The sequence below is a fragment of the Pinus tabuliformis genome, chromosome 5_2 (assembly GCF_031772625.1).
Source record: "Pinus tabuliformis cultivar Carrire ecotype Pingquan chromosome 5_2, CPIR1, whole genome shotgun sequence".
NCBI lineage: Eukaryota > Viridiplantae > Streptophyta > Pinopsida > Pinales > Pinaceae > Pinus > Pinus tabuliformis.
Genome location: NC_142306.1, coordinates 973,661,218 through 973,733,306, shown reverse-complemented (window position 1 = coordinate 973,733,306; position 72,089 = coordinate 973,661,218).

Below are 72,089 nucleotides of genomic sequence, written 5' to 3'. Positions count from 1 at the left end.
TGTGTTTTATCCTATTCATGATTCAACTTTGTACAATTCTTCTTTACATTGCGAAGTTGCAATTACTATTTTATATGATGAATAATACATTTTAGACTAGTTACACGTAGCTCAAAATTCTGTTAAGTAGGAAGATTCTTTGCGACTGTAATAATAAGGTTAACGGTTCGTGAAGGTCGGATTAAGACCTAAACTGATAGAAACCTGGAAACCACACTGCATAGCCCCTTTGGATCAAGAAACCTAGTTCTAACATCCCTCAATATTTCCTCGGGTGAGACTGTGGTTTACGCAACACAGATCATTACCCAACGGGCCAGTAGTATAGAATTTTGTGCATTAGCATAGTTAACTCTGAACCTGGGTCTAAGCCCATGAAGCTAACACTCACGCCATATCTCATCTTCAAAGTGTTGTCCATGGTCTGAGACCAATTGTTTTGAAACTCCAAATCGAGTGATAACATGGTTTAAAAATAAGAAGGTTGCAGTAGTTGTAGTGTTATTGAATGTTGGTGCTATTTATTCTCGAAGGTGTACGAAGATAAACCACTTTAGGTTTTGGATGAAAAACAACCCTAACAGTAAAAATGGATGTTAAACAGTGTGGATCTGCAGCAAATGATAGAAACAAAACTTTCCAAAGCCCTGATCTATGCCAAAAAAATAGTTAAACAACAAAATTAAATAAGAAAATAAGCATAAGTAACCCCAATAATCTAATGGAAACTAGATATATAAAGAATATATTTTATTAAACGACACTTGTGAAAGGAACAAATAATGTTACCAGTCCCCCTCTATGGGATGGTTCTTGGCTATCCTCAATGTCTTCAGCTTTTGTAGAGTCTCTCTCCTTTATAATATGTAAAACCCAACAAACAAAATGTTTGAGATAAATGAGAACTCAAATGGAAAATAAAAATGGAGTGCGACAGTGATAATAATCAAGTTACAACAATGAGTGAAACAATGAAAATAATCAAAAGTAAAGAATGAATGTAAAACCATTCTATTTATAAAAAAATATTAGGCTATTCTTGAAGAATGGGAAATAATAAAACATTATTATCCAAATTCTAGAATTAACCATTTGGATTATTTTATTATATTTGGTTGGAGGGAAAGAGTATTTAAACTTTTATTTAGAAATAATACATAAATAAATGATTTATTTATCATCTCAAGAAATATGGTTAAGGAATAATAAACAAATAATGATTTATTTAAGTATTCCTATGGGATTTAGTCAAACTTGACAAGGAATAGTAACTAATTAGTGATTAATTAATTATTCCTAGAGACAAATAAGATAATTAATGATTTATCTATTTATTTCTCATAACTGGGTCAAATATGACAAGGAATATTAGCTAAACAATGGTTTAATTAATTATTCCTATAAGGTAATTAAATAAATAGTGATTTATTTAATTATTCTTCACGGGTTTAATTATAAATGACTTAACAAATTTGGTTTATTAAGTAATTTCTTACAGCGAAACAAATTTTACTATGGTAAAATTTGCCCTACATGGTGTACTTCGATCCATCTAGTAAATTATGGCTAGGTGATTAATTTTTGGTGATAACAGATTTGCCCCCAATGTATGAGCGTTAGGAGAAAAACTTATGACCGAAGTACATTGTAAGTACACCATTACTAGACAAAGAAGTGGAGTTAGAGAGAGAGAGAGACCAATGGAGTTGAAGCGACAGAGTATAGTGACAAAGGGGGCGAGACCAATGTAAGTCTACTTTTATGTTGTGGTATTGGATCTCAGTGAGGTAGGGGAGGCATACCTATACCCACCAAGATAACTTAGTATAAAAATAATAATGTGCCCAGGAAAATGAAGCTGAGAAATAAAGTACATGTTGAATGGTACATGACATGCTGGCATAAATGAAGCATAAAATAGTTCAATTTGTCCCATATACATAATGCACTGGGAAAACCATGAGCCAGGATTGAATATAATAACATGTGAGTACATGAGATATAATAGCCCTTCCCTCAAAAAATGGGTGGGAGGGAGGGTATAGCAACCAAAGAAGCCCTGCTGAATGGGAAAGGGCTCTACAAAACTTAATGGATCATCTGAAGAAGACATGCATGTCATGAGCGTTACAAGTGGCAAGAACCAAACCCATCAAATATGCTAAACTACATTTGAGTTTGTAGCATAATATGAAGGCATTCAGACATGTGGGGAGATACCTAAAGGGCCACCCCCTCATGAGGTCTAAAAAATCTCACATACAGCTCGTAATCACTGGTACAATTTGTTGCATCATTGGACCATCATGTGTATGAATCAGAAGCATGAAAAAACCAATTCAAAGGGAAATGATGATTCCCTTTGCTTAATCTGAGGAATCAAACAAGAGTGGAAGCTGGAATCAATATACACCATCCTCTAGGTTGTTCTTCTAGAATATATGTGTTGATGTCGACAGAATAGGGTTCGCCATAGGTGAGGCAATGAGGATCCTCAACTAAGGCATGACCAAAAATAGTAATGTTACTAATGGACTGACACCAGGGAAAATGGAGAAAATGTGATTGAGGGAAAAATAAATGACTTCCCTTGTAAGAGCATAAAGTGCATGGTTGACCTAGTAGCGACTGACTCGACTCTAGAGGGGATGGTGGACATTATGACTGAAGGCCAAAATGGGAAATACGGGATGAATGGTATGTAAAGATGGATGGAATAATGTGAAATGATACAATGGGATGTGAAACAGACTCCATGGATGCAGGGTGACTCATCAAGGATGCTCCAAACAAGGGTGACTTGATGATGCTGCCACATACAATAGGCCCGGTGGGGGCCATGAAAACATGAGATGATGCAACCTACATAAATGCATTACAGAAATAAATACACGAAGATCAATGGGATATGCTATGGGTGAAATTTATTAAGGTAGAGTGCATTGTGAGGATTAGGAAGGACTTCGCCTTCAAAATCCTCCAAAAGATATTCCCCCTTTCTTAAGTCCAAGGTTAATCAGTGGTATACATAGCTTCCAAGATATCCTGATTAGAATGGAAGATGAGTAGATGGGAGGAATATTGACTACATGATACGGCAGCGGGACCTGGTGCATCACCTTGAGAGAGAAGGTTCGCATACACATGATATGGAATGGTAGACAATGAGATAGTAGATGGAACACCTATCGATGTTGAGACCGATGTTTCCACAAAGGAGGTTTGATAGAAGCATGCATAGAAACCCTAGAAAGGTGTTCCTATGAGGAACTCAAGGATGACAATAGGTAAAGGATATGGACTATGGAGTCTGTCATGTCAACGTCGGGGGGAGGGATAATGATGGTGGGACCAGATTCCCCTTATTCTGGTGTACTAGTGGTACCAGAATCCATAGTTAGAGGAGTATATGATCCACTACGAGTGGCTTCGAAGTTGCGAAGAACTTGGAGGCAATAAAGAAATTCATCAAGATAGGGGCAATAATGGGAATAGTATCCATAATGATTGCACAAGGCACAAGGGTGATTTGTGAGCAACGTTTTAAGTCTTTTGGATGAATCGAGTAAGATAACTTGGAACTTAAGGATATTAGACTCAGGAAATGTTTCATGAACCAAAGTGTTGAGACAAGAAAGTTCAGGAAAATTATTGGTGGCATGCCCAAGAACTTCACACAAAGTGCATGGAGGTGTCAACTTTGGAGTCTTAGGAGCTAGAGGTGCTTGGGGAACCTTGTCCTTTGCTTCCTTATTCTTGGCTTTGCCCCCCTATCTGGATGCTTTCACAACAAGAGTGGGTTCCTATTGAGGTTGCGGTGGAACCGAAGTAGTGATAGGGGTTGTAGGGAACTATTGAACTGGGGTTAAAGCATGATATGGTATGATCTGACTAGGAGGAGTGTTTGCTAGGGGATCAATTGACTCGACTAGGATCCCCAAAGTCATATTAGGGAGAGTCAATGAAGCCATGACATGGACAAAAAAATTCCAGGACGAGGAAGAAAAAAAGGTATCTTCCTCTAGGGTAATGTCCCAGCAGAACAACTCCTGGATGGTTAAGATCTAGAGGAATAGTTCCTAGTGGGAACAAATGAGAGACACACACAAACAGAGTAGGTCCTAGGAGGTGGATCCAGATCGCTCAGCTGAGATAGCAAGAATAGGTGTTGAGGAGTCTCCTGTTGACCAGAGCTACTAAACTGCTTTTGAGCAGTCTGTGATGCTTTTAACATGCAAACAAACAAAGAGCTAGTCTCAGAGATGGGAAGGGGAGGACCAGGGAAAGAATCCAACAAGGTGGAACCTTTGTAGACTCCGAGTGAAACACCGGTGAGAGGGGTGGCAAACTTCTTACCGGAAATCGATGAGATAATGGACTCATGGGAGGTTAAGGATGACAACTCATAATATGTTAACTGATCGATAGTGATGATATTCCCTTCAATGGGGAAGCACATCTTGCAGAAAACTGCAGATGCGACAGCTGACATGGAATATGTGTAACTATGATCCAATATAATGTTCTAATATAGATGGGAATTAATAAACTAAATTTCTACATGAACAGTCTTTACAGCAAGAGCCACTGGACAATTGTGATACATGCGGAGAGGTTGGGAGGGGTGACCATCCCAAGTACGTAAAGTGATGGTGGATGGGGATAGTTCAAGTGACTTGAGCTGTTCCCAAAAGGCAGTGGACATCGCACAAGTGGATGTACCTTCGTCAATAATACATTGGGAGATGATGGCATTATGTAGTCGGACTGGTATCTGGAAAGCAATGGATGGAGGTAATGGGGGATGTTCTGATGGATCAATAGGAAAAAAATCAAATGAACGTTTGAAGGATCTAATGCACCCAAAGTATTTAGTAGATATTTCTTTTGAGATGAGCACGACTGGAGAATCTCTAGCATTGACATGGAAGTAGGTGATTGCACCAAGTTGTCTACTATATTGTATATATCAACAGCTCGGTTAGAAGCTGTGTTACAATGTAATCATCCCTTGAGGATCTTAGGATTTAGCTCAACTTTAGGTTGAGGGATATGTAACAGACCATTTGGTGTTGTAAGAGGTTGAGTAAATGTTTTGTTTTTGGTCTCAGTTGCAGACGAAGACGGTGGCTTGTCATATTGATGCGATTGAGTTTGCAAGTTGATATCGGAGGTATTGACCTCGTCATAATTCATCATGAGGATCTCGTAATCACCAAGACTAGAAGGTTGGGGAGGGTGCACTGCTTTACCTTGCTGAGGTTGAGCAGCAACAATCCTTGCTGAGTGATCCAGATTTAAATAGGAATGTAATAAATTACAGAGATAACCATAAACATAGAGATGCAGTGGAAATAATACTTCATTTAATTAATGTAAAATACTAAAATATGCTTACAAACAACAATGGAAATAAACTAGCTAGGGCGATGGTAGCTTATCTTCGAGAAGAGATGTGGCATCTACATGCCTCTAAACTATGTTACAATGAGGCTCGAAGGCCTATTTATTGTTGAGAAACATGGGAAAGCCCTAAACATTCAAAAACCTAACCCTAGAAGATGAAACACAAAACTATGGGCCCTGTTTGGGTAAATTGGTACATCAACTTCCCGGGGTCATAACTTTGGCATACAATCTCCATTTGATGCGTACAATATCTTGTTAGCAAGATCTATCCTAGAACTACAACTTTGGGAAGAGCAAGATGGCTCCATGGACCCATGTTGCTCCTAGTTTTCCCAAAAAACTTCATTTAGGGCCTCAAAACCGCTCCTAAAGTTTAGTACCCGAAAAACTGCTAAAAATAGTAAATTGTGATATAATTAAGGAAACTGAAAAGCTGAAAGAAACAATGTTGGGGGTCCAAGTGGACTTGGTGGGTGGCCACCAATATCCACCTAGATCATTCCTCCTCCCCTAGGAAGAAATGGTCCCCATTGCGTTGAGTTTCTCCATGAGATGAGGAAACTTCTGCTGAACTTGGTCCCTGGTGAGCCACTTGCGCTGGTGAAGGAGTTGGCCTACTTTGACAACTCGATACAGTTCGATATTCCACTGGTGAGTGTGCGTGATCTGTGTGTCCATGATCCAATCATTAGCCGCTTGTTCCATGCAATCTGGATTTAACTCTGTGGGTGTGAACTCTGCTGCAATGTCGGATGTGCCTAGTAATGGTGGATGCATTGTCTCCCATAGCCTTGGTAATGGTGTAAGGACCATATTGGAGTGGTCTGAGTTTCTGATAGGCTTCGGTAAGGTGTTCCTTTTGCAAATGCAACTGGACTTTGTCGCCCACCTGAAACTTATGTGGCACTCGAATTTGATCATGTCACTGCTTGTACTTGGAATTTGATTTCTCCAGAATATCATGGACCTGCTGGCGAATATGTTGGATGTGCTCAATGAAGCTATTTGCCTTATCTGTTTCAGATTGGACATGAGCTGAATCTGCATGAATATTTGTAAATGGAATGGCCACATCAATGGGACATAGTGGCTGGAATCCCAAGCCCACTTGAAAAGGGTTGTGGCTAGTCGACTGTGGAGAGCCTGGTTGTAGTTGTGTTGAACATAGGGGAAGCTCTTGTCCCATGTGCGTGGATGATTTGTGTTGTACATGCATAGAATGTGTACAATCATCTTGTTGACAACCTCTGTTTGGCCATCAGTTTGAGGATGAAGGCTGTGGACTTAGTGAGTTTGGTGTCTAGCATCGACTAGAGACTGGACCAAAATGTACTAAGGAACCTGCTGTCTCGATCTGAGATGGTAGACTCTGGGATCCCAAAGTGTACCCACACTTGTTAAAAGAAGAGTTTAGTAGTAGATTATGCTATTATATTCTTCTTGCAGGACACCATAATGGCCATCTTCAAGAACCTGTGGACGATGATAGAAACACAGTCATTTCCATGCTCAGTGGAAGGAAGGCTTAACAAGTAATCCATGGAGATGGATTCCCAAGGTCAACTAGTGGTAGGCAACGGTGTATAGAGGCCTTGCTTCTTGACAGTTGGTTTCACAATGGCGCAGGTAGTGCATGATCTAATGTACTTCCCGACATCCTGTCGAAGATTTGGCCAATAGAAATATTTCTGCAGTATTGCCACCGTTTTCTCGACTGAAATGCCCAACAACCCAACTATAGTGTGCTTCCCAACTCATCTTGGCACGCTCGCTTGAAGTAACACAAAGGTGACCTAGGTTGCATAACAGGGCATCCTAGAGGTGAAAATCTAGAACATGCTGACCCTCCAAGAGTGTCTGGTGTGAGTGGCCGAATTTGGGGTCGCTTTTGTAGAGAAGCGACCAATCAAAAGTCTCATGCCCACAAGAGTTTAAAATGGTGGTTAATGCCATGATCGGTGGTCGACTGAGGCAATTTTCTACATTATTAGTGCTGCCCTTCTTTTACTTGATATTCAAATGGAACTGTTGCAGGTATGTGGACCACTTTTGATGGCAATCATTCTACAATTTCCCTTGGGTCTGTATGAACTGGAGGGGTCAGTGGTCTGTGTGGATGATTGTTTCCTTCCCCAAAATGTAATGTTTCCATTGTCGGTAGGCCTGCACAATGGAATATATCTCTTTATCATAAGTGGGATACTTCTGGACTGTGTCTGAAAGTGTCTCACTGTGATATGCCACTAAATGCTTATGTTGAGTAAGTACTACCCCAATAGCATAGTCAAAGGCATCTGTCTCGACCTCAAATGGTTGTTGCAAGTTTTGCAATGCGAGTACTAGTGCCGAGCAGAGGCGATCTTTCAACTCTTTGAATGTCTTCTATTGAGATTCAGAACAAAATAATTTTTCTTTCACTCCTCCCTTGGTGACTTGACTCAAGGACCAAGTGATATGAGAAAATCCCAACACAAACCTGCGGTAGAAGTTGGCAAGACCTAGAAAGCTGCAGAGCTCTGTTAGAGTGGTTGGAGAGGGCCAATCCTGAATGACTTAGATCTTGGATGGATCCACATGTACCCCCTATTCATCGATAATGTATCCAAAATATTGAACCTCAGTCATTCCTGGTACACTAAAATATCGTCACCATGATTATTTGCAGTCAATATGGGTCTATCATCACTTGTGCTGTCCTCCTAAGCAAGTCTAAGACCTCAGCTCTTCAAATCAAGCTTTGGAAGTGGGAGAAAGATATTAAAAATCAATGTAACTCTGGTTCCGCACTTTCTCTCATGTTCACCTGCGGTCCCGCACCTTCTGTGTACAAAAGCTGCATACCTACTCGCTCTGTCTCTAACGGTGTAGGTGCGGACCCCTGTGAAAGTCAAAAGGCGCAAGTTTTATCTTAAAAAACTCACTTTGGATTAATTATAGAGTTTTCTAGAAGGAATTTTGATGTGGATTGTTCGCTCTGAGGTGGTTCATGCATCCCAAAAGAGAAGGAGCTAATCCCTTGACTAAAGGAGCTATCCCTTTGAAGGAGGGCTTTATCTCTTTGAAGGAGGACCTAGTAACTTCCCTCCATTGCACTATAAATACAGGCATTGGGATGAGGACTAGGGAGGTTAGAAGCTGAACATTTTGAGGGTAAATTCTGGTGAAATTAAGACTCTTTGGTTGAGCTTGAGAGGAGAGATCACATACCTCTTGGTTCGCTTGGAGAGTGAGTGAAACTTGTCAAAGTAGAAGAGACATCTTGTTGGACCCTGGGAGGAGCTTGTACAGCATCAAGGCAAAGGTTGTAAAGTTCTTCTTCTTTTGAATTAATACAATCAAACTCATTTTTCTCAACAAGTATCTTATGTTATTTGTTTCATGGACTCCTTGACTTTCATGTTAAATATGTTTTATGCAATTGGTTTTTCAGGTGCTATTTAATTTGTTTGCCTTGTTTGTGTTTTCAGATTCGCGAAGAGGAACTCATTTGGATCAAAAGAGCGAGGGCATCCACAAGCTTGTGTTGGACCAAAAGTAGGCCCTAAAAACCCTTGTTTGCTATTGCTTATTGAAGCATATTTAGAGAAAGATAGTGTCTGGTTGGTTTGCTTGTCGTTAGGTCTTGTTTAGATTCTAGGAAGGTCTATCTTGTCCGCAAGCTCGACACATTCCGTGCGACAAAATGGTGACTCCACTGGGGACTTGATTGTTTTCTTTGTCTATACTTTGACCTGAGAAACTGTATTTTTTGTTTCTGTTTTTGACTTGATGATTGTGGGATTGGGTGAATTTAGTTAATTTTGAGTTAGTTTTCATTTTTCATAGTTTTGGGAGAGGTACGCACCCTCTGAGTTAAGCACAATGCGTACTTGTACGCACTTTTGCTTTGTGCACAGAGCGTGGACGCACCTGTGTAAACAGGTTGCCTGCGTACCCTGTCAAAAATTTGGAAAATTTAAATTTTTTCTCTTTTTTATCAGTTTAGAATTTGTTTATAGGTTTTAGCCATTGCCCAGACTTGCTTGTTCCCTGTCAAAAACTTTCCTTGGTTTAATTTCATTAGCATTAGGGTTTTAGGTAGAATTCCTAGGAATTTTGCTTGTTGGGTTTGTTTTTCGTCTTTGGTTGTGTAGTGGCTCTGAGCTTAGAAGCCGTAGGGAACTCAGATTACCTTGGTGTCTACCAGTCTTGTTATGAGTCTGACCATTGATGAAATCTCCCCTTGTTGAGGAATTCACTTTGAGTTTTCTCATTTCAAAATTTCGAAAATCTTGTAATTGAAAGTTTGGAATTTTCATTTTTTAAAAAAGAAAACGAAAGATTGGTTGTTTTTTGACTAATTGTGATTCTGCATAAATTAGTCCTTAGCTCACGTTTAGCTAAGTAAAACATCCTCAAAAAGACTTTTAGTAGGCTTTGACTTCAAGTAGTTTTTTACAGTTTGTAGCTCTCAAAGTTAGTCATTTTCATTAGTTTTGAGTGTTTTATTTACAAAATATAAAAAACAAAATCTCTTTTGGAAAAGTTTGTCTTTTGTAGTGATTGAGCGCTTTGAAAAGAAAAGGGAAAATTGTGTGAAATAGCTAGTTGTCTCGTCATTGAGTGCTTTGGAAAGGAAAAGCTCTTCTTTTAATTTGTTTAATTGAGAAAGATTTTTGTTTACAAAGTATTTGCATTCTCAAACTCTTTCTTAGTTTAGAAGTTCATCGAAGAGAAAATATTGTTTAAATCATCTTAGGTGCATCTTTTTAGTGATTTCGAGTTGAGTCTTTACACCACGAGTTTCATCTCCACCACCTCTTGACTTAAACAACAACCACTAAAATTCACGCTTAAAGTAAAATTCACCTAGTAACATTTTATTTCTAGGGCTCTGATACACCAACTTAGCTTAGGCTAGTGTCTTGGAGTAGGAGAGTACTTAACTCTCCAAGACAGTAAAAACAAACAAGTAGTTGTATCTTGTGGTAGGAAGAAATCCAATTGTTGCATTTATGCTCTGGGAAAGCTCCTCTTAAAGGAGAAGCACGAGATCGTGTCTGAACCAGTGTGGGAATCAATCCTTCCTCATTGGGAATGATGCTAGATATTCACGTATTAAAAACGGTAAACCTCGAATTAACCATTGTCAAGGAGCCTGGGGTCACTTGTTGGTAAACCTTGGATTATGTTAAGGAGCCTTCAAGGGGATTGAGCTTGCTACTCTGCCCTTGCGTGCGTATCAGATCGTAGACTATTCCCCCAGGTGTATTTGTCTCAGTTGGTAACCTTAGTGGCCATATTCTTTAGGATTCTTCCAAAGGTGATAGTCGTGGGAAGATCCCACTGTACCTGGAGCAGACGTCGGCTAGACTCACTTGGATTTTCTGGGGGGTTCACTTCACTCGAGATGGTTAAGTGGAGGAACTTGGTCCAGTCTATTCATTAAGCAGGTTTCCGGGGTAACTGTTCCAACTGCTATTTCTGTACTGAATTCTGCGACGTTGGATTTCATCACCAACTAGTGTTTTCGGTCCGAAAAGTTACTGTTTGTGTGTGTTTTATCTCTAGATTCTTTAGGCGTGTGATTCAAATTTGTTTGGTTCTTTAGAGGCTTTAGGTGTTTTTCATTGAGATTTTACTTTGTTTGCGTGTGAAGTAGTTAAAAGTTTTTAACTGTGGCTGAATTACCAAGATAGTCCCGTAGACTTCGGGGCCAGTCTCTTGAGTTTGTAACCGTGGCTGATTTATTGAGGAAGTCCCATAGACTTCGGGGCCAACCTCCTGAAGGAGTCCCGAGCCATCTTGAAGGCTTGAAAGTCCTCGTAACTCCTAGTGGCAGTAAAGTTGGGTCACCTGAAGAACAAGAGTCTTCTTTGGTTGTACATTTTGATTACCAAATTCTAGTAACAGGTTATAATCCTGAATCTATTTCGGTTTCCAAACTTGCTGGTAGCTTTTCATCTAGTAGTGATATAGGTGAAGAACCTGAGATATCTGAACCTATTACTCCAACATCGGGGTTTGTCTCTCCAACTTCTAGTGGTCCTAATTCACCTAGGGTAGAAAGAGTAATCACCGAAAATCTTCCTTCTGGTTTGATAGCTATTGAAGAACTTGCTCGGGAAGAAGAAGTAGGCATCCCTATCCCTGAAAATTAACCTGTTATTGATCTAAGGGAGCGTGAATCAATTTTTTACAATCCACCTAGAAGTAATACTTGGTATCTTTCTTTGACTAATTATTTGTGAAACCCAGTGTTAAGTTTTTCACCACCTCGTGCTCCTTATCACCCTAGAGGTTTTTATACTCCCGTAAATATGTCAGGTTAGTCGTCCATGTTTACTTGATCGCCTGAATCTTTTTTGTACGGTGGTCCTTCTGTTCCCTCTGGGTATCAGTCACTTTTTGGTACTTTTTCGGGAGCATCTCCTCAACCTATTGAACAAGGGTTATTCACTGGAAGCAATGGTGCAAAGCCGTTGAGCGTAGAAGACATTCTTATGATGTCAGGTTCTATTCTTATTTCTCAACCTCAAGGTGGCCAGTTACCACCTGGGGGGCAACCTCAAGGTACACAATTTGCATCTGGGGGGCAACCTCAAGGACAGTACGTGCCTACGGTACAATACGTTCCTCAAGGTCAACCCCAGACTCAATATGTACCCCAAGGTCAACCCCAGTATCAATTTATACCTCAAGGTCAACCCCAGTATCAGTACGTGCCTCAGGGGTATCTACCCCAAGGTCAATACTCGAACCAAGGTTTCCAACCACCCCAAGGTCAATCTTATGTTCAAGGAACGGGAAATATACCTTTCAATTATCAATCCTACCCTCAACCCGGTTATTGTCCTCAATATTCTCAACCTGTTATGGGTCAGTACCCCGGAATGAACATAGTGTGGGATCCATCACAAACTCAACAGGTGTTGCAGCCAAGTGTACATTTGTCATCTCAAACTGGACAACCCTTAGTTTCTGGTTCACTCCAACAACCAGTCCAGTCTAACATTCAAACTTCTGTACCTTCGGTAGTTTCACAGTTTGGGCCTACTGCGCCTCGTACTCCATCTCAAATGACTTCTGCAACTACCGAAACGTCTGTTCAATCTACCCCACCTACTTCTGGAGTATCGACAGCTCCGGTTTCTACTGTTCCTGTATCTACTCCTCAGACATCTTTACCACCGTCTGGATCCACGATTCAAACTACGGTTCAGATGCCTGTAGGACAACCTGGTTTAAGTACGGTTGTCACAAGTCAACCTCAATTCACCTATCAACTGTACCAGGGACAGTACCAATTCGGTCCTGCTGTCCAGTAGCCAGTTTATCAGTATCAACCGTATCCTAGGTACACTTATCAACAACCTCAACAACCCCAGTACGGTCTGGTTAATCCTGGTTTTCCGGGAGGATACAATATCCCGAATGCGATTCCTATTCCTAGTTATCCCGGATATCCTCCTCCTGGGGCTGGTCTCATGACCCAGAGTTTTAGGGATCCTAATCGGCAGTTACCATTTATCGCAACTTTGGACTTACCTGATTTGTTGCGCCTAATGAATGATCCGATTAATTATCTTCCGTTTTGGCCGCCAATGCCGAATAAGTTTCCCAGTGACATTCCCAAGTTCGAAGGTAAATCTGGCGAGGACCCGTCGAACCATGTGATGACTTACCACCTCTAGTGTGCGTCTAACTCCATCACAGATGATTCGATTCATCTTAGACTTTTCCAGCGCACTCTAATTGGTCTCGCGGCAAAGTGGTACATTGAGTTACCGCGAGGAACTTTTTATAATTTTAGTCAGTTAGCTACCTCGTTTTTAACTCATTTTTAGTTTCCAGTCAGATATGACAATGGCACGGAATTGTTAACTTCGCTAAAACAATCGACATCCACGTACATTTCAGATCATATTCATGAGTGGAGACGTCGACGACGTTTAGTGAAGGTATTTATTCTGGATCAAATATTGGCTGAGTGGTTTGTAAAATCTTTGTTGCCAAGGATCACTGAAGATGTTGCTAAAGCCGGAGTTGTTACTGAGGAGCAAGTGATTGCTCAAGCACAGTACCTTGACTTGGTCTATACTCAGTCAGGTACGTTACACGAAAAGATCCCCGATCTTCCCAAGTCAAATCAAATCACTGCAGTTCCTTCGGGATCTCATACCGCTGACGGTATGATTGGTACAGTTAACACTAAAAGTAAGAAGAAGTCTTCCAAGAATTCTTCTCCTATCATAACCTTGCCTGATTCCCTGACAGGAGATTCTTCTGCAGAGGTTTCCGCCGATATCCACGTTGTAGAGTCATCTACGGCTAAATCAAAATCCGGTGGGAAGAAGAAGGGAAAGAAGAAGAATAAAACGGACAAAAGTTCAAAAGAGAAATCTGAAAAGGCGGAATCCAATGATGAAAAGCGCAAACCTCGTTATCCATGTCTCATTTGTGACGAAGAACATTTCACAAGAGACTACCCTCATCGAGCAGAGGTTGCGAAGATCGTCAAAGGTTCCCAAATTCCTGTTGTTTTGAAGGATCCATTTCCGAGTCAAGATAGCAAGATGATAGGTTCTTCCTCGAGTGCCAATGAAGAACCCATATTGATGATGTCCCATGTAAGGATTGCGACTCGATCGCAAGATTATGGCAGTAAAAGTCATGTTGATGGTAAAGAAGCAGAATCTTCTCATTCTAATCCATCAACCTCAGCTCCTGGTTCCGATCCACTACAGATCGAGAAACCTAATCCAGACTTAGTAATCAAACCGCCTGCCAAGGGTATACTTCGAAAGTCAGCTTTCAATCCACATGCGAGAGCGGCTCAGAATTATAACATTGTTGAGGATTTAGCTGTTTCACCCTCAGCAATGTCGGCTTTGGAAGTGCTGCAATCATGCCCAGCACAACGTAAATTACTTTTGTCGGCTATAGGAGCTGTTGATATTCAGGACCCGAACCTAATAATCTTTGATCTAGAAAATAGTACACCGCGTTTGCCTCATCAAATGGCTTTCCAGATCCCAGTGATAGTAAAAAACAAGCCTATTCATCGGACTGTAATTGATGAAGGAGCTTCAACGTGTATTATGTCGATATAATGTTGGAGATCACTTTGTTCTCCTTCACTAAATCAATCCCCGACAATTCTTAAGGCCTTTGATGGCCGTGGGTTTCATCCTTTTGGCATTCTACAGGATTTGCCTATAGGGGTTGAAGGAAAAACCATTAGTCTAGATGTGGAGGTGGTTGATGCCCCTCTAGACTACAACCTTCTCTTGGGTCGCAGTTGGTCTTACGCTACGACAGCGGTCGTTTCATCGGTCTTTAGAGTCATAAAGTTTCCACATAATGGAAAGATCGTAACAATAGACCAGCTGGCTTACTTTTCATCCGACCCAGCCTCTTCGGAGAGTATTTAGCATGTCGGTAAAATGACTATCCCATATAAGGATGTTGGAGTAGGATTAGTTAAAGATGCCGGTTTACTGGGAACTTTTCCTTTTCCTCCAATCAATGCATCGTCTTCATTTGCAACTATTCATATGATTACATCAGACACTATTTTTTATGACGATCCTTGGATCGTTCCTTCTGAATCTGAAATAGAATCATTTGGTAATTCCATGCCTTTGAGTCCATATGAAATTGCCTATAAAGCCGTGCAGTCTTTTGCCAACCCGTGTTCAACCTCAAATGACTTAATGAATGTGGTCCATGAGGAATCACTTTTCACATCAACCTCGGATTTAACTACGTTTTCTGAACTTGTTCACTCTGATGAGCAAATTCGTGAAATCCTATGTGTAGATGATTTACCATGGGAAGATCTCCATCACAGATCTTCGTTTTTACCTGAGGATGATCGTTTTGAAAATGATTTCTCATCAATATTTACGACTGAATATGTCAAGGAACCTCAGAATCCAATGAAACATCCCGATTCAGAGTTAAATTTGGGAAACATCTCTCGAACTATTCCCATTGACATTTCGGTTAAGCCCGAAATTTTTGAGAACATTCATATAGGTGCCTCGTGTACAGATGCCGAAATTCAATTATATAAGGCCCTATTTCAAGAATTCCGCGACGTGTTTGCCTGGTCCTATGAGGAAATGCCAGGAATTGATCCCGCGATTGTTGTTCATGAGATCAAGACTTACCCGGACGCTAAACCCGTCCGACAACGTTTGCGTCAGATTCACCCACGAAGAGCTGCTATAATTAAAGCAGAAGTTGAAAAACTATTGAAAGCAAGTTTCATTTATCCGATCCCGCTAATGTATTGGGTATCGAATATTGTTCCGGTTAACAAAAAACAAGGAACAATAAGAATCTGCATCGACTATAGGGACATTAATTGAGCCTGTCCAAAGGACAACTACCCAACTCCCTATATTGATCAAATCATTGATGATTGTGCCGGCAGCGAAATATTTTCCTTTATGGACGGTTTTTCTGGATATAATCAAATCAACATTCTACCTGCCGATCAACCAAAAACGGCTTTCATTTGTCCATGGGGGACATTTGCTTATTGCAAATTACCTTTTGGGCTTAAGAATGCCAGAGAAACTTTTCAGAGGGTGATGTCTTATGTGTTTCATGACATCAAACACATTGTACAACCCTATCTCGATGACTTGCCTGCTCATTCATTACATCGAGCTGATCACCTCGTCCATTTACGAGCAATCTTTATGAGGTGTAGGCATTATCGTATTCGGTTGAACCCACACAAATGTGTCTTCTGTATAGAAATGGGTCGATTTCTGGGATTTTTAGTTCCGAAAGCCGGCATTCGCGTTGATCCCTCGAAGGTCGAAGCTATTATCAATTTGCCTCCTCCTTCTAGTCTTCGCCAACTCCAAAGTTTGCAGGGGAAAGCAAACTTTTTACGACGATTCATTCCTAACTACGCCGAGGTTACAAAGGGTTTTACACGGTTGTTGAAACAAAATACTCAATTTTCTTGGGATGAGATAGCTCAGAAATCTTTTGATGCACTCAAACACGCGTTGACCCATGCACCGTTGTTGCATCCTCCCAACTACAACCAGGATTACTTCTTGTATCTCGCCGCCTCCCATTCCACCATTGGAATGGTCTTAGTTCAGGAAAATGAATTCGGAACGGAACATGTGATATATTACCTTAGTCGGACGTTAAATCCAACTGAGCTAAAATACTCACATGTGGAGAAATTGGCATTGGCAGCCGTTCAAGCTATCCAACGTTTTCGTCACTACATTTTACTACGTAAAACTACGGTAATTTCAGATTGCAACCCTATGATCTACATTTTGACCAAACAATTGCTAGGGGGCAAGTACTCTAAATGGATTGTTATCCTGCAAGAGTTCGACTTGGAGTTTGAGAAATCTAAGTCTAAGAAATATTTAGTTTTTGCAGAATTAATGTGTGACTTCCCGCGTGCTGACACGGAAACTGTGGCAGAGGAGCCCATTGCAGACGAATCTTTGTTTCTAATCAGCACTTTAGATCCGTGGTATGGAGATATCATCACTTATCTTCATACCCAATCCTTTCGGCCACAAATTTCAAGGTCGGAACGTCGGAAAATTCAATTCCAGTCCCAACAATTCAAAATTATTGGAGATACTCTTTATCGTCGTGGGGCGGACTCTATTTTTCAACGTTGCTTAACTCACGAAGAGGCTAAGAGGGTTCTAAATGACTGTCACTCTGGAGCATGTGGCGGTCATATGTCTGGGTATGCCACAGCCTAAAAGATATTGCGCGCTGGCTATTTCTGGTCGTCCTTGTTTAAAGATTGTATTACGGCGGTCCGAAAATGCCACAACTGCCAGATTTTTTATCGTAAGATGCGCGCTCCACCTGCTCCTCTCCACCCTATAATTTCCGTTGGTCCTTTTGCCAAATGGGGTATCGATTTTATTACATGTAACCCTCACTCGGTCGGGGGGCATGCGTATATCATCCTTGCAGTAGATTATTTTACTAAGTGGGCCGAGGCGATGCCTACATTCGAGGCAGACGGCAAGATAGCTGCAATTTTCGTGTTCAATCATATAATTGCTAGGTTTGGTGTCCCACAAGCGATAATCACTGATCATGGGCGTCATTTTCGAAACGTTATGATGATCGAACTTACAGGCCAGCTAGGTTTACGTCACGATAGTTCAACTCCTTATTATCCACAAGCAAATGGTTTGGTTGAATCCATCAACAAATTTTTAGTTATCATGATCCGACGAATCATTAGTATTCATCGGTCAAATTGGCACAACATGCTATTTTCAGCGCTTTGGGCATACCGAACTTCAGTAAAAACATCAACAGGGTTCACTCCTTTCCAACTAGTCTATGGTTTGGAATCTGTGTTACCCATTGAGTGCGAAATCCCATCGCTGCAGATGGCCATCGAGTTACTTCCAGCTACTTCCGAAGAGGAAAAGAGTTTGTTATACTTAGCTCAATTAGATGAAAATCGATGTGATGCTGCATTGGCGATCGAGACTCACGCAAAACGTATGAAAGCTCAGTATGATCGGAATGTGACCCCTCGAAATTTTTCGAAAGGAGACCTAGTGTTATTGTATGATCAAGCTAATGATAAATTAGGTGCTGGGAAATTCGTTCCTATGTGGCATGGTCCCTATATTGTTAAGCGAAAGCTAGCAAAAGGGGCCTATGAATTGGTGGACTTTGATGGGGACTCTTTGGGTAAACCCAGAAATGGCCTTTACTTGAAGAGGTACTATGCTTGAAAGAATGGGGTATGGAGATTTTTAGTTAGGATAGTTTTTTCTTTCTAGCTGGTGTGTTTTAGTTTAAAAAAAAAAGTGTGCTTAGCTTAGAGAGTGTTTTTCCGTCATTTTTCCTGCTTATCTTGGTTTTACTCTTGATATTGTAGATGTCGATGCCTCTCCAAACATACATTGGGTTTGCTGATGGTGCTTGTCGTAATACATGGAACATCTCTTCCGCAGCTTGGGTTATCTATTCGCCCTCTAACGAGTTAGTTTCTATGCATGGGGTAAGCCTCGGTCAAACAACAAACAACATTGCAGAGTACAGTGAAGTGATTGAGTTATTGTCTGAATCTATTTCATTTGGGATTCGGAGTTTGATAGTGACGTTAGATTCTGAACTCATTGTATTACAGATTAATAGAGTGTCTGCCATTAGAAATCCAGTGTTATTAAGATTATTTTTGAGAGTGCATCTCTTGGAATGTGAGTTTGATTATATTGAATATCAACATATTCCAAGGTCTTTAAATACATTAGCAGATGCAATTGCTTCTCAAATGTTAAATAGACATTTGCAATAATCATACATGTAAATTTAAAACCATTCCATAACATGATTTACAAGATAAGCTGATAATAGTGATATATATATATAGGAGTGTGTCAAAAAATACATCGTCTTCGATCATAGGTTGAAAAACACCTTATGATCGGCAAAAATGATAAGTACAAAAACAAAAATGTCACATGTGCCCACAAAAGGCGATCATCCAATCACTGGTGATGATCTCTATAAGAAACCACTGCCCGGGCCACCTTGCAAAGGAACCTCCTAAAAGGTCCCAGGACTCCAATCACATAGCGCTGAAGTCGACAAGGAATGTCGTCTATAGTGGTCTTAGGAATATCCCCTGTCAAGCGCTCAAGATGACTCTCCAATTTGGCCAAAACCTCTGTTGATTCGTCCTGTGGGACTTGCGCGGGTGCAACTGGTTGCCTCCTCTTGAAAGGCCGGAGAGCGGCTGGTCGCTGTGGACCCACATCTGCATTTGAAATTTTTACTATCAGTTTTGAGATGATGGGAAAAAAAAAAAAATTAAATAGGAAAAGTTGAAAAGGATTTTACCTGACTCGTTCCACTGCTCTCCTGGTGGAAGAGCCATGTCTGGGTCACCACAGAAATCCATCCCAGTGTAAGGGAAGTCCTGAATGGAAAAAACCTGACTTTCCAACCATTGGAAATACTTAGGTTTGAACCGAGCAACTTCTGTCCTCTCGTCTGGGTGATGGGCCGTGACTGCGACCCATCGCATCAGTTTGGGCTCTCGAGGAAGCCCAGCTCCAACAGTAAGGTGCTGTGGGATCAACATAGGAACCCTCTCCAGGCCAAAACTCACGACCAAAGCCCCATAACCAAAGGTCTTTAGTTGTCCGCTCTTGGCCCTGGTCAGTTGGCCTTTCACATTGGCCAGCACAGCATTGCACCAGTTGAAGATGGTGCCTCGAAAGCAATCAACTGCCATACGCATATGGGATCCAGTGGTAATATGTAATGCGGCAGCTCCGCAAAGTCTGGTGACAGTAAACGTAATCACCATGAGCTCAGGACGGGATATGGTCTTTATGTCTATCCCTTTGTCTTTAGCTTGGCTGTTGCAGTACTCTAGCTAGAGGCTATCGACAGACTGGCCACCTGGCCTAGTCCCGAATAGAGTCAAGTCCTCACCTCTCTTAGGCAAACCAGTCAAGAAATAAATGTCCTCCGGCTCGATTTCGAGCCAGTGCCCGCCAATGAAAAAGCATTGGTCCTGTATGCTCCATCTGTCAACTAGCCACTACAAGAAATCTACCTGAGCCCTCATGCCAGGAATGGTCCAGAATTTGTATAGTCCGCATGCCCTCAAAGCATCAAGTGAAGGCTGATGATTCCATGCGGTAGTATCCACGTCCTCATGCTCCCGTTCACGCCAATCTAGCATGATATACTCTCTGCATCAAGTATAAAGATTAATTAGATTGCTACAAAACATTTTGATTGGTCCATTTTTGAGAATTTTTGGGTTCAAAACCCTTGCCGCGGGGTACGCACCCTCCACGTTAGACACAGTGCGTGGGTCCGCACTTTGTCTGCACAGAAGGTGCGGACCCCGAGCTTTTTCCCAATGGAGAAAAAGTCGGGGTCCGCGGATCCGCAATGGTAAACCTGCGGACCCCCGCGCACGGGTTTTGCGCCTAAAAACCCTCCAAAAAAATGAAATGAGGGACTAAATCAAAAAACTAAACGGTTGAAAATGAAGAGTAGGATGATGTGGATTACCTGGAGAAGACGACGCTCGATTCTGACGGTTGCATTTTCCACAATCTTCATGGGAAGTTTTCTAAGCAAAAGCACTATTTTCTCACCCAAACTCGAACGGTAAAATGAATTGACAAAGGCCCTTTTTATAAGTTTTTTGAGTAAATAAATCGCAAATTTGTTTATGTTTCACTTTGAAAAGGTATTTTGCAATGCTTTTATCCATTTCAAACAGGTATGAGTAATTTTTGTGTTTTTTTGCAGAATAAAGGATTATTCAGGCGAAATCTATCATTTTCAACGAAAAAACAAGTAGAGTCATCTTTAAGCCCTTTTCTGACTCCTAAAACATGAAAATATTGCCGAGCGTTTCTTTTACACTCGTTAAAACGGAATTAAAAGATGGTCCACTTACAACTCTTTTTCGACCGTAAAAACATGAAAAGATTACCGAATTTTTGTCGTTTCAAATTCGATATTGGTTATAAAACGACGTGTCGTTGATCGCTTTTTACTTTTTCGAATCAGTGACACTAATAACGAAAAGTACTCCTTGGTCGTAAAAGATCAAGCGGTTCTCTCAAGTATTATTTTATACTTTTTCGGGCTTGGGAGACACAAATTTATGAAAAAGGTCAACCCTGGAGTCTTCTTAAGTTTTTCAGACTCTCTAAAATTGAAAAACGTCAAGTTTCTCCTATACTGGACTCGTTAAAATTCCACAGTAAAGGACCTGTTCAATTACAAACAGGAACGAACCACTCCTTCTTAGGGTTCAAATTTAAACTAAGTTGGACTCATCTGAAGGATGAGCTTATAATCAAGCAAATTTTATCCTCCTCAAGCTTGTCAAAAATAAAGAGGTACTTGCCAGAAATGGTGGGGGAAAAGAGAGGAAAATGAGCCTGTTTGTCATACTTTGCAACCACTCTTGAACACGACACTTTTATTCACCTGGGTTGGGAAATCCTTTGCCTAATAGTTGATCAAACCACATTGAAAGTCTTCAGCCGGTTTCTGGGTATTAACTTTGGGTCAATTGTCACCAAGCCATCTGTCATGTCGTTATGTGTTCAAGAGGTCACTGCCAGTAAGCCATTCATATGTAAAAATATCTGTCATCCATCTTGACCATCCCTGAGTCAGTCCTTGCAACTAAATTTCTTCAAACTTGATCTATGATTTCGTGTAGTGGGCTTGCCTACGACGGATCGCTTTCTATCGACATCAGCTCATTATCTAGAAGGATGATCTAGAAATCGTCAGTACCTTGAGATCTGCATGCCTGAATGGCAGGTTTCTCGCCTTCAACGACAGTTTACATCATTGACTTTCGATCGAAGGATTCTGTGATATGTTCGACATCAACACATTTACTCACATCTCATGGATTGTACTGGGTATTTTGAGAGCCATTGACATCACTGGTGGTTTCTCTCACACTTGTTAACAGTTACATCATTGACTGGTAATCAAGTGGTTTCTACCATGTTCGACCTCAACACATTTATTCGCATGGATAGAATCGTACTTTTTCGGGAAGTAGAAATGAAGACCTTGGATCTAGTTCCTACCATCCAGGCTGCGGGGAATTTTGTATTCATTGTATTGTGGACTATTTATAAACAGATGGCTACATCCATACTGTGTTCACATGAGTCCATACTTGTGATGTTTTACAACATCATTCCTATATCAGAGCAGTAGATAGTTTTCTAGATAGTTTTGATCTGAGTATGGGAATGCCTACCTCAGCGATGATATGATCTCATATATATATCTTGCATTGAATGTTTTTACAGGTTCCGACCAGGCTCTCCACAAGATGATCCTCTAAATGATAAAGTACTTTACTCTTCCTATATGATAAATGAAATCCTCATCTACTACAGACTTCCCACTTTAGGGGGCAATCTGTTACACTAAAATATCGTCACCATGATTATTTGTAGTCAGTATGGGTCTATCATCACTTGTACTGTCCTCCTAAGCAAGTCTAAGACCTCAGCTCTTCAAATCAAGCTTTGGAAGTGGGAGAAAGATATTAAAAATCAATGTAACTCTGGTTTCGCACTTTCTCTCAGGGTCACCTGCGGTCTCGCACCTTCTGTGTACAAAAGCTGCGTACCTACCCGCTCTGTCTCTAACGGTGTAGGTGCAGACCCCTGTGAAAGTCAAAAGGCGCAAGTTTTATCTTAAAAAACTCACTTTGGATTAATTCTAGAGCTTTCTAGAAGGAAATTTGACGTGGATTGTTCACTCTGAGGTGGTTCATGCATCCCAAAGGAGAAGGAGCTAATCCCTTGACTAAAGGAGTTATCCCTTTGAAGGAGGGCTTTATCCCTTTGAAGGAGGACCTAGTAACTTCCCTCCATTGCACTATAAATACAGGCATTGGGGTGAGGACTAGGGAGGTTAGAAGCTGAACATTTTGAGGGTAAATGCTGGTGAAATTAAGACTCTTTGGTTGACCTTGAGAGGAGAGATCACATACCTCTTGGTTCCATTGGAGAGTGAGTGAAACTTGTCAAAGTAGAAGAGACATCTTGTTGGACCCTGGGAGGAGCTTGTAAAGCGTCAAGGCAAAGGTTGTAAAGTTCTTCTTCTTTTGAATTAATACAATCAAACTCATTTTTCTCAACAAGTATCTTATGTTATTTGTTTCATGGACTCCTTGACTTTCATGTTAAATATGTTTTATGCAATTGGTTTTTCAGGTGCTATTTAATTTGTTTGCCTTGTTTTTGTTTGCAGATTCGCGAAGAGGAGCTCATTTGGATCAAAAGAGCGAGGGCATCCACAAGCTTGCATTGGACCAAAAGTAGGCCCTAAAAACCCTTGTTTGCTATTGCTTATTGAAGCATATTTAGAGAAAGATAGTGTCTGGTTGGTTTGCTTGTCGTTAGGTCTTCTTTAGATTCTAGGAAGGTCTATCTTGTCCGCAAGATCGACACATTCCGTGCGACAATGCCAAAAGCGAATTTCTCCAAATTGGCACATAACTTGTGTTGCCGCAATGTTTGGATAACCTGTCAGATGTGGTGGAGGTGCTCTTCCCAGATTTGGCTGAAGATCAGGATGTCGTCTAAGTATACCACTATAAATGAGTTGGTGAATGGCCACAAGATGTGATCCATTAGCCACATGAAGGTTGCAGAGGAATTCGTCAATCCAAAAGGCATAACCAACCTTTCGAAAAAGCCCTCCTTGGCTTTGAAGGCAGTCTTCCACACATCGGATGGTTTGATTGGTACCTAGTGATATCTTGACTTCAAATTGATCTTGTTGAAATATTTTTCCCCCTTCAATTGGTCCAGGAGGTCATGAATCCATGGGATCGGGTACCTATTACAGACAGTGATCTTGTTTAATGCCTGATAGTCAATACAGAGTCTCCAAGTCCCATCCTTCTTCTGTACCAACACGATCGGGCTCCCACAGGGTGATGAACTCGGACGAATGTGACCTTTCTGCAGCAGCTCTTGAATCTGCCTCTTTATTTCATCTTTCTACAGAATAGAGCGTTGATATATTGGTCCATTGGGCAGCGGCGCGCCTGTGGTCAGATTGATGGAGCGCTTGACCTGATAGTGTAGAGGAACCCCTGCGAGGGAGGTGAAGATGTCCTCATACTCCTCCACGACCTTGTCCATCTATAGTTTTCGTGTGGAGGGGCTCTGTCTGGAGGTTGTGGCCACTATCTTCTTCCTTCCTTGAGGGCGTATCATCAAGAAAAAAAATTTCCCGCATTTGGAAATGAGCTTACTGCATTTTTTCAGTAACCAAAGAGATGGCAGTAGGTGGTGCTACCTCTGGTATCTTGTATTTTTCAAAGTAATAATAACAACATGGGGCCTTGATTCATGCACAGCATGTCACTTCCACAAGTATGGTTGCCCTAATAGTACATCACAAACTTCAAGGGGAGCAATGTCACACAATACCTCATCTATGAAGGGCTTCATATTGTATGGAAGGCGACACTGATAGCTCACGTGAAGATCCCGTCATTGGTGAAGCCACCCGATGGTGTATGGTTGTGGATGTGTTGTGGTCGGTAAGCCCAGCCGCTTCACGACCTCTGCCAAAATGAGGTTCTTTTGGCTCCTGCTGTCGATAATGAACTATAGCAGGTGTTATCACTTAGGTTGTCCTTAAAGCTCCTTAAAGGATACGGCCGAGGTAACCACAAACCAATCTTTGGACTGCAGGTCCTAGCCTACCTGCAATCAGAGAGGGCTCTCTCTTTATAATTTAGCTTTGTTTTGGGTTGATTTTAGGCTAGTTATGATTTTCTTGGGTTTTGTTTTGATTTTGGTGGGATGGAGAATTCTTTCAAACAGAGTTGGGATGCATAGTGTGAGAAGTTCAAACCATTCGGCATGGAGTCGTGGATTAGGCTTGCTATTGCGTTTTCTTGGTCACAGAGGAATAAAGAGTAGGATAGCTACACATAAAACAATATCAAGCTGGAATAAGGATGGAATGGAGGTCAGTGAATGAAAGGCAACTAAGTAGCTCTCATTATGCTAATAGAGGGAAGGTGAATGAACATTATATAGGAGCAATCAAGGATTCCTGAACAACATTCATATATGAAGGAAATAGTGTAAATATGAGAAAATCAGTATTCATATTTAGGACTAATTCAAAGGAAAACATAGATAAATCACAGAAATTGAGAACATAATACAAGTAAGTGAGCTCTGAACTATTCTTTCTTTCTGCTATTTAGATAGTGAAACAATGATGGCATAAACACATATAAACTGTAAACAGAGATAAGAAACACTTATTGGGCTATGTAGAAGCGTTAGGATTCCATAGTCACTCTTCAGACATCAAAACACAACAGTCAGTTCATCTCCCAAACATTCCAGCGATCTTTGATTATAGAGACTCTAAGAAAATACAATGCAAGTCTAGAGGAAGTTATCGACCAACCAACCCTTAAAATAGTGTAGAGAGTGGTTTAAATAGAAAATATTTACAAACATCAGATCTGGGATAGATCTCCTCAAATAAATTCCTTTAACCTAATTTGTACAGAAGTAAATGGCAGAAATATCTATCTAACAGCTGCGCTGGGGTAACTGGCATCTCAAAATATCTATTACAGCAGATCTTAGGCAGATCTGAGGAAAATGAGTTCTTTAATCTATTTTATCTTGAAGTAAATGCTTAAAGCATTTATCTAAGTGCTGCGTTGGGGCAGCTGCCTCAAAAATGGATCAAAAGAGTTCCTTGAGCCACACGTTGTCCTCTGTGTGATAACTGTGCATTTAAGGAAGCAGCGCTGCTCCAAAAATATGACTGGGAACAATGTCTCTGCAATAACTCTGCCTTGAAAGCCTTCATTTATGCCTTTAGGTGGCTTTAAAGCAAAAAAAGAAGTGTTGGTGAGCCTTAATGGCCGAATGATGCTTTTTTGACTTTGTTGGGCTTGCTTTGCTTTCATCTGCTTTGAAAAACTAGACTGATACTCTTTGCCGCATCCTGATACACTTTGGCACTGAATCTGGGCCTTTTCTCACCGCTGATACTCTTTAGACTGTCCCATTGCCCCTTTATCTGCCAATTAAATGCAAAAATAACTGCTGCAAAGACTTCCGTGGCCTTTGGGATGCTATCGGCGCTGGCCGATCCAAAATAGTATTAAACTTTGAAGAAATGCCACAAAAAGGAGGAATTGCATGCTGTTGATCATGCTGAGGCCGAGATTGGCTTCTGGAGCTAAACAGGGCTTTGGAGCAATCCATAATGGCTTAAGGATGCATGAATTTCTTTAACTGGAGCCGGGCGTGGGCGATAGAAGAAACCCTGTGAAAAATGGCCATTTTCCTTTTATAAGGCAAAAATGCCTTAAAACATGAAATTTTACCACAACTAGGGCAGGAGCGATCACTGTTCATTAGATTAAATCATAGCCGTTGGATTTGGCACGGGCCGATCCAACGGCTGGCGCTAACTCGCATCGGGGCGGACCATTGGTCCCAACACATAAAACCTCTGAACTGTCGCGGACCCGAAATGCTTTAAGGCTGCCCTTTATAACTTTTCGGCTCCGCCATATCGGAGCCTTCCCTTTTTGCTGTACAAAGGATCCTTACGGACCCGAAATCCTTATTGTGCCACGCCTATATTACTTTTCGGCTCCGGAATATCGAAGCTTTCCCATTTGGCTGTACAAAGGTCTTCTTTCGGACCCGATAATTTTATATGCTGCATTTTATTAGTACTTTGGCTCCGGAATAAGCAATGCTATATATGGGTTCGTGACTTAATAAAGACCGTTGATCTAAGGGCCCGAATGGGCGGCCGTGATTAAATCGGCATTTCGCTATCGGCGGGGACATGGGGCAGGACTTTATACAATTGCGATCGCCGAAATGGGAGATCTCCGACAAGATCTGGGCCGTTGGTCTAAGCGGGGGCGATGGACGGTTGCGATGCGATATTGTTGAAAAATGCGGGTTTTTACGTTATAACTTAAGTTTTATAAAAAACTTGAGTTTAAACGATAAAACAAAAAAAGGGGAGTTGCGATAAAAAAGAGTATATGTGGGATATATAGGAAAATATGATGGAGGAAGCCTCCGATAGCGATATCGCATCGGGGCAAAAAGGAATGGGGGCATATATATATGGGCCAGCACTGTTATTACCTCCGACAATGATATCGCGTCGGGGGGGGGGGGAATCCATCGGAGGAGGGTTTATATGTATAGAAGGGGGCTATAAAGCATCTGAAGGGTTTTTTTCCTTTGAAGAAAGGTAAAATGAAATTAGAGGAAGGTTGTTAATGCATCGGAAGGGGTCCGAAGCATGGTGAGAGGGTTTTGAGCCTTGAAAAAAGGTTAAAACATGGATAATGGAGGGTTTTCATAGATGAAAGGAGGGATTTTATGCATAGGAAGGGGTCCTAATGCATTTGGAAGATGGTTTGAGGGGGGAAGTGAGGGCTCTTGCCCAGTTTTAGGTAAACTTAGCAATTCCCAAGTTTACTTATGATTATTTTTCAACCACGGGGAGGGGATAAGTATATAGGGGAGTTATTAACATGGTTTTAGTAGGGGAAGGGGAAATAGATAGGGAGCTATATAGTAAAGTTAATAGTTAACATGACAAATGATCAGAGAGTGCTAAGAATGATGTCTTAGGCTATCAATGGGGGAAAATGACTGATAGAAGAAGTGTGAACATTCCTTGAGTGAAGCAGATCTTCACCAAGGAAAATGATATGAAAAATGATGAAATTAAGAGGTAGCAAGCAGATCTTGACCTCTTTAGGGAAAGTTAGTGAGTGATTTGGGAAAGGGGAAGAAGGGGAAGTTAGTCATGCCTCGCTTGAAGTCCTTCAAATGGAAAACTACCTCAAGCTTGTGATATGATAGATATAACACTTGACAATATGAAATGGATCTCAAGCCATGATTCTGCAACCACAAAGCTACCTACCCAACCTACTTGCCTAGCATTTTCTCTTCTTTTTGGTTTGGGTGCACTTGAACTAGCATACCCAACTTTTCATTCTTTTCTTCTTGCTTGTGCTCCTATCTACAACTACACTTATTGCATCCAGGGGCTCAGATTAAGCTGTTGAGCACCCTTGTTTCTCTACCTATCTACAAATCTTCCAAGATTAAGCTGTTTGGACAGATGTTCATTCTCTATATTCTACAACAGGAAATTGAAACCTAGGGAAGCCAAGATTAAGCTGTTTGGACCTCCCTTAGCTGAAAACTCATCAAAAATGGATCAACCCATCAAAAATGGAACATAGCAGTGGTATTTAGACTAGCACACTCTCATGGATACGTCTCTGGCCATCTGTAGCAAATATGGAGCATTGCAGCAAGCAAAGTATGACATATTTGGCATGTAAAAATGTCTATCATGAAAGATGATTAACCTGCTGCAGCAAGAGGGTAACAATGGCTCCACTTGGGGATGGCTTTTCCTTGTGACAAGCCAAGAACAGCAGGTCAGAATGCCTTGATCTTCTGTAGTTGCTGTTATTTGAAAGTTTCTTCTGTGCTAACTACTGAATGACTAGAACTTTTCTGAGTGCAACACTCCTTATCTGAAACACTATGAAAAATAAAGCATCGCCTGCTTTCTTCTGCATGCTTGATATTGCATACGCTTTTGCTTGAGCACTGCCTTGTGAAATAAACACAAAAAGGGAATAAAACTGGAGCTCTTATTTTCTTGTCTTTGAAAGGGTGCTGAAGTAACTGAAAATCCTCCTTTCTTTTTGATACTGTTGACTTGAAGACTACAAGCTGCAAACAGTTTCTCTTTAACATAAATCACTGTGATATGACAGCGCTGCTCTTGCTGTTTTGCTGAGATTACTGCAGAGACAGAGCTTAAAAATAGAGGACTTTCATCGGCTGTGCCTTCACAAACTTTGTTGCTGCTCCTCTAACAATCGGACTATTTATACAAAATAAAAACAAAAGTGCTGATATATAAAAATGTCAATGTAAAAAGAGATATTTACAAAGCTGTGTTATGTTCAAAAAAATGGATCGTGATAATGCTTCAGCATACGGCCATTTACAGGGCATGCTTCAGCAGTGATGCCCTCTACAGATTTGAGGAAATATGTGTTATTTCCCTGAACAGCAGAAATAACAAATGGCCCTCTCCAAAGGAAATCAAATTTTGCATGTTTTCCCTTGTCTTCTCTTCGTGAGTCCCACCTTAAAACTTTGTTGCCAACATAGAAATTCTCAGCCTTAGTTCTCTTATCAAACATCCTTTTGAGTTTTTCTTGCGTAATTTGAGCTTTGTCATAGACCTGCTCTCTTGTCTACTACAAATGGATTGTTTGGTTTATCCTCCTTTGTATATCATTTGGCTCAGCTTGAATCTCTTGCAACAGCTTGATAATAGGAATGTCGAGTGATGAAGGAAATCTGGCCTCGATGCCATATACTAGCTCATAAGGGCTCATCCCAATGGATTTCTTGGTTGACAATCTATCTGCCCATAGGGTGTTTGTGAGCTTTCTATGCCAGTTCTTCTTGTTTTCTTCTAAGGTCTTCTTGATAATACTGATCAAGCTCTTGTTAGATGACTCGGCTAAGCCATTACCTTGAGGGTAATAGGCTATGGAATGGCCTAAAGTGATATGGAATTTATGGCAAAAATTGATCATCTTTTTGGATTTGAAAGCAGTGGCATTGTCAGTGATAATCTTCTGAGGGTAGCCAAATCTAGAAAGGATATTGCACTCAAGGAATTGGATAATGGTGGTGTCATTGGCCTGCCTGCATGGAATGGCTTCAATCCACTTGGTGAAATAGTCAGTGGCAGTTAGAATCCACTTATGTTGGCCTGAGGAAGAGGGATGGATTTCTCCAATGAAGTCAAGACCCCATTGTTGAAAAGGCTTTTCGGTTGAGATGGGCTTAAGAGGCAAGGGCAACAACTTTCTTTTGCCCTCAAAGATTTGGCATTTGTGACATGAGATAGAAAACTTCTTTACATATGCAAACAAAGAGGGCCAATAGAAACCAGCCCTTAAAATTTTATCAGCAGTGGACTTCCAATATAGATGTCCTCCACAATCCCCTCCATGGAATTCTTTCATGACATTATTAGTTTCATTCATGGTCAAACAATTAAGCAATATGCCTTCATGATTATTCCAAAATAAAGCACCATCTAAGACACAAAATTTCAAAGCCCTCATTCTTAAAAATCTCTTCTTGGTCCTGGACAATCTTGGGGGAGCAAACAGGTTTAACAATACAAAGCATATATCAACATACCATGGGGATTGCAGAAAGGTGTCACTGATCTGTGGAGTTGCTAGCTCTTGTTCATTGTCCAGTTGGTTGATGTCTAAGGCTTGAAAGTTTGTTTCGGACATCAGTTTGGCTAAACCTTGTCCCTTTATTAGCTTGGTTGGCTTTATTTCTATGTCATACTCAAGAATGTTAGCAATCCACTTGCCTCTTTTGCCTTCTAACCCCTCTTGGGTTAATATGTATTTTACAACAGCATTTGGGACATAGGCAATCACGTTTGAATATAAAATGTAAATTCTGAAGTCTTTGATTGCTTTAACAAGGGCATAGGCCTGCTTCTCCATGATTTGGTACTTTAGGGGTTCATCTCTTAAGGCTCGACTGAAGAAAGAAATTGGCTTTTCATTTCCTTGGTCATCCTTTTGCAATAAGACAACAGCTATGGTATTATCAGATGCAAATGAAAATATGATAAAGTCCCTATCAAATTGAGGACTTGTGAGGACTGGGGCTTAAGTTAGGCATCTTTGATACTTTAAAATGCTTGCCTGGTTTCAAGAGACCATTTTACCTTGGCATCCTTCTTTAACATGTTTCTCAACAGTCTTATCAGCTCGGCTATATTTGGGATAAATCTCCTTAGGAAATTGATCTTTCCTAGGAATGCTTGCAGCTCTTTTATGTTTCTTGGATACGGGATTTGGAGAATGGCTTGGATACTTTCTGGATCAATTCTGATCCCGTCTTTTGAAATGATATGTCCAAGTAATTTGCCTTCTTCAAGGCCAAATAAAGACTTCTTGGGGTTCAAGGAAATGCCATATTTCCTACATGTTAGGAACACTTGTCTCAAATGTCGTAGGTGCTCTTGATCAGATTTGGAGAAAGGGGTAAGATCATCAAGATAGACAACCAAGAAATCATGGATTTCCTTGGCAAATGCAATGTCCATGGCCCTTTGAAAGGTGGCACCTGCATTCTTTAGGCCGAAAGGCATTTTAACATACTTAAATGTTCCCCATGGTGTGGTAAAGGCTGTCTTGTCTTGGTCATCCGGGTGAACCAATATTTGATTAAAACCTGAAAAGCCATCTAGCAAAGAGATTCTAGATGACCCTACTACTCTTTGTAGGATGTGGTCCATTTTGGGCAATGGGTAGTGGTCTTTAAGGGAGACTTGGTTTAAGTTTCTCAAATCTACACAAAGCCTAATCTCACCTGTTTTCTTTCTTGTGGGAACAAGATTGGATACCCATTCAGAAAATCTAATGGGTGCTATGATACCTACTTCAAACATTCTTTTCACTTCTTTCTCAATTAAAGGGAGAAGCACAGGATTGACTCTCCTCAGTTTCTGTTTGAAGGGCTTTTGATTTGGCTTTAAGGGAATCGTATGTTGAATAATTGAGGTGTCATAGGACTTCAAGTCCTCATAACTCCAAGCAAATACATCTTGGAATTCTTTGAACAAATCCGCATACTTTGGTTTTTTATCAGGAGGCAAAGATTTAGACAGTTTGATCATTTTGGGCTTCTTTGCTGTCCCAATGTTGTGTTCTTCTATGGCAGTGTTTATAGGCTACATTTTTGGCTTTTTGGGCACATCATTTGCATCAAACATGTCTTCTAGTGGAGTGAGGCCAACCGGGAGAAATTTGTCCTTTAGATCAATGATTTCGGCCTCTGTTTTGGCTATTTCCTCCAAATGCATCTGTTTCAGCTCTTCTATGTTTTCGTCATCAAATATGGTTGGCTGTAGCAATTTTCTAGTTGTTTCAGCTGTTACAGTTTGTTGGATTTGGTTTATTGCTTGCAGTGGATCATCCATAGCATCCATATCAATGTTTAGGCCTGAAAACTCATGCTGTAAGGTAAGAAAATTGTTGATTTGAGCATCATTCTCAAACACTTGCCAATCTTTAACATTGTTAGGGATAGTAGGCCTGTGTTTTATCTCAGCAGTAAAGTGGTGATTGGGCTCAAAAGGAAGCTTGCAAGTGCTAGCAAAAGTAGCTAGGCTGTGAGAATGTATGTTATTGCTTCTAGAAATCTTAGCAAGTTTGGATTTAGTGAATGTATCAAGTATTGCAGTGGTAGCAGTCCTATAAGCTCTTAGCCTTCTATCATTGGTAACAAAGTTGCCTTTTATTTGTTGGATTACTAGGTCTGAGTCACCTAGAATGAAAACTTTGGCAGCTCCTAAAGCTTTGAGCAGCTTAAGGCCTAAGAGGAGTGCCTCATACTCAGCCATGTTGTTGGTGCATTTGAAATTCAGTCTATAAGCATGACCCTCTGCATGGTTGTTATGTGTATTGTGAATCCATATTCTTGGCCCTGCTCCTAACTTGTTGACAGAGCCATCAAACTCTAAATACCATGTGATTTCTTGCTTGTGGTTAGTATTATGAGTTTCAGTCATTTTAGGATTGGGCAGACCTAGGTTTTGTGCTTCATGTGGTTCTTCTTGTATGCTGGTTGCGCTGACTGTTTTGACAGTTTCCTAGGTATGAGCAACCGATTCTTGATTGATGCATGTTTCTTGTTATAAAGGCAAAGGCCTCTGATTAGTTGGAGGACTTGTTTCATCATTAAACAAAATAAAAGAATCCATATCAGAATGGATTGAATAGATAGGGAAATTCTGGGGATTTTCCTCACTACTTACCACATACTTCATCAGTGTTTCTCTATACAGTCTCTTTGGTTGCCCAAAGACTGAAATAGTGGCATAGGAGAGGTCTAATTGGAGAGATCCTTGGAGTTTTGCCCCCCAAGATCTTAACAACAGCATGCCATACTTTGGTGGAATGTCAGTAACCACCACATCCATTAGGATTGTCTTGTTGGGAAATTGGACTAAGGAGACACATAAGTCTTTGATTAAGCCTAAACACTTGACCTGACTTGAGTCAAAGGAGAATAGATCTTTGTAGGGTCTTGTGATATCAAGGTTTAGTTTCTCCATTACAAATTTGGGCATAAGATTCTGTGAGGCACCTGAGTCAAACATAGCGTTGTGCAAGACTTTGTCATGAATGTGAAAACTAACATAAAAGGGTAGAACAACTCCATGTGCTGATTTTCCATCAACCTTTGGACCAAAAAGCAACTCAGGTGTATCATCTAAAACATTTACATCATCCTTGACCTCTGGCATTTGAAGTGATCTTTGGATTTGTTGCCTATACACATCATGCTTTGCAAGTTCAGATAAGGGGATGGAAATCTTAAGTTTGCTTATTTCTGCTTCTAAGTTGAATGGTTTCTCCAATGGAGTCTTTGTGTTGGCAATAGCAGATTTCCCCTTTTCAAGTGTATTTTCTGTGTTTTCCTCTTGATTATCAGTGTTATGGTGAGCGATACCTTGTGGTATTTCTATTTTGGGAAGGCTTTTAGGAGTGCTATTGACATTTTCCTTTGAGGACGAAGGTAGCAAAGGCTGATCATTAGAGGGCTGCATGTCTGGTGTGTCCTCTACAGTCACTTGGTGCGGGTTTGGGACATTTATATCAGTTGTTTCTATTATAATAGCCTTGCCTCTAATCTGGTTCGGCTGTTTGCCCTCCTTTGGTTTAACTTTTCCGGGCACATCTATGGTTCTTGTCCTCAACTTATACTGTTTGTGGACTTCATAAATAGCTGAATCATAACCTTGTTTAAAGTCAAAAGACTCACTAGAGTTAGTCTAAAATTGATTTATCTCATCGTCATCTTGGTCTTGTTGAGTTAGGAAAATTTGTTGCTCACCCTTCAAATCCACCAAGTTCATGTGAGTGTCTTCTATGGGTTCATTAGAAGTGGATGCCTCTGCGTAGTTTTCTTGAAAAGGAGGTCTTATATCATGGTCTGGGCTAGACCTACCAGCGTTTGGATTTTGATTTTTCCTGAAATTCGGGTTCCTGACAGTGTTAGCTTGCTGCGCGTCCCATGATGATTTCCTCTCAACACTCTCTACTCTGTCTCCCAGCCTGTGCATGCCATTGATAATAGCATCTAGATTTTGATCTAAGGCTGAGGGCTCTTCCTTGAAGGTGGTTCTTCTCTCAGTTCTAGCTCTGTTTCTTTTGGCAATTAAATTTGCCTCCACAGTGACAGCCACGTTTTGCATGTCTGCAAGGCTGTTAGGGGCTCTTTCTTTTAATTGGTAGGCCATATATGGGTCGAATCCATTAGGGAATTTATATAAGGCAAGGTCAGGTGGGGGCCTTAAGTTTTGTGGGATAGCATTATAAAAGCTATTGAACCTTGCACAATAGTCCAAGACTGTTTCTTGTGGACCTCTTTTGATTGTATCGTATTCAGTTGGTATGTGCAAGGGATCTTTCTTTTTCTCCCATCTGTCGATAAATGACTGGTATAATGCTTCTGGATCTGCTATGGAATTGGCTGGGAGTGCTCTAAACCAAGTCCTGACATCGCCTGTCAAACTTTGGACAAAAATATTCATTCTCACACCATCATCGTCAATCTCATAGCTTTCAAAGTAATCCTGCATTTTTTTTGTATGTTGAAGGGCTGTGCAAGCACTTGTGCCATCAAAATATGTGATTTTAGTTTGGTAATCCTGAGACATAGCCCCGGGATTTGCAGGCAGCTGTAAAGGTGCATATCTATTAGCCATATTCATAGGGATAAGAGGAACAACAGGGATAACAGGGATTACAAGAGTAGTAGTGGTAGTATGTGTAGTGAATGGAGGTGTGGAAGGAGTGCTTTGAGACGTGGATGAAGAACAAGGGGAACTAGGGGTTGAACGAAATAAAACTTTGACAAGGGTTGGGCCATAGTTTGGCTGGACTATCACAGGAGTAGAATCAGCAAAATCCTACTTTAGCTCTAATTTCCTGAGGTTTCTTTGAATCAAATTCGGATTTTCAAAGGCAGCTGTAGGACTTGGGTCTGGATTTGACCTTGTATAACGTGAATTCTTCCTGGGAGCCAGCTTCTGGCTTGTTTTTTGGGGATTTTTCTAAGAATATAAGGGTTAGAAAGAAACTTTTGAAGGTCTGGTTCCTTCCCAGTGGAGCTTTCCACCTTGATTTGTGAAATTATCTGAGGATGTTCCCCAGTGGAGTCTTCTTACCTTCTTTGTGAAACTTTATGAAATTATCTGAGGAAAGTCCCCAGTGGAGTCGCCATTATGTTATCACTCAGGTTGTCCTTAAAGCTCCTTAAAGGATACGGCCGAGGTAACCACAAACCAATCTTTGGACTGCAGGTCCTAGCCTACCTGCAATCAGAGAGGGCTCTCTCTTTATAATTTAGCTTTGTTTTGGGTTGATTTTAGGCTAGTTATGATTTTCTTGGGTTTTGTTTTGATTTTGGTGGGATGGAGAATTCTTTCAAACAGAGTTGGGATGCATAGTGTGAGAAGTTCAAACCATTGGGCATGGAGTCGTGGATTAGGCTTGTTGTTGCGTTTTCTTGGTCACAAGAGGAATACAGAGCAGGATAGCTACACATAAAACAATATCAAGCTGGAATAAGGATGGAATGGAGGTCAGTGAATGAAAGGCAACTAAGTAGCTCTCATTATGCTAACAGAGGGAAGGTGAATGAACATTATATAGGAGCAATCAAGGATTCCTGAACAACATTCATATATGAAGGAAATAGTGTAAATATGAGCAAATCAGTATTCATATTTAGGACTAATTCAGAGGAAAACATAGATAAATCACATAAATTGAGAACAGAATACAACTAAGTGAGCTCTGAACTATTCTTTCTTTCTGCTATTTAGATAGTGAAACAATGATGGCATAAAACAAAAAAATGGGAGTTGCGATAAAAAAGAGTATATGCGGGATATATAGGAAAATATGATGGAGGAAGCCTCCGATAGCGATATCGCATTGGGGCAAAAAGGAATGGGGGCATATATATATGGGCCAGCACTGTTATTACCTCCGACAGCGATATCGCGTCGGAGGGGGGGGAATCCATCGGAGGAGGGTTTATATGTATAGAAGGGGGCTATAAAGCATCTGAAGGGTTTTTTGCCTTTGAAGAAAGGTAAAATGAAATCGGAGGAAGGTTGTTAATGCATCGGAAGGGGTCCAAAGCATGGTGAGAGGGTTTTGAGCCTTGAAAAAAGGTTAAAACATGGATAATGGAGGGTTTGCATAGATGAAAGGAGGGATTTTGTGCATAGGAAGGGGTCCTAATGCATTTGGAAGATGGTTTAAGGGGGGAAGTGAGGGCTCTTGCTCAGTTTTAGGTAAACTTAGCAATTCCCAAGTGTACTTATGGTTATTTTTCAACCAGGGGGAGGGGATAAGTATATAGGGGAGTTATTAACATAGTTTTAGTAGGGGAAGGGGAAATAGATAGGGAGCTATATAGTAAAGTTAATAGTTAACATGACAAATGATCAGAGAGCGCTAAGAATGATGTCTTAGGCTATCAATGGGGGAAAATGACTGATAGAAGAAGTGTGAACATTCCTTGAGTGAAGCAGATCTTCACCAAGGCAAATGATATGAAAAATGATGAAATTAAGAGGTAGCAAGCAGATCTTGACCTCTTTAGGGAAAGTTAGTGAGTGATTTGGGAAAGGTGAAGAAGGGGAAGTTAGTCATGCCTCGCTTGAAGTCCTTCAAATGGAAAACTGCCTCAAACTTGTGATATGATAGATATAACACTTGACAATATGAAATGGATCACAAGTCATGATTCTGCAACCACAAAGCTACCTACCCGACCTACTTGCCTAGCATTTTCTCTTCTTTTTGGTTTGGGTGCACTTGAACTAGCATACCCAGCTTTTCATTCTTTTCTTCTTGCTTGTGCTCCTATCTACAACTACACTTATTGCATCTAGGGGCTCAGATTAAGCTGTTGAGCACCCTTGTTTCTCTACCTATCTACAAATCTGCCAAGATTAAGCTGTTTGGACAGATGTTCATTCTCTATATTCTACAACAGGAAATTGAAACCTAGGGAAGCCAAGATTAAGCTGTTTGGACCTCCCTTAGCTGAAAACTCATAAAAAATGGATCAACCCATCAAAAATGGAACACAACAGTGGCATTTAGACTAGCACACTCTCATGGATACTTCTCTGGCCATCTGTAGCAAATATGGAGCATTGCAGCAAGCAAAGTATGACATATTTGGCATGTAAAAATGTCGATCATGAAAGATGATTAACCTGCTACAGCAGGAGGCTAACAACAGGAATCCCTTTACCCACATCTGGGAGTGGAAGAGACACTCCTCCTCCTCTGGATCTGCGGGTTCCTCCTTCTCGATCTTCGTGGTGGAAATGGTGGCGTTGGGCTCTGCATAAATAATTTGCTTCCCTTTTTCATTCCCCTTGTTAGGTTCTGACTCAAAGTCGGAACATGCATTTGATTCTGAAACCTTTAGCTCAACCACCAGTGATTGCTTGGCCCGACACTCACTTGTGTTGTGAGTGGAGCTCTTATGGAACTCACACCATTTTCCCTTGTCCATTTTCGGCTTCGCGGCACTGTTATTTGCTTGCAGATTTGGTGGGTTGTCTTGGGCCACCCCACCTTGGCTTTATCCTTTGTTCTGCGGTTTGGGGGCACCTTTCGCTTGCTTTGAATTTGTAGATCTAAAGTCTCGCTTCTTCTGTTTAAACGTTTTCTCGACCTTGATGACATATCGGTATGCCGTGCTGAGCGAGGAGATGATAGGGAATTATGTTTCTTCCTGGATGTACTTGTGTAGGCACCCGTGGTATTTGAGTGTCAAATGCTACTCCGAATCCTTGATACCTAACTTTGTACGAAAGGTATGGAAAATATTGGTAAACTCTAGCACATCTTGGTCCCTTCCCTGCCGCAGCATCGTCCACTTTATTTATTGATCCTCATAGCTTCCTACAGGGTAGTACTGCTCCTTGATGGAATCCCAGAATGAATTCTCGGTGGGTGCAGCTGAAAATAGTGAGAGGTTGGAGCGTGATGATAGCCTGGTCAGCTTTGACGTAGTATCCCTATTCACAAAAATCCCTCTTGATGAAGCCATTCAGGTTATAAAAGATGTGACTGATCCAAGGACTGCAAAGCTAGCTGAGATCTGCTTAAGGTCAACTGTGTTCACTTTTCAAGGAATATTTTATGAGCAGACTTCTGGTGTGGCAATGGGATCACCCCTTTCGCCAATTGTGGCCAACCTATACATGGAATACTTTCAAAAAAAGGCCCTGAATTCATATCGTTTAAAGCCAGCCTGGTGGAAGCGGTTTGTCGATGATACCAATATAAAATGGACTCATGGTAAAGCAGAACTCGACAGGTTTTTCAGTCACTTAAATTCTATCTCTCCAGAAATAAAATTTACGATGGAGCTTGAAGAAAACAAGAGCATCCCATTTTTAGACGTTCTTATCATCAAAAAAGAGGATGGCTCTTTGGGCCATAAGGTTTTCAGGAAATCAACCCACACAGAAAGTTACCTCCATGCTGATTCCCACCATCACCCAGCCCAAAAGTTTGGTATTCTAAACATGCTTGCCATTAGAGCCCTTCGAATTTCTGACTCGGAGCATCTGGACGAAGAAAAGAAGCATCTAGTTTCAACTTTTAAGAGTATAGGCTACAAAGAGCATGAAATTAATAAGGCCATTAAGAAAGCTGAAAGAAAGTTGTTATCTCAGGAACCTAAGACTCAAGACCAAACTCAAGATGGTAGAGTTTTTCTTCCCTATATCCATGGAGTTATAGACAAAATCGCTAAAATCCTAAGAAAGAAAAACATTATCACTCATTTCTCAGCACCTGGTACTATCAAGCAAGGTTTGAAGTCTGTAAAAGATGATATTGACAAACATCAACTTAAAGGAGTCTATAAAATAGATTGTTCTTGTGGAAAAAGCTACATTGGTGAAACAGGTCGCTCCCTCCAGACAAGACTCAAGGAACATGGTGCTGATATTAGGAACGGAAGATCTCGTACTTTAGCCTTGGCAGAGCACTGCTCGAAGACTAAACACCATATCTGTCTAGAAGATGCATCAATTATCGCAAGGGAAGAGCAGCACCAGAGACGAAAGATAAGAGAAGCACTTGAAATTATCAAGCATCCTCATAATCTGAACAGAGACAATGGTATGGAGATCAGCGGGAGCTGGCTTCCCTTGATCAGGGAAATAAAAATCGCAAACACATCCCCAGGTAAAACCCTCATCAGGTAAGTTTTCCCTCTCCCTCTCCTTTCTTCTGTTTTAGTCTGTCCTTTTATTAATTTCTTAGTAGAACAACTTCCATTAAAAAGCTATTCTTATATTAATTTCTATAAAACCTTTAAGTAAGGTATTAATTATTATATTAATTAGTTATAAATATTAGTTATTTATAATCGTTAAATATGATTTAGTTAATATATTAAATAAAATTATATAGGAATTAATAATTTCCCTAGTTTTATATTGATTAAATATATTAATTTCTATATATCTATTAATTAATATATTAATTATTATATTAATCAATTATAATTATTCATTATTTATAATTGTTAATATAAGAGAAACAAATATATTTTAGTTTAATAAGCTATTCTAAGTTTTTTAGTTCTATCCCTAATTTAATCTTAGGTTTGCATTATTCCAGCAATCTTAATAAATAATAATAAAATAATAATAATAAGTAAATTATGAAAGCAAAATAATATTAGTTTATAAAAATTAATTAATATTAGAGCCGACAGTTTGTTGTATTTCTCATCACTATTTATTCCTTCTGAGTTGCTCTTCTTGTATCATCATTCTCATATCCTGATGATGGATCCCATTTGGGATTCGAAACGTTGGTATATAAAAATGTTCAAACTGTGGATTCTCTGGTCAATGATTCAAAAGATACAAGCCACAGATCTTTTAAATCCAAAATAGTGAGCTGGTATTTTCATCCTTCTACTCGCATTAGGTTTCCCACCAGTCCTTGACATGGGGGGCTGCTTTGAGAAGAGCAAAAAATATCTTTTCCCGACTTGAAAATTCATGAACAGAAAAATAACCCTATAGCAGATTTGACCATTTATCTATGACATCTACATCTATTTGACCCTCAAATACGGGGATTTCAAAATTAACTTGTACCTTAAAGAGTGTGGCATTTCTAGAGTAGCTGCTACAAGCCGATGCGCTGCCTCTGGGTAGCCACTGAAGGATCTGGGCAAAGCTGTCCATCATCGTGTTCCATCATCGCTCGAGGGATTCTTCGAGCAAGATTTTGATAGGCTCTCCTACCCCCTCATCTTTCTTCTCATCCGCCATGGGAGGCACAAGGATTTGTGAGGATGGTCTTGCAAAGGTTTGACCAATTCAAGCCCTAACTCCTTATAACTCGACCTCGTTGGGGACATGCAAAGAAAAACAGAGAAAAAAACAGACTGCTCTAATACCACTGATCCAGATTTAAACAAGAACGCAATAAATTAAAGAGATAACCATAAACATAGAGATGCAGTGGAAATAATACTTCATTTTATTAATGTAAAACACTAAAATATGCTTACAAACAACAATGGAAATAAACCAGCTAAGGTGATGGTAGCTTATCTCTGAGAAGAGATGTGGTGGCTACATGCCTCTGAACTATGTTATAATGAGGTTCAAAGGCCTATTTATTGTTGAGAAAAATGGGAAAACCCTAAACATCCAAAAACCTAACCCTAGAAGATGAAACGCCAAACTATAGGCCCCATTTGGGTAAATTGGTACATCAAGTTCCCGGGGTCGTAACTTTGGCATACGATCTCTGTTTGATGCGTACAATATCTCATTAGAAGGATCTATCCGAGAATTACAACTTTGGGAAGAGCAACATCAATCCATGGACCCATGTTACTCTTAGTTTTCCCAAAAAATGTCGTTTAGGGCCTCAAATAGCTCCGGAAGTTTAGGACCCAAAAAATTGCTAAAAATAGTAAATTGTGCTAGAATTAAGGAAACTAAAAAGCTGAAAGAAACAATTTTGGGGGTCCAAGTGGACTTGGTGGGTGGCCACCAATATCCACTTGGATCATTCCTCCCCCCTTAGGAATCAATGGTCCCCATTGCATTGAGTTCCTCGATGAGATGAGGAAACTTCTGATGAACTTGGTCCTTGGTGAGGCACTTGCCCTGGTGAAGGAGTTGGCTTGCTTTGACAACTCGTTATAGTTTGATATCCGATCAGTTTATGTTTGTTCCATGCAATCTGGATTTAACTCTGTGGGTGTGAGTTGTTCTGCAATGTTGGATGTGTCTAGTAATGGTGGAAAGTACGGCCAAAGGCGATCCACATTGAACACTAGGTGCAGGCTAAGGAATGGGGGAATGCTGAGCTCAAATGCATCTCCCACAGCCTTGGTAATGGTGCAAGGACCATATCGGAGTGGTCTGAGTTTCCGATAGGCTCCGGTAAGGCGTTCCTTTTACAAATGCAACCAGACTTTGTTGCCCACCTGAAACTTGTGTGGCACCCGATGTTGATCATGTCGCTGCTTGTACTTGGCATTTGATTTCTCCAAAATATCATGGACCTTCTGGTGAATATTTTGGATGTGCTCAATGAAGTTTTTTTCCTTATCTGTTTCAAATTAGACATGATCTGAATCTGCATGATTAGCTACAAATGGCATGGCCACATCAATGGGACATAGTGGCTGGAATCCCAAGCCCACCTAAAAAGGGTTGTGGCCAGTCGAGCTATGGAGAGCTCGGTTGTAGCTGTGTTTAACATAGGGGAGGTTCTTGTCCCATGTGAGTGGATTCTTTGTGTTGTACATGCACATAATGTATACAATCATCCTGTTTACAACCTCTGTTTGGCCATCAGTTTGAGGATGGAAGGTTGTGGACTTAGTGAGTTTGGTGTCCAGCATCAACGAGAGACTGGACCAAAATGTATTGAGGAACCTGCTATCCTGATCTGAGATGATAGACTGTGGGATCCCAAAGTGTACCCACACTCGTTCAAAGAAGCATTTAGTAGTGGCTTCTGTTGTGATATTCTTCTCGTACGTTACCATAATGACCATCTTCGTGAACCTGTTGACAACCACAAAAACATAGTCATTTCCATCCTTAGTGGAAGGAAGGCCTGACATGTAATCCATAGAGATGGATTCCCAAGGTCGACTAGGGGTAGGTAGCGCGGTATAGAGGCCTTGCTTCTTAACAGTCAGTTTTACAATGGCGCAGGTAATGCATGATCTGATGTACTTCCCGACATCCTGTCGAAGATTCGGCCAATAGAAATACTTCTACAGTACTACCACCATTTTCTTGACCCCTAAATGTCCAGTAGCCCGATTGTTGTGTGCTTCTTGAATCATCTTGGCAGGCTTGCTTGAAGGAACACAGAGGTGACCCAGGTGGCATAATACGGCATCCTGGAGGTGAAAATCTAGAACATGGCGGCCCTCCAAGAGTGTCTAGTATGAGTGGCAGAATTCTAGGTCACTTTTGTAGAGAAGTGGCCAATCCGAAGTCTCATGCCCACAAAAGTTAAGCACGATGGTTAATGCCATGATTGATGGTCGATTGAGGCAATATGCAACATTATTGGTGCTTCCCTTCTTATACTTGATATTCAAATGGAACTATTGCAGGCATGTGGACCACTTCTGATGGCGATCATTCTGCAATTTTCCTTGGGTCTGTATGAATTGGAGGGGTCGATGGTCTGTGCAGATGACCGTTTCCTTCCCAAAAATGTAATGTTTCCATTGTCGGCGGGACTGCACAATGGAATACATCTCTTTGTCATAAGTGGGATGCTTCCGGACTGTGTCTGAAAGTGTCTCATTGTGATATGCCACTGGATGCTCATGTTGAGTAAGGACTGCCCCAATAGCATAGTAAGAGGCATATGTCTCGAACTCAAATGGTTGTTGCAAATCTGACAGTGTGAACACTGGTGCTGAGAAGAGATGATCTTTCAACTCTGTGAATGCCTTCTATAGAGATTCAGACCAAAAGAATTTTTCTTTCACTCCTCCCTTGGTGACTTGACTCAAGGGCCAAGTGATATGAGAAAATCCCAACACGAACCTGCGGTAGAAGTTGGCAAGACCTAGAAAGCTGCAGATCTTTATTAGAGTCGTTGGAGAGGGCCAATATTGAATGACTTGGATCTTGGCTAGATCCACATGCACCCCTATTCATCAATAATGTATCCTAAATACTGAACTTGGGTCATGCCAAAAGTGTATTTCTCCAAATTGGCACATAACTTGAGTTGCCACAGTGTTTGGAGAACCTGTCGGATGTGCTGGAGGTGCTCTTCCCAGCTCTGGCTGAAGCTTAGGATGTCATCCAAGTATACCACTACTGGTGAATGTACACAGGATGTCATCCGTTAGCCACATGAAGGTTTCAGGAGCATTCATCAATCCAAAAGGCACAACGAACCATTCGAAAAGGCCCTCCTTGGCTTTGAAGGTTGTCTTCCACACATCAGATGGTTTGATTGGTACCTGGTGATATCCTAACTTCAAATCGATCTTGTTGAAATATTTTCCCCCCTTCAGTTGGTCCAGGAGGTCATCAATTCGTGGGATTGGGTACCTATTATGGACAGTGAACTTGTTCAGTGCCGGATAGTCAATACACAGTCTCTAAGTCCCATCCTTCTTTTGTACCAACATGATCAGGCTCCCATTGGGTGATGAACTCAGACAAATGTGACCTTTCTGAAGTAGCTCCTGAATCTGCCTCTTGATTTCATCGTTCTCTAGAATGGAGCACCAATAGATTGGCCTACTGGGCAGTGGCACACCTGGGCTCAGATCGATGGAGTGCTTGACCTGACAGTGGAGAGGAACCCCTGTGGGGGAGGTGAATATGCCCTTATAGTCCTCCATGACCTTGTCCATTTGTAGTTGTCATGTGGAGGGGCCCTGTCTAGAGGTCATGGCCACCATATTCTTCCTTCCTTGAGGGCGTATCATTAGAAAAACAAATTTCCCGGTTTTGGAAATGAGCTTACTGCATTGTTTTGCAGTAACCAAAGAGATGGCGATAGGCAGTGCTACGTCTGGTATCCTGTACAACTTATTTCTCAAAGTAATAATAACAACATGGGGCCTTGATTCATACATAGCATGTCGCTTCCACAAGTATGGTTTTCCTAATAGTATATCACAAACTTCAAGGGGAGCAATGTCACACAATACCTCATCCGTGAAGGGCTTGATGTTGTATGGAAGGTGACACTGCTGGCTCACAAGAAGATAACGTCCTTGGTGAAGCCACCTGATGGTGTACAATTGTGGATGTGTCGTGGTCAGTAAGCCCAGCCGCTTCATGAACTCTGCAGAAATGAGGTTCTTTTGGCTCTCGCTGTCGACAATGAACTGTAGTGGGGATCCCTTTACCCACATCTGGGAGAGGAAGAGACACTCCTCCTCCTTTGGATCTTCGGGTTCCTCCTTCTAGATCTTTGTGGTGGCAATGGTGGCATTGGGCTCTGCATTGATAATCTACTTCTCTTTGTCTTTCCCCTTGTCTTGTTCTGACTTAGAGTCGGAACACGCATCTGATTCTAAAACCTTTAGCTCAGCCACCAGTGACTACTTGGCCCGACACTCACTTGTGTTGTGAGTGGAGCTCTTGTGAAACTCACAACATTTTTGTGTGTCCTTTTTCGGCTTCGCGAAACTATTCTATGCTTGCAGCTTTGGCAAGTTGTCTTGGCCCGCCCCGCCTTGGCTTTGTCCTTTGTTCTGCGGTTTGGGGGCACCTTTTGGTTGCTTCGGATTCACATATCCAAAGTCTCGCGTCTTCTATTTAAACATTTGCTAGACCTTGACGGTATATCGTTATGCCATGCCAAGAGAGGAGATGTTCAGGAATTCTAATTCTTCCTGCATGTACTTGTGCAAGAAGCCACGGTATTTGAGTATCAAATGCTACTCCAAATCCTTGATACCCAACTTTGTGTGAAGGGTATGGAAAACATTGGTAAACTCCAGCACGTCTTGGTCCCTACCCTACTGCACCGTTGTCCACTTTATGTGTTGATCCTCATAGCTTCTGGAAGGGTAGTACTGCTCCTTGATGGCATCGTGGAATGAATTCCACGTGGGTGTAGCTGAAAATAACGAGCCAATATTTTCATCCTTCTGCTCGTAGTAGGTTTCCCACCAATCCTTGACGTGGGGGGTTTCTTTGAGAAGAGCGAAAACAATATTTTCCCGATTCGAAAATTCATGAACAGAAAAATAACCCTCTAGTAGATTTAACCATTTATCTATGGCATATGCATCTATCTCACCCTCGCATATGGGGATTTGAAAATTAACTTGTACCTTAAAGGGTGTGGCATTTCCAGAGTAGCTACTAGAAGCCGATAAGTCACATTTGGGTAGTTGCTAAAGGATCTGGGCAAAGCTGTCCATCATCGTGTTCCTTTGTCGCTCGAGGGCTTCTTTGAGCAAGATTTTCATAGGCTCTCATACCCCCTCATCTTTCTTCTCATCTGCCATGGGAGGCCATCGAGATTTGCAAGGCTGGTCTTGCAAAGGTTCGACCAGCTCAAGCCCTAACTCCTTATATCCCAACCTCATTGGGGACATGCAAAGAAAAACAGAGAAAAAAACAGACCACTCCGATACCACTGATCCGGATTTAAATAGGATTTCAATAAATTATAGAGATGACCATAAACATAGAGATGTAGTGGAAATAATACTTCATTTCATTAATGTAAAACACTGAAATATGCTAACAAACAACAATGGAAATAAACCAGCTAGGGCGATGGTAGCTTATCTCTAAGAAGCAATGTGGTAGCTACCTACCTCTGAACTGTGTTACAATGAGGCTCAAAGGCCTACTTATTGTTAAGAAACATGGGAAAACCCTAAACATCCAAAAAACTAACCCTAGAAGATGAAATGCTGAACTGTGGGCCCTGTTTGGGTAAACTGGTACATCAACTTCCCGGGGTTGTAACTTTGGCATACAATCTCCGTTTGATGCGTACAATATCTCATTAGAAAAATATATCCAAGAAATACAACTTTGGGAAGAGCAACATCAATCCATGGAAACATTTTGACCCAAGTTTTCCCAAAAAACGTCGTTTAGGGCCTCAAAACGGCTCCAGAAGTTTAGGACACGAAAAACTGCTAAAAATAGTAAATTGTGTTACAATTAAGGAAACTGAAAATCTGAAAGAAGCAATGGTGGTGGTCCAAGTGGACTTGGTGAGTGGCCACCAATATCCACCTTGATTATTCCTCCCCCTTTAGGAAGAAATGGTCCCCATTGCATTTAATTCCTCCATGAGATGAGGAAACTTCTGCTGAACTTGGTCCCTGGTGAGCCACTTGCCCTGGTGAAGGAGTTTGCCTACTTTGACAACTTGATACAGTTGGATATTTTTCTGATGAGTGTTCTTGATCTGTGTGTCCATGATCTGATCAGTTACTACTTGTTCCATGCAATTTGGATTTAACTCTTCGGGTGTGAGCTGTTCTGCAATGTCAAATGTGTTTAGTAATGGTGGAAAGTATGGACGAAGGCAGTCCACATTGAACACTGGGTGCAGGCTAAGGAATGGGGGAATGTGTTGAGGGCCCCAAAATCGGGTCGACAACAAGGGGGATACCCACCCGGTCCGGAACCTGGTTGGCGGCTCCTTGCCCGTTTGGAGTAGCGGGTCCGACTGGGGGTAATGGGACCAGTTTCCCAATGTGAAGGGTGTGTGTGTGTGTGTGTGTAGAGTTTGATGGTATTGATTTAAAGGTTTTTCTAAGCTAGTCCTAATTCTAACTGCTAAACTAACTCTATACTAATGTAATCTAATGAAGAAAAACAATACATCTAATCTATGCTAACCCGGGGTGTTTTCTTTTGTTATGCGATCTAGAAAGATTTCAAACAACAGCTGGTAATAAAGATCATTAAGCTATTATCAGAATATAAATCAATAAAGATAAACCACTCTGCATAAGAAGTTAGGCAGAACAGTTGTGAACAGCATATCGCATAATTAGTTATTCATATGTCAAGCATAAATAAATGACTCCACCGTACAGAAGTGCCAAATGGTAATACACACATTCATACAGTAACATATAAAGAACTCAGCTGCATATCACTTTAGGAATACTAGCAGAATTTAGTCAAGAGATAAAAGTACCATTTATGACTGACTTCACTAATAAACTTCAAGCAATAATGACTTATTTCTACTTGTTCTAATATCTGCTAAGAGTACAGAAGTGCAACATCAGTAACAGACATTAAAATGCAAACATAAATAAATCTCGATCCATCCATTCATCAAAAACCTCCTCCAAGGGTGCAGAAGTGCATGTTCTGAGGACAAGTTTTTTGACAGATTTCCGGACCCTTCTTTAAATGCCATGAGAAGGGTTAAATACTAGTAACTAATTAATCTTATTTACACGAATTTAGGGAAACGGCTTCAAATCACCACCCTTTACTAAAAGAAAATTTATTTCTAAAACTTAAATCTAATTTCTGACCGTTTCTGTATATTCTCCTTAGTGCTGTAAACAGTGCAACGTTTGCCTAGGAATAGTCAGCGGGCTACCTTCTTCTTTCGCTCGGGAGATAAAAGTGGAAATAACAAGAGCTAGCAACTCCTTTTGACAGACCAGAAGATATTTTCGAAAATATTTCTCTAGCTGGGTGTATTCGCTGCGCATATACTTAGCACAACCCAGGTTCTTCTCGAACTGATTTTGCTGTTGCTATTTTGGTTTCTGGTCATGCGAATGACTGAGTGAGTTAGGAGTCGTGTTGTATGGACAACTCCCTGAGTCGAGAATTTCTTCTGTTCTTTGTTCCAGGCTTTTCTGGAGCGTCCTCTTTCTCTTGCGCTTCTTTCTCTGCTTTACCAAGTCTGAGCTTCAGGATCTTTTGCAAACACGCTGCTTTTGTGCGCCTTTGACTCTTCGTCTTGGACAGTCTAATTTCATCAGTGCTAGTTGGCTGATAGTTTGGAATCCGTGGTCCTGCTGCATGCGGCATCCATTTGCGGAGGCATCTTCTCTCTGTTATCTGATTGGCGCTTTCCCTTTTTCCTTTGATGTTTCCTGCATATAGATTTATATCAGTTGCGTGTCTTGTAGTCTACGCAAAGAAGAAAAATGAAAAGATTGACATGAAAGCATTAAATTCTAATGAATGCATAATCCTGACATTCATCATGACTTGACTCTTCGGGAAATGCGATGCAATCATCTCTGGATATTCAAGCATGCGGTCATTAATTTCATTTAAGGTGCGCGCTTAAACTTGAATCTATCGTGTACGTCGGAGAATTCTTGCGATGAGTCTTTTCATATCGCAGATCGCAGACATCGCAGATCGCAGATTTCATTCGATGGTTTATGCTTCTTAGTGCGACGATTGCGATGTGCGATGTCGCATATCGGCGATCGATGTTTCTTGAAGATATTCTTTTTAAGAGTGCTTGGAATGCATGCGACGCGATGAACTTCGCGTCGCTCTTTCGCAGTTTTGCTTTTCGCGCTTGGGGGATGCTTCAGCCTTTCCCTACGATGCGATTTAAGCCTTAGGGAGGAAAATACAAAAATTATAAAAAAATATTTTTTGGATTTTTTGTTCAGGGTCCCCCCTTTGCTTGATGTTATAGCTAACATTAAACAAAGAGGGGGGGTTGTTGGTGACCACAACAATGGCGATTCACTGTGAAGAACCAGTTATCTCTGCTTGTTCTATTGCACTTTCACTTCCAAAACAGAAAAATTTTCGTATATCTAAATTTTGTTATGGACAGATAGAGTATTACCCCTTATCCTGTCAATGATGTTTCGTCACAACTTTTGTTTCATTCCGATTGTTTGTTCCCTCTGGGTTATTTCTTGTATTCGCACCAGACATTACTCGGTCTTTTCAAAGATAAAATAAGGTCTCCTCTGCGTACTAGCTTTGTAAAATATGCTCATTTGTCATAGGTAGAGCCTCTGCTGCCCGCAAGCGTCCATAGCCTCAACAGGGTTACCATGTTACCCAGCAATGATCCTTTTTCCTGCTTGAGGTTATTTACAACTTTCCAGAGAAAAATCCCTTTGACCTTTTTTTTCTTTCTTTCTTAATTTTTATTCTCTAAAGAACAATGTCTTGGTTTGGTGGCCAAAATTATGACACAATCATTCACTTGATTTACACTTTTGCTGAACAAGCTGGCTCGTGATGAGACCCCTTGTCTTTTGATTGCAACAATCTTGAGTCGTTGCCTTGTTTTGGTAGACAGTATTGGCAAAGTCAGCAAGTTATATATCTGTGATCATGATAAGCCGACTCGTGATGAGACCTCTTATTCTTTGAGATATGGTGTTCTCTTGGATTGTTTCTCTGGATGCTGCGATTTTCCTTAGCAGGGAGGAAGTCATTGTTTTTCCTTAAGAAAGCTCTGGATGACAATAATAGAGTTTTTAAAAACAACAGTTTTGCAGAGAATACTTATTTTATTATTGATGATACCTTTCATTGCGTTGGCATAAAACAATTTTTTTTTGCCAAAAGTTACTTTCGTCCCAGATTTCTTTGAGGTTGAAGCTAACATCATATTCAGGCTCAAGTTAACTCTATCTGTCAATAATAAAAGCCAGATTTTCGAAAAGTTTTGCTATTTATACAAGTGAAATCAAAATCTGATAGAGAAATGGTACGTTCCTTCATGAATACTATTTATGATCACTTACAACCAACCTTTATCTATAAGAAATGAAAAACTAAAATAAAACTAAAATTATCCTACAAAAATAGAAGAGTGACCTTCTATGGGAAATACATTTTGAGAATTTGTCCATTCACAGGCAGAGAATCTTTCCTGCCTATTAAGTCCTGCAACACAAAGGTCGAGGGGCTTATGACTTCCACAATCTGAAAAGGACCAAGCCATAGCTTCTGGAATTTCGTATGTTTGCCCTTTTCTTCATGAGCCTTATCCCACTTCAAAACTAAATCTCCCATCTGAAAGTTTTTTCTGGTCATTATGTTCGAGTCAAAAGAGGATTTTATTAGCGCTTGGTGGTGAGCATGGGTTTTCCTAGCCTATTCTCGTTGTTCTTCTAGTTTGATTATTTCCATTTGTCTTAATTGTAAGGAGGAAGTAGATACTTCATTAATGTATTGTACTAAGGACAAGGAGGGAATGAGTAAGTGAGTAGGAAGAACTGCTTCTCTCCCGTAAACTAGATTAAAGGGAGAAGTGCCGATAGAGGCTTTCTTTGTAATTCTGTCTGCCCATAAGGCGTTTACCAGCGCTTTGTGCCAATTCTTTTGGTTTTGGTTGACTGTCTTTTTAATAATCCTGATTAGGTTCATGTTTGTCGATTCAGCCAACCCATTACCTTGCGGATAGTAGTTGGCAGAATACTTCAGTTTGAACCCTCTTTTGAGCACGAACTCAGTCATGGTATTTCCAGAAAAATATGAAGCATTATCAAATATTAAGGCCGTTGGCAATCCAAACCTAGTGATAATAAACTGATCTATGAATTCAACAATGTTTTCAGAATTAGCTGTCTTGAGAGGAACCGCCTCTACCCATTTAGTCAAATAGTCAGTTGCTGTGAGGATATACCTATGCTGTTTAGAGGAGTGAGGAACAATCTCACCTATTATGTCCAGGCCCCATTGATTGAACGGCTGCTCGATGTTAATTGGCTACAGTGGCATGGATGACTTCTTTTGTTTTCCTGCAGCAGTCTGGCAGACCTGGCATTTCCTTACGTGATTGTACGAGTCTTTGAACAGCGTGGGCCAGTAATATCTTGCATGTAAGATTTTATGTGCGGTGGCTTCTCCAGCATAGTGTCCACCTGCTGGTCCATCGTGGAGTTCCTGCAAAAACTTTTCGGCTTCAGTTTTCTCAAGACATCTAAGAAGTACAGAATCATAATTTCTTTTAAACAGGACATCATTTACAAGCTGGTATTGCCCCACAACAGAAGCAGCAGGAACAACAGCAGCTCCAGATGCCAGCCCAAGTGTAGAGGAATTGACCAAGGCCGTCAAAGCAATGGAGCTCCAGGCAGATGAAATAAAGAAGGCCAAGGAGAAGTTGGCAGAACTGGATGCCAAGTATGACAAGTCCAAAGTGACTGTAGCAGAACAGGGCAGAGAAATAAAGGCCCAAAAAGAAAAGATAAAGGCCTTAGAGAAAGAGCTGAATCTGGAGACTACTATGGCCGACATAAAGAGAATCCTATGGGCCAAAATTGGCCAATCCATCAAACAGCAATGGAGGTCAATAAAAATAATGCATGAACAGATGGATTTAATGGGCCAAGCTCAAGCAGAAATTCAGAAGGCCAAGACAGTGCTAGGGAACAGAGCAGAGCAGGCAAACAGAATGATAGACTTCCTGAACAGGCATGAAAGGGAGGAATTGGCAGCTATAGGCATTCCCAATAGAAGAGAGGCTGTCCAATCTGCCAAGAAGGTACTAACTCTCAGGAACTATATACAAACAGTGGAGAGGAAGTACTATGAGATGCAAGCAGATGTGGAGGAATACAAAGTTAAAATGGGAGTGCTGCAAGCAAAAGGCCTGCCCAGCTTACTAAGTGGTGCAGGAAAACTGATCTCTCCAGATCAAATGGCCAACATAATGGCAACCACTATTGAAAATCAGATTATTGCATCTGGCAGTTCATCTGAACAAGTAGGGCCTCCCACATGACAGAGCTTATATGACAAACTTGGAGGCCTGTTCTTCATTGAGAATGAAGTAAATCACCTGTTTGAAACCCCTCCCAATCTTTATAGACATACAGAGGCCGAGGAAACATTGATAAAGAGCGCAGACATCAAATGCCTAAGGAGGATTGGTGGCAATTTATGCTTCAGATTTTGCCACGGTAGCTTCAGTCATTCGGCCACTGCCAGCTCCAGGTCACTACAAGACAAATAACATGACAAATGTCAGCAGTTAAAGCATCTAAAAAAGTGACTCATCACATAGACAATGACCGCTATCCAAGTTTCAGACAGCACATCTCCAGCCGACTCTAACAGCCATAAAGTCCAAATATCTTCTGACTATTTTGACAGCTGAGGCATTAAGGAATTACTGCAGCATTCACTCCTTCAGCTACTGCATTCCAGAGATTAGCATATCATAAATAAGATATTAACTCATTCGCTGATATTTTTTGATGTAAATTTTGTATATATACTCCCCTGAGTAACTCATGAGGGGTTGGTAATTTTCTCTATGAGACAAATGTATTGTACACTTTCAGAATTATCTAATACAAAGGGCTGGATGAGCTCAGTGATTTCCTGAAATATTTGATGTCTGGATGATGCTCCATGTGCTGATGTAGAATTCCTGTGCTGTCTGATGAAATAACAAGTTTTCTCCAAACTCTGTTTTTGTTTACTTATGTTTGTCAAAATCATACTCATCTTATACTAAGCTAGCAGTAAAATGAAAGAATAGTGAAGGGCTTGTTTCGCTACACCTTGTACTCAATTTTTACTACTGTAAATGTTTGTCTTTCAGGATTACTATGCACATGAATTCTTAATTTCTCATGTCTATATTGATTCTATAAGTATGAATACTACCTAGAAATTCTTAATTGCTTCTAGGACAATATTCCCCTTGTGTTTATCTAGCAGTTCACTGCAAGATTCTTCATTGCCTTGCATTAACTGGATACACTCCACTTAATCACTATTATAAACGTTGTTCTCAGACACTAATCTGGCTCTGCAGCATCACTGCAGCAAATCACTCAGCACCTCAAAATAACTAAAGGACCATTGACTCCATAGCCCAATGGACTAGAACACTTTGGAGAATGCATAAGCACCTTGACTGAAATTATCATCCAACCAAAACCTTAAACAAACCTGAACTAATAGCTAGCCTAAAATACTATCATAACAAAGACAAATATTAAAGAGAGAGCCATCTCTGATCACAGTTTGGCTAGAAGCTGTAATCCAAAGATTGGTTAGTGGTTACCCCGGCCGTATTCCCTTAGAGTCAAAGGGAACAACCTGGGTGTTAACAGTAGGCACGGCATTTAACTCTTTCATCATGATTTTCTGTTGGTGTTTCAATTTGCTCAACTCGTACAGAGTGATATTAGCCCTAGTCTTTTTCATGTCATCGATGATGTTATACTCCATTTCATCTGACACTATCAGTGTTCTTGATGGAGGTGTTTGATTTGATTGGACTGGGCTAAATTGGGTCGCTTTAGCAGTGGTTTTCTTTGTTGCGACCTTTTCTTTTGCTGCAGGGCTTGCACCCTTCTGTTTGGGGGTAGTTTGGGGAGGATCAAGTTGATTTTTGCTTCGCGTGCTAACCGGAAATGCTTCTTGATCCTCTTCTTGTGGGAGGATGAAATCCCACATTCCTTGCAGTTCCACCACCTCTTCATCGTTGGTCTATGTTTCGATGGTGCTGTCTTCATCTTCTTCTTCAGATTCAACGTTTGAGACCACATTGGGTGGCTTCGTCTCCATGGGAGGATTGCTTTTAAAATTCCTAAAAGGCTTTCTTGGGGACGATTCTGCTACTTGCTTTCTTATGTCAATCATCTCATTAGACATGGCCTTTAACACCTTTTGTAATCCTTCCATATCGAAAGGATCTTTCGTTTGCTTCTTCTTGTTGTCTTCTTTGAAAGAGATTTTCTTAGATTTACGTTCTTCGATTACAGATCTCTTTTCTAGGGCTACTACGCGTTTTTCAACTGCTAATGCCTCAGTCAAATTTTCAACCAAGGTTTTCTTGCTTGCCCTATCTACGAAGATGGCCAAGTTGGAAGGTAAGGTTGTGATGTACCATTCACATCTCACTTCCTCACTGGGTTGGGAAGCAGCGGGGATTTTATTGAGGATCTTGTTGAATCGTAAGTTAAAATCTTTAATGGGTTCCCTAGCCTCAGCTTTGAGATTGGATAAATCATTGATCAGTGTCGCTGTCGATCTATCATCAACGAATTTGGTAAGAAATTGATTTTGAAAAATATCCCAGCTCGTGATAGATCCGGAGGGCAGCGAAAAATACCATGACCCGGCTGTCCCTTGCATTGTATAGGGAAAAAGTCAGACTACGGCATCTTCGTTGGTAACTCCATTGAGATTAATAGAAAGCATGAAATTATTGATATGTTCTTCGGCTAGCATTCCTGTTTTTGGATTGAACTTCGGTAGCCATTTCTCAGGATGAGCGGGTATTGGACTTAGGGGTGGAGGCATTAAAACCGCCCCAGGATTGTTCCATGGAGATTGGGTCATCGCTGAGTTGCTAGTTAACAAAAGTGCAGAAGGTGATCTCTGATGTTGAGAAGATGGAGGTATTATGATCTTCGATGATTGCGGAGGAAGGGTTGTGGAAGATGGATGGGTGATTTGAGGTGAAGATGTGGGTGGTTGACTTCGCAGAGAGGGAGTTGAAATGGACGAAGTGGACGAAAGAGTCTCTCTGTCAGACTCTGGAAGTGCTTTCCTTGCTCTCTTCCTAGTGGGGAGAGGAATTTCAGTTGGCTGGATGCCAAACCTTTCACTCTTCAATCTGGTCAGGGGATGAGCAGGATTGTACTGCGAAGTCACGCTGCCTTTAGATTTATCAGACCTCTGAGTAAAAATAGAGAATCCCTGGAGTTTATGGATCAAAGTTTGAATTTCAGGGGAATCAATGATAAGTTGGTCTGATGTATTAGGGTGTGTAGCAGCGGTAGATGCCCGAGCGACCTCTAGTTCCAAGTTTAGTCGTACCGGAGAAGTCGGGGAAGTTGGTGAGGGTGATTTGTTCTCAGAATGTGTTGTGGCCAGCAACAACCCCCCCCTAATTCAGCCTAATATCAGTCATGATGATAGATTGAATAGGGGACCCTTAGTTAATTTTCAAAAAACAAAGACTTCTTATGAAATTACAAGCATAAAACGTAGAAAAAGGTCCTTGGACGATTTAAGCCTAAAACTATGTTCACAAAAGCAAATCTCTAAGAGTGCATCACGAAAAAGATAAAAAACACCTTCGTTCCCTCTCTAAAAAAAAACGCCAATATGCGCATCGCCTCGGCGTTGATGAACAACATCGCATCGCAATACACTAGCCTCCATAAAGAAAAAACTTGTAAACCCGCCGACCTGCGATCGTGCGATCGCGCGATTGCACATTGCAGAAACTAGGCGAAGTACATTGGCAAGCATTGAATTGTTGCGATCTGCGATCTGCAATGTTGCGATCACTACCGTTTGCGATCGCGCGATATGCGAGGATGCGCTGGCAAGTCATAAAAGCACCTCGGTACGACTCTTTCGGGCACGCCACCCAAAGAAAATCCACTTACCATTACCTGACTTGGAAATTATGTGCATTCAATGTTAGTAATGAATTAGTTGTCAGTTATTAAGTGGCATGAAGACGCGTGCCTTAATGCGGATTTTGCTTCACGTAAGGTGGCGTATCTAATCTATCTCTTGCATTTAACGCCTTCCCATCAACTTTCTGATCGATCTTTCCATTTCGCTCTTAACTTGCAGGAGCAAAGCTCGAAGGCAAAATCGAACAGAAATGCTAAGCGAGATGGGGAAGAAGAACAAAGCTCAGAGCTCAGAGGCAAGGGAAAAGACCAAAGAGATGGCGCCCCTCTACACAGACACTGCATGCAATAAGGATGCGGGCATCTCAACCTGGGAAGGCATGTATAGGATATTGGAGGAAGAAAATCCGAGAATAATCAAAGTAACTCCTGCTGTCCCGGATGCATTACGTTCTTCAGAAGCATCCCTGGAAGACCTAGCATGTTCTTTCCTCCACAGAATTGCAGCAAGGCCGAAGATCCTGCCATACACAGACATGATCAAATGGATACTAGATGATGCGGAGTTGCACCAGAGACAGTTCAAAGCCCAGGGACATGGGATCGTAGCAGCGTTTGCAGCTCAAGACCTAAGGCTCATGTATCATTTACCTGAGCCGCAAGCGACCTACAATGCAGAATTTGTTACGAAGTTCGTAGCAGAAAATCCCGACTTATCTGATACCACTAAGGAGTGGTCAAAAAGAGATGAACCATTGAAGAAAGATAAGAACGGTATGTATAGCACTGGTTCTCTTACTTCCCCATATTGTTTTTCTGCAGCTATGCTCTGTAGAATATTCGGTAAGCCAGATATCAATAAATTTTCAACCGAATGGCTACCCCTAATCGATGCTGCAACTAACTATGAGATAGTGGATTGGGCCAAAATCCTTTCTGACACTCTGTACACAGCGGTCCTCCACTACCATTCTAAAAGATCCCACTCCCAAAGAGTCTATCCGCCTTTTTATTTGTCTGCCTATATAATGGATTCTATCTGTCTTGTATCCAAATTCCCTACCATGGGTTGGCAATGGACTACCCAAGACCCATTGCCTATTCATGTCTATCATAAAATTTTGTGGGATTCCCAGTTCGCCCCCCATTTTTACCAGATTTGCCATGGACTTATATTACCCATACATAGGATAATATACAATAAAGATCCCCCAAGATGCTCTCCCGAGGCACAGATTGATATCACCTCCATCGCAAGATGGTTTGGGGAAGAATGGTTTACCTATATCCGAGTTTTTGGAAGCACAGTACCCCCGCATGTCTTACCCTTATATATCCCAGATAAATTGTTGGCCCGAGAAATCGCTTATCAGACTTGCTCTGAAGGTGGTTTAACTAAGGACCTAAAGAACAAAAAGAAGGCCATTTGGCCTCAATTCCCAGTCACGTGTGGGGTCTTCTCTTTATTCGATGTAGGGCACACTTTTGGTGAGGTGGAGAATGTGACGTGTCTCCAACTATTTAAAATCCCACCAAGGCCATTCGACCCAAATAAAGTTGCCGAGGAATTTACAACTAGCGTCAGGATAAGTGTGTTCTCTGGACAGAAAGATCTGTTTGACGATCTTTTTCATGGAAAGAACTCGCTCGAAGAAGTTTTGCAAGAAGCACGATCGAGGCTGTCCCCAGACGACTTCCAGAAATTCACATTGTATAGAGAAAGAAGGCTGGCTAACATTCCACTGGAAGGACTGCGGATAGCTGCCAGAGAACCGACTCCAAGCGTCAGCCTCAGTGAACACTCCAGTGCCTCCAAATCTGATTCCAGCGTCGTGCAAGAAATATCTCCAGATCTTGAAGAGTCTGTCCGCAAAGAAGAAAGAAACGAAGAAACAATCAAGGACACAGCTCAGTCAAGTTCGATGGCTCAACAGCAAGTTTCCGCCTCGTCATCAAGAGAAGTTCCTCCCCCCGTCGCCGAAGCACCTCTTGTTACAGTAGAATTAGATAAAGAATGGGAGACCTTCAATGAACTGATTAATGTTGAAGGTCAGGTCCCGAAAACACCCGTGGACAATAAGCAGGTGGCGCAAGAGGTCCTCTCAACCATAGTCAATAGCACCACAGAGATGGAGCATCTTCCTATCGCTCCATCCTCAGAACTTCTACTTAGCATAGAAGAGATCCCTCCACTGGACGTATTCTACAGCCCACAGCACAAGGCATTTGTAAGGAGACAAAGAAAGAAAAGAAAGCTTGCGGATGCACTAGCTCAAGATGCTGAACACCTAGATGTCTTGTGGAAAGATCCGAATAGAAATCCAACCGAAAACCTCACCAAGTTGTCTCAGATTGCAGGAGCATATGCTTCTGCGACCATCGACAAGGCTTCTGAAGTTCAGCAACTTCTAAAAGAACGTGAGAGTCAAATACAACTGCTGCAACAACAGTTGCAACAAGCCAATATAAACGCTGAAGCTTCCAAGCAGCTTAAAAAACTACAAGAAGACTTTCGCCAGATGCAGCTGAGCCACCAGAGAAATATTGAAGAAAAGGAAAAGCAACTGCAGACGGTGCAAGAAATGCACAAGGATGAACCCAAGCTAACAGAATTTATTTCAGAGTCCATCAGCTTGAACGACCAACTGTCACAGCAACAGGAAGACGTGGTATGTAGAATATCACAGTGGAGGCATTTTTGTGAGCTGAGCGACAAGATCACCAGCCAGATAGTGGAACTACGGAATGACTATGACCAGGCCAACAAAAGAGTAACAGAATATCTGGCTTGGCAAAATGACGAGGAAGGGAAGAAAGCAGAGGCACCTAAGATTAATGAAAATCACAAAGACTTTCTCTTCAACAAATGGGACGAGCAAATAACACAGGCGGAGCAGGCAGCAGAGTCAGCAGAAACACAGGCGACCATACTTATCGATTGTGTAAATGAAAATTTGCACAGAGCTAATTTGATTTCAGAGTCCACCCCGGGATACTTACCAAGTGCGTTACAGCTGGGAGCAGAATGGAAGCAGAAAGCACAGGCGAACGGGAAGACAATTCAGGCATTGGCTAGGTTAAACTAGGAAAGTTACTGGACTTACTTAGTTAAGCCTCACAGCCAATGCATGACGGTAAGGTGCATCATGAACGCGGCCGAGAAAGTAGCGCCAACTCTTATGGACGTTGTTTTCGCAGCCCAACTAAGCACGGAAGTCGGCCAACCGACTCTTCTCAAGCCCATGCTTGATAACTGCAATTTCAGGGACCAAATTAAGAAGTAATTTCAATTTAGAAAGTTGTTTTTCTTTTTGTTTTACTGAATTAGAAAAAGGGCGGTCATTTGAGAGCCGCATCCTAAATTTTGTAATAATACTATTACTAGGATTAGATAGTAGTATTTGAACCCTTCTCATTGCATTGGAGAAGGGTCCAGGAATTTGTCAAAAACTTGTCCTCAGAACATGCACTTCTGCACCCTCAGAGGAGGTTTTGATGAATGGAAGGATCGTGATTTATTTATGTTTGCATTTTTATGTCTGCTACTGATGTTGCACTTCTGTACTCTTGGTAGACTTTAGAAGCAAGTAGAGGTAGATCGTTATTGTTTGAAGTCTATGAGTAAGAATTAGTCATTAATGGTACTTTTATCTCTTGGTTAATTTCTGCTTGTATTCTTAAAGCGATATACAGTTGTTATTGTTTGCATGCTAATGTATGAATATATAAGTTATCATTTGGCACTTCTGTACGGTGGATTTATCTATTCATGCTTAATATGCGAATGATTTGATTATGCGATGTGTTGTTCATAACCGCTCTGCCTAACTTCTTATGCAGAATGGCTTATCTTTATTGATTTATATTCTGATATCAGTTGAATGATCTTTATTACCAGCTGCTGTTAGAAATCTTTCTAGATCGCATAACAAAAGAAACATCCTGGGTTAATGTAAATTCTGTGTGTTTTTTTTCATTTGATTATAGTAATTTAGATTCAAGTTTGCAAGATAGATTTACAGTAGTTTTAGAACGTTTCTTAGAAGTAACCTAACCAAAATTCCATACACACACACATACACATCCCATGCATCGGGAAGTTGGTCACGTTATCCCCAGTCGGACCCGCTACTCCAAATGGGCAAGGAGCCGCCAACCAGGTTCCGGACCGGGTGGGTATCCCCCTTGTTGTTGACCCGACTTCGGGGCCCTCAACATTTCTGGCGCTAGAAGGAGGGCCTGAGCCTATTGTCTGTTGGAATATTTTTAAAAACTAAAAGAGGATGTCTACTCACATAATTCCCATTTGGAGTTGCATCCATGTTCCTACATCTTCCAACACTCCACCGGATGTGGTAAGACTATTATCTCAGGTAAAATTTAATGGTGAGAATAATTCTTCTGCATTTCATCACGCCTTACAGTTCATTCATAGAGTCTCTAGTGCTGATATTCAGAAAATTGACGAAGGCATTTTATGCAGGATCTTTACTCTCACATTCACAGCAGAAGCTAGGAAATGGTGTAGAAACCTCCCAGCTGCATCAGTCCACAGCTGGGACCAACTCGTTAAAGCTTTCATCTTGGAATTTGATTGCTATGAATACGACCAGGTGTATGATGAAATCAACTATCTGCGAAAACAAGACGAACCCGTGAGGGATTTCAATATACGATTTCATCTTAAATGCCTACAATATGATCTTGAGGATGAGCTCACAGATGAAGAATCTTCGGATTGTGATGAGGTTTCCCTACCTCCTGTACCTGAACAAAGAGAATTTAGCCTAGGAGTTTTGCATGCTCTGACATCAAAAGAAGAAGGCGAAAGTACTGAAGAGGAAAGCACCCTGACACCAGAAGACGACTTTAAAATAAAGTCAAACAGTATTTTTTCGAATCAAATACTGATGCCAAGGTTAGATCCATCCACCGTTTCTCTTTAGAAAAGTATCGACGAAAAAAGGTATGATCTAAAGCCTGATACTTATTGTGGATCTGATGAACGAGATTTATTTAATGTTTTTAAATGCATTTTTCCAGATCCACACTTTTCTCTTTACCCTCATGTTTTTAGTAGTAACAATCTTCTCCCTCATAATATTAAGTCTATTCCATCAAAGGATTATTCAGACATCGTTGGGTTTCCGAAATAAAGAGACCAATATATCACAGCCTACGATTTATACCAAACAAGAGCTGCCTCATCTCCCTTGTCTAAAAACACATAATGAAAAAAGGAACATAGGGAAAATGGTAAAGTCTTTCGAGATAATTGTTGTGATAACTGTGATAATGTCGAATTGTCACAAGTAACTCAATTAGGGTCAGATCATAAGAAACATCTTAAATCAGAAGCTATCCCATCTAACCCTCATCTCAAAGCAAAATCCCATTTGAATATCCACGACGATGCTCCTATCTATGATTCATATCGAGAGGAGGTCTCCATCCCTGATCGCAATCATGATTTAATTCCTAATTCGCAGAACCCGGCTAGTTCTTGTGAAAAGCAGAAAGTTACAAGTAACTCCCAGACGTGCGATGCCACTGTATATACAACTACCCAATCTTTTCTTTTTCGCTTACACTCCTTTTGTACAAAATCGGACTTCTTTTTAAAACTCCAAAATTTTGATAGATTAGATTTTGGCGATTTATGTAAAAAAACTTTCATTTCAAGCGAGATCGCTAAAAATTTAGAATTAACAATCAACGGGTTACAAGCCATTGAAATTGAAGAACCTATTTCACGGTTCGGCTTGTTATCCTTACTATTGAAAGATCACCCATTTACAAAAGAAATTCATCCCAATTTTTGTGATCCAATAGGTATTCGGTTGGAAGAAACCTACCATAAAAAGATAAAATCAGACAAGATTCCAACTAGATTCACGGTTCCTTACCCCCTAACCAACAAGTTCTACCCAAGGGGAATTCAATTCATTTTTTTTATGCTCGGGCGATCTATGCAGCTAAGAATAATAATGAATCGTTGGTTCCATTGGAAATACCATTTTTCTTAGCTATTTCCTGTACATAATTAGAGTAGGAGTAGTGGTAATTTAGATAGGGTATTAGTTTGCTTCCAATAAAGATAGGCAAAGTCAGTTGTATTCTCTACATGACCCTAGATAACAATTTCCTATCCAAAATAAAGTTTGTTCTGGCTAAACAGTATTTGACAGTTACTGAAGAAACCTTGTCTCTGTTAAAGATTTTGGAATTTCGGCTCTTATGAACAGCTAATCCTGTGGGAGTTTGGCCTTTATTATCAATAGATCTTTAACCCAGAGATGATGTTAAAGTTCAAACCCAGAATTTTTTTAAAGAAAGTTATCTCGGTGAGGAATTCGTTTTAGATCAGCACAATGAAAGGTATCAATATTAGAATAAAGATTCTCTGTAAAAGCAACCATTATCAAAAGCAACCCTATCATTGTCATCCAGAACTTTCTTAAGGAAAGAGAATTTGACGTCCTCCCTGCTAAAGGAAAATGCAACGTTCAGAGAAATGACCCAGAAAGATGCTATATCTCAAAGAATAAGAGGTCTCATCATGAGCCGACTTATCATAATCACAGATGTTATAACTTGCTGACTTTGCCAAAACTGTCTACCAAAACAGGGCAACGACTCAAGATTGTTGCGATCAAAAGACAAGGGGTCTCATCACGAGCCAGCTTGTTCAGCAAAAGTATAAATCGAGTGAATGACTGTGTCATAATTTGGCCACCAAACCAAGACATTGTTCTTTAGAGAATAAAAAAGGAAAAAGCATTAGCAAAGGTATATTTCTTTTGAAAAAGTTGTTAAAAAACCCAAAGCTGGATAAAGGATCATTCCTGGATAATAGGTAACCCTGTTGAGGCTATGGATGCCTGCTGGCAGCAGTGGCTCTACCTGCGACAAAAGGGCATTCTTAAAAAGGGGTTGATACATAAGAGAACTCTTTATTTCTATGTCTTAACAAGACCAAGTAGTAATTGATCTAAACTCGGAAAACAACCTAGGAATGCAAGTAATTGAAATAAGATGGGGATAAAACAAAACATCATTGATGCTTTGAAGTATTGTTTGTTGTTACCTTTTTATAATAAAGTTCGAATTCCCTGAGAAACTTTTTAAAAGAAAAGTCCGAAAACATCAATAGAAAAAGAGCAGAGATAACTGGTTCTCCCAAGTGAATCGCCAATTGTTGTGGCCAGCAACAACCCCCCGCTAATTCAGCCTAATATCAGTCATGATGATAGATTGAATAGGGGACCCTTAGTTAATTTTCGAAAAACAAAGACTTCTTATGAAATTACAAGCATAAAACGTAGAAAAAGGTCCTTGGACGATTTAAGCCTAAAACTATGTTCATAAAAGCAAATCTCTAAGAGTGCATCACGAAAAAGATAAAAAACACCTTCGTTCCCTCTCTAAAAGAACGCCAATATGCACATCGCCTCGGCGTTGATGAACAACATCGCATCGCAATACACTAGCCTCCATAAAGAAAAAACTTGTAAACCCGCCGACCTGCGATCGTGCGATCGCGCGATCGCACATCGCAGAAACTAGGCGAAGTACGTTGGCAAGCATTGAATTGTTGCAATCTGCGATCTGCGATGTTGCGATCACTACCATTTGCGATCGCGCGATATGCGAGGATGCGCTGGCAAGTCATAAAAGCACCTCGGTACGACTCTTTCGGGCACGCCACCCAAAGAAAATCCACTTACCATTACCTGACTTGGAAATTATGCGCATTCAATGTTAGTAATGAATTAGTTGTCAGTTATTAAGTGGCATGAAGACGCGTGCCTTAATGCAGATTTTGCTTCACGTAAGGTGGCGTATCTAATCTATCTCTTGCATTTAACGCCTTCCCATCACCTTTCTGATCGATCTTTCCATTTCGCTCTTAACTTGCAGGAGCAAAGCTCGAAGGCAAAACCGAACAGAAACGCTAAGCGAGATGGGGAAGAAGAAAAAAGCTCAGAGCTCAGAGGCAAGGGAAAAGACCAAAGAGATGGCGCCCCTCTACATAGACACTACATGCAATAAGGATGCGGGCATCTCAACCTGGGAAGGCATGTATAGGATATTGGAGGAAGAAAATCCGAGAATAATCAAAGTAACTCCTGCTGTCCCGGATGCATTACGTTCTTCAGAAGCATCCCTGGAAGACCTAGCATGTTCTTTCCTCCACAGAATTGCAGCAAGGCCGAAGATCCTGCCATACACAGACATGATCAAATGGATACTAGATGATGCGGAGTTGCACCAGAGACAGTTCAAGGCCCAGGGACATGGGATCGTAGCAGCGTTTGCAGCTCAAGACTTAAGGCTCATGTATCATTTACCTGAGCCGCAAGCGACCTACAATGCAGAATTCGTTACGAAGTTCGTAGCAGAAAATCCCGACTTATCTGATACCACTAAGGAGTGGTCAAAAAGAGATGAACCATTGAAGAAAGATAAGAACGGTATGTATAGCACTGGTTCTCTTACTTCCCCATATTGTTTTGCTACAGCTATGCTCTGTAGAGTATTCGGTAAGCCAGATATCAATAAATTTTCAACCGAATGGCTACCCCTAATCGATGCTGCAACTAACTCTGAGATAGTGGATTGGGCCAAAATCCTTTCTGACACTCTGTACACAGCGGTCCTCCACTACCGTTCTAAAAGATCCCACTCCCAAAGAGTCTATCCGCCTTTTTATTTGTCTGCCTATATAATGGATTCTGTCTGTCTTGTATCCAAATTCCCTACCATGGGTTGGCAATGGACTACCCAAGACCCATTGCCTATTCATGTCTATCATAAAATTCTGTGGGATTCCCAGTTCGCCCCCCATTTTTACCAGATTTGCCATGGACTTATATTACCCATACATAGGATAATATACAATAAAGATCCCCCAAGATGCTCTCTCGAGGCACAGATTGATATCACCTCCATCGCAATATGGTTTGGGGAAGAATGGTTTACCTATATTCGAGTTTTTGGAAGCACAGTACCCCCGCATGTCTTACCCTTATATATCCCAGATAAATTGTTGGCCCGAGAAATCGCTTGTCAGACTTGCTCTGAAGGTGGTTTAACTAAGGACCTAAAGAACAAAAAGAAGGCCATTTGGCCTCAATTCCCAGTCACGTGTGGGGTCTTCTCTTTATTCGATGTAGGGCACGCTTTTGGTGAGGTGGAGAATGTGACGTGTCTCCAACTATTTAAACTCCCACCAAGGCCATTCGACCCAAATAAAGTTGCCCAGGAATTTACAACTAGTGTCAAGATAAGTGTGTTCTCTGGACAGAAAGATCTGTTTGACGATCTTTTTCAGGGAAAGAACTCGCTCGAAGAAGTTTTGCAGGAAGCACGATCGAGGCTGTCCCCGGACGACTTCCGAAAATTCACATTGTATAGAGAAAGAAGGCTGGCTAACATTCCACTGGAAGGACTGCGGATAGCTGCCAGAGAACCGACTCCAAGCGTCAGCCTCAGTGAACACTCCAGTGCCTCCAAATCTGATTCCAGCGCCGTGCAAGAAATATCTCCAGATCTTGAAGAGTCTGTCCGCAAAGAAGAAAGAAACGAAGAAACAATCAAGGACACAGCTCAGTCAAGTTCGATGGCTCAGCAGCAAGTTGCCGCCTCGTCATCAAGAGAAGTTCCTCCCCCCGTCACCGAAGCACCTCTTGTTACAGTAGAATTAGATAAAGAATGGGAGACCTTCAATGAACTGATTAATCTTGAAGGTCAGGTCCCGAAAACACCCGTGGACAACACGCAGGTGGCGCAAGAGGTCCTCTCAACCATAGTCAGTAGCACCACAGAGATGGAGCATCTTCCTATCGCTCCATCCTCAGAACTTCTACTTAGCGTAGAAGAGATCCCTCCACTCGACGTATTCTACAGCCCACAGCACAAGGCAGTTGTAAGGAGACAAAGAAAGAAAAGAAAGCTTGCGGATGCACTAGCTCAAGATGCTGAACACCTAGATGTCTTGTGGAAAGATCCGAATAGCAATCCAACCAAAAACATCACCAAGTTGTCTCAGATTGCAGGAGCATATGCTTCTGCGACCATCGACAAGGCTTCTGAAGTTCAGCAACTTCTAAAAGAACGTGAGAGTCAAATACAACTGCTGCAACAATAGTTGCAACAAGCCAATATAAACGCTGAAGCTTCCAAGCAGCTTAAAAAACTACAAGAAGACTTTCACTAGATGCAGCTGAGCCACCAGAGAAATATTGAAGAAAAGGAAAAGAAACTGCAGACGGTGCAAGAAATGCACAAGGATGAACCCAAGCTAACAGAATTTATTTCAGAGTCCATCAGCTTGAACGACCAACTGTCACAGCAACGGGAAGACATGGTACGTAGAATATCACAGTGGAGGCATTTTTGTGAGCTGAGCGACAAGATCACCAGCCAGATAGTGGTACTACGGAATGACTATGACCAGGCCAACAAAAGAGTAACAGAATATCTGGCTTGGCAAAATGACGAGGAAGGGAAGAAAGAAGAGGCACCTAAGATTAATGAAAATCACAAAGACTTGCTCTTCAACAAATGGGACGAGCAAATAACACAGGCGGAGCAGGCAGCAGAGTCAGCGGCAACACAGGCAACCATACTTATCGATTGTGTAAATGAAAATTTGCACAGAGCTAATTTGATTTCAGAGTCCACCCCGGGATACTTACCAAGTGCGTTACAGCTGGGAGCAGAATGGAAGCAGAAAGCACAGGCGAACGGGAAGACAATTCAGGCATTGGCTAGGTTAAATTGGGAAAGTTACTGGACTTACTTAGTTAAGCCTCACAGCCAATGCATGACGGTAAGGTGCATCATGAACGCGGCTGAGAAAGTAGCGCCAGCTCTTATGGACGCTATTTTCGCAGCCCAACTAAGCACGGAAGTCGGCCAACCGACTCTTCTCAAGCCCATGCTTGATAACTGCAATTTCAGGGACAAAATTAAGAAGTAATTTCAATTTAGAAAGTTGTTTTTCTTTTTGTTTTACTAAATTAGAAAAAGGGCAGTCATTTGAGAGCCGCATCCTAAATTTTGTAATAATACTATTATTAGGATTAGATAGTAGTATTTGAACCCTTCTCATTGCATTGGAGAAGGGTCCAAAAATTTGTCAAAAACTTGTCCTCAGAACATGCACTTCTGCACCCTCAGAGGAGGTTTTGATGAATGGAAGGATCGTGATTTATTTATGTTTGCATTTTTATGTCTGCTACTGATGTTGCACTTCTGTACTCTTGGTAGACTTTAGAAGCAAGTAGAGGTAGATCGTTATTGTTTGAAGTCTATGAGTAAGAATTAGTCATTAATGGTACTTTTATCTCTTGGTTAATTTCTGCTTGTATTCTTAAAGCGATATACAGCTGTTATTGTTTGCATGCTAATGTATGAATATATAAGTTATCATTTGGCACTTCTGTACGGTGGATTTATCTATTCATGCTTAATATGCGAATGATTTGATTATGCGATGTGCTGTTCACAACCGCTCTGCCTAACTTCTTATGCAGAATGGCTTATCTTTATTGATTTATATTCTGATATCAGTTGAATGATCTTTATTACCAGCTGCTGTTAGAAATCTTTCTAGATCGCATAACAAAAGAAACATCCCGGGTTAATGTAAATTCTGTGTGTTGTTTTTCATTTGATTATAGTAATTTAGATTCAAGTTTGCAAGATAGATTTACAGTAGTTTTAGAACGTTTCTTAGAAGTAACCTAACCAAAATTCCATACACACACACATACACATCCCATGCATCAGGAAGCTGGTCCCGTTATCCCCAGTCGGACCCGCTACTCCAAACGGGCAAGGAGCCGCCAACCAGGTTCCAGACCGGGTGGGTATCCCCCTTGTTGTTGACCCGACTTCGGGGCCCTCAACAGAATGGTATTTGGATTTTGAATTATGTGCCATTCATAGCTCGGCCCTCCTTCTAGTGCCAGAAATGTTGAGGGCCCCGAAATCGGGTCGACAACAAGGGGGATACCCACCCGGTCCGGAACCTGGTTGGCGGCTCCTTGCACGTTTGGAGTAGCGGGTCCGACTGGGGGTAATGGGACCAGTTTCCCAATGTAAAGGGTGTGTGTGTGTGTGTGTAGAGGTTTATGGTATTGATTTAAAGGTTTTTCTAAGCTAGTCCTAATTCTAACGGCTAAACTAACTCTATACTAACGTAATCTAATGAAGAAAAACAATACATCTAATCTACGCTAACCCGGGGTGTTTTCTTTTGTTATGCGATCTAGAAATATTTCAAACAACAGCTGGTAATAAAGATCATTCAGCTATTATCAGAATATAAATCAATAAAGATAAACCACTCTGCATAAGAAGTTAGGCAGAACAGTTGTGAACAACATATCGCATAATTAGTTATTCATATGTCAAGCATAAATAAATGACTCCACCGTACAGAAGTGCCAAATGGTAATACACACATTCATACAGTAACCTATAAAGAACTGAGCTGCATATCACTTTAGGAATACTAGCAGAATTTAGTCAAGAGATAAAAGTACCATTTATGACTAACTTCACTAATAAACTTCAAGCAATAATGATTTATTTCTACTTGTTCTAATATCTGCTAAGAGTACAGAAGTGCAACATCAGTAACAGACATTAAAATGCAAACATAAATAAATCTCGATCCATCCATTCATCAAAAACCTCCTCCGAGGGTGCAGAAGTGCATGTTTTGAGGACAATTTTTTTGACAGATTTCCAGACCCTTCTCTAAATGCCATGAGAAGGGTTAAATACTACTAAGTAATTAATCTTATTTACACGAATTTATGGAAACGGCTTCAAATCACCGCCCTTTACTAAAAGCAAATTTATTTCTAAAACTTAAATCTAATTTCTGACCGTTTCTGTATATTCTCCTTAGTGCTGTAAATAGTGCAACGTTTGCCTGGGAAGAGTCGGCGGGCTGCCTTCTTCTTTCGCTCGGGAGATAAAAGTGGAAATAACAAGAGTTGGCAACTCCTTCTGACAGACCAGAAGATATTTTCGAAAATCTTTCTCTAGCTGGGTGTATTCGCTGCGCATATACTTAGCACAACCCAGGTTCTTCTCGAACTGATTTTACTGTTGCTATTTTGGTTTCTAGTCGTGCGAATGACTGAGTGAGTTAGGAGTCGTGCTGTATGGACAACTCCCTGAGTCGAGAATTTCTTCCGTTCTTTGTTCCAGGCTTTTCTGGAGCGTCCTCTTTCTCTTGTGCTTCTTTCTCTGCTTTACCAAGTCTGAGCTTCAGGATCTTTTGCAAACACGCTGCTTTTGTGTGCCTTTGACTCTTCGTCTTGGACAGTCTAATTTCATCAGTGCCGGTTGGCTGATAGTTTGGAATCCATGGTCCTGCTACATGCGGCATCCATTTGCGGAGGCATCTTCTCTCTGTTATCTGATTGGCGCTTTCCCTTTTTCCTTTGATGTTTCCTGCATATAGATTTATATCAGTTGCGTGTATTATAGTCTACGCAAAGAAGAAAAATGAAAAGATTGACATGAAAGCATTAAATTCCAATGAATGCATAATCCTGACATTCATCATGACTTGACTCTTCGGGAAATGCGATGCAATCATCTCTGGATATTCAAGCATGCGGTCATTAATTTCATTTAAGGTGCGCGCTTAAACTTGAATCAATCGTGTACGTCGAAGAATTCTTGCGATGAGTCTTTTCATATCGCAGATCGCAGATCGCAGACATCGCAGATCGTAGACATCGCAGATTGCAGATTTCATTCGATGGTTTATGCTTCTTAGTGCGACGTTTGCGATGTGCGATGTCGCATATCAGCGATCGGCGTTTCTTGAAGATCTTCTTTTTAAGAGTGCTTGGAATGCATGCGACATGATGAACTTCGTGTCGCTCTTTTGCAGTTTTGCTTTTCGCGCTTGGGGGATGCTTCAGCCTTTCCCTATGATGCGATTTAAGCCTTAGGGAGGAAAATACAAAAATTCTAACAAAATATTTTTTGGATTTTTTGTTCAGGGTCCCCCCTTTGCTTGATGTTATAGCTAATATTAAACAAAGAGGGGGGGTTGTTGGTGACCACAACAGAATGCTGAGCTCAAATTCATTGTCTCCCATGACCTTGGTAATGGTGTAAGGACCATATTAGAGTGGTCTGAATTTCCGATAGGCTCCTGTAAGGTATTCCTTTTACAAATGCAACCAGACTTTGTCGCCCACTTGAAACTTGTGCGGCACCCGATGAAGATCATGTCGCTACTTGTACTTCACATTTGATTTCTCCAGAATGTCATGGAACTTCTGGCAAATATGTTGGATGTGCTCAATGAAGTTGTTTGCCTTATCTGTTTCAGACTGGAAATGAGCTGAATCTACTTGAGTAGCTGCAAATGGCATGGCCACATCAATGGGACATAGTGGCTAGAATACCAAGCCCACCTGAAAAGGGCTATGGCTAGTCGAGTTGTGGAGAGCCCGACTATAGCTGTGTTGAACATAGGGGAGGCTCTCGTCCCATGTGTGTGGATGCTTTGTGTTGTACATGCGAAAAATGTGTACAATCATATTGTTGAAAACCTCTATTTGGCCATCAGTTTGAGGATGGAAGGCTATGGACTTAGTGAGTTTGGTGTCTAGCATCGACCAGAGAGTAGACCAAAATGTATTGAGGAACCTACTTTCTCGATCTGAGATGATAGATTGTGGGATCCCAAAGTGTACCCACATTTGTTCAAAGAAGAGTTTAGCAGTGGCTTCTGCTGTGATATTCTTCTTGCAGTTCGCCATAATGGCCATCTTCGAGAACCTGTCGATGACCACAAAAACATAGTCATTTCCATGCTTAGTAGGAAGGAAGGCCTAACATGTAATCCATGGAGATGGATTCCCAAGGTCGACTAGGGGTAGGCAGCAGGGTATAGAGGCCTTGCTTCTTGACAGTCTATTTTGCAATGGCACATGAAGTGCATGATATGATGTACTTCCCGACATCTTGTTGAAGATTCGGCCAATAGAAATACTTCTACAGTACTACCACCGTTTTCTCGACCCCAAAATGCCCAGCAGCCTGAATGTAGTGTGCTTCCCAAATCATCTTGGCATGCTCTCTTGAAGAAACATAAAGGTGACACAGGTGGCATAACAGGGCATCGTGGAGGTGAAAATTTGGAACATGCCGACCCTCCAAGAGTGTCTGGTATGACTGGCCGAATTCTAGGTCACTTTTGTAGGGAAGTGGCCAATCAGAAGTCTCGTGCCCACAAGAGTTAAGCACGGTGGTTAATGCCATGATCAGTGGTCAACTGAGGCAATATACAACATTATTGGTGCCGCCCTTCTTATACTTGATATTCAAATGGAATTATTGCAGGTATGTGGACCACTTTTGATGGTGATCATTCTGCAATTTCCCTTAGGTCTGTATGAACTAGAGGGGTCGGTGGTCTGTGTGGGTCACCATTTCCTTCCCCAAAATTTAATGCTTCCATTGTCGATAGGCCTACACAATGGAATACATCTCTTTGTCATAAGTGGGATACTTCCTGACTGTGTCTGAAAGTGTCTCACTGTGATATGCCACTAGATGCCTATGTTGAGTAAGGACTGCCCCAATAACATAGTCAGAGGCATCTGTCTCGACCTCAAATGGTTGTAGCATGTCTAGCAATGTGAGCACTGGTGCCGAGCAGAGGCAATATTTCAACTTTGTGAATGCCTTCTATTGAGATTCAGACCAAAAGAATTTTGCTTTCGCTCCTCCCTTAGTGACATGACTCAAGGGCCAAGTGATATGAGAAAATCCCAACACGAACCTGTGGTAGAAGTTGGAAAGACCTAGAAAGCTGTGGAGCTCTGTTAGTGTGGTTGGGGAGGGTCAATCCCGAATGACTTGGATCTTGGCTGGATCCACATGCACCCTATGTTCATCGATAATGTATCCTAGATACTAAACCTGGGTCATGCCAAAAGTGCATTTCTCCAAATTGGCATATAACTTGTGTTGCAGCAGTGTTTGGAGAACTTGTTGGATGTGGTGGAGGTGCTCTTCCCAGCTCTGGCTGAAGATCAGGATGTCATCCAAGTATACCACTACAAATGAGTTTGTGAATGGCCACAAGATGTCATCCATTAGCCTCATGAAGGTTGTAGGAGCATTCATCAATATGAAAGGCATAACCAACCATTCGAAAAGGCCCTCCTTGGCTTTGAAGGTAGTCTTCCACACATCGGATGGTTCGATTGGTACCTGGTGATATCCTACTTCAAATTGATCTTGCTGAAATATACTTCCCCCTTCAATTGGTCCAGGAGGTCATCAATCTATGGGATCGGGTACCAATTATGGACAGTGATCTTGTTTAGTGCCCGATAGTCAATACAGAGTCTCCAAGTCCCATCCTTCTTTTGTACCAACATGATCGGGCTCCTACAAGGAGATGAACTCGGAATGTGACCTTTCTGTATCAACTCATAAATCTTCCTCTTGATTTCATCATTCTCTAAAATGGAGCACCAATAGATTCATTCACTGGGTAGTGGCACACCTAGGGTTAGATCGATGGAGTGCTTGACCTGATAGTGCAGAGGAATCCTGCGGGGGAGGTGAAGATGTCCTCGTACT